Here is a 72,089-nt window from a genome sequence, read left to right as displayed (position 1 = left end):
TCGATAGCTGTTTCCTCGTCTAATTCTTGATGTTTCATTTGAGTCAATGCATTTTTAAAATTTTCAGGATCACTTTGGAGCGAGTGTTCCTCTTGTCCTGTTGGCGTTGCATCTTTGTTGACTTGGGAAATTGTATTAGTGTCTACAGGAGATTCTTGTACACTTTCAGAAAATGCAACAGTGAAGAGTAGTAAAACAAATAGTAAAAATAATGAATGCATTTTAAAACTAGCATAAATTTGAAACAATATTTGAACTTGAACTGAATATTTGTCATCAAGATTCCTTACTTTTATATAAGACATTAAATAAATGCACAGACAGTGTATGCCAGTGTACATATTAGTGGACGTCCTTTTAAGGGAAAACAGTGTCAACATAAATATTTTAGACTATTGGTCAGGACTGGAATGAATGGAATGATGAGGCAACGAGCATAAGTAGAAATTGATTAGGCAAAGATTAGGCAATGCGAACAGAAAATCGGAAGAATACAATTTTATAATTCACTAATTAATTCACAATTCTAATTTATTAGTCTAGCTAAAGTTTTAAAAAAATCAATATTTCGTAGAAGTTTTGGAGTCGTCAATTTAAAACCATATATTCGACTCAAGAAGCAACAATCAACGATAAACTTATAATTCGCTCAATTTAATAAAATTAACAACTTTAGATTGTTTGTCAGATTATTTATCAGATAATTATTATCTTCACTCTTTCAAATAATTAATTCCATTTCTAAAATTTTACAGCATGCCAAAATAACTTACAAAAAACAGTATTTTTAATAATCTTTTGATTAGAGCGATTTAATATATGGCACTTGATTCGCTAGCTAAAGAAGCCCAAGAATTTAGCGAAAGTTGCATTGTATTAACTATTTTTAAAAACAAAGGGCAAAAGATAATGAAGGGAAGCATTTCCAAGATGAGAACATTTTAGAATACGAAGTTTATTTAAGATTTCAAAACTTTTATGGCATAAGTAGTATGTTCAAAATATTACAACCGGAGAAACTTTTGTTTATTTTTCAAATCAAGAGATAACTAGTGGGGTGCGTAGCATCGTGCCTTAAGGCAAATTGCTGGAACTTTCCGTACCGTAACGAAATGTTCGAGGAATATTGAATGTTTTCAAATAGATTATTATAAATATTGTAACATTGTCTAAAAAATGAAACAAAAATTTTTTTTTCCAAAATCAATTATTTCGTTAAGACAAGCAGAAAGTTCTTTGAATCAATTGAATCGGACGCTTAGTTCTCTCAAAAACTGCCATTTTTTGTACATTTAGCTCTGTATCTCCGAAATGGCTGGGCCTGCCTTTGCGAAAAATTAATAATCCCTTCTCCCAATCATTACTAATTGAATGTTTTTTAGATCATTCAAATCGGATGCTCCGTTCTCTCAAAAACTCGATTTCTATTTTCTGCACTCTTTGCTCCTTATCTCCGTAACTGCTGGACCTGCCTTTGCCAAAAACTAATCAGCACATCTCCTTATCAATAGGAATCGAATGTTTTTTAAACCATTCAAATCGGTTGATCCGTACGCCCGAAAACGTGGGCGAAAATTTGTATCCATACATACATACACACACACACACACACATCCATTTTTTGTAAAGTATGCCAAAATGTTCAGAAACCTTCAAAACGTCGAGAAATGTAAAAATTTTCAATTCCGATTTTCGGCCCATTACAATAACTTACCCTACGGGAAGTTAATAAACGCTTCCGAAAATACAGTAAAGATATCTCAGAAAATCATCATGACCAATTGATGATTCCAGAAACATGTATAAACTAGTGGTGCATACGGCATCGTGACCTAAGGCAAATTGCTGAAACCTCCCGCACCAAAAATTATAATTTTTGAAAAACCTTTAAATTTGTTTTAAAACTTAAAAAAATAGGTTTTTGAGAATATTGAACTTTTTTTTAAAAAAAAAATGACTTTTTTAAAAGAAAAATCTTTTTCTTTTCTCTCGTATATTTCGAAATTGTTTATACTTTTTTTTTCAAAGCAATCGTGATGTGTGGCTGTTTTAGAGAAGAAATATCGAAGCGCGTGAATTTATAAATTCGTTCGATTCACCCGGTACTCCTGTATCCGCAGTCCATAATTCTCATTTATTCATTCGAAACACTTGCAACTATTATACACTTATTTAATATATCCTGTTGCCATTTTGCAATTTAAATAATATTTCTCAGAAGACTAATTTTAAAATTTAAACTGAATTACTTATAGTTAATTCTTCTGTTTATCTCCACCATAATTAAGTGTCAAGAGCTTCAGGTTTTAAAAAGAAATTAATTTTCTATATCAATATAGATTCGTTCAGTAGTTAGAAAAATTATTGTTCCCGATTTTGTAAAATTAGAAATCGTTCGAAAAATATCAATTTTGTATGGTGTCCAGTTAGTTTTTTAAAAAGATCGGCCAAAATTAATTGCTGATATTTTTTTCGACTTTGACAAAACTTAAACGAACAGTGTATAAAATATCGATCTTCAAAAAGTAGTTTAATTATGAAAATCATTTAAATTCCGAATAATGAGCCAAGTCCTTAGGGACGTCGTGTACATATAATGCGTGTGCGCTTGCAATATTTTATACAATTGCAAATATAAGTTTGTTTGAAAGATTAAAAATCGATGGATTTTAGTTTTTGGTGAAGAACAACAACGTCATTTTTTAAATAAATTTAAAAACTTTATCGTCAATTTTAAAATTTGTTAATTCTCACTTTCTATCATTAAAATAATGCAAAATGCCGCTTCCGGAAGGAAATTTCCCGACGAAAAAGTTTGTTTTTGGCAGAAAATCGTTTTGCTAATTTTATGTTGTCTCAACGTTTCTAGTGGAATACGATCAAATTTGGACAAAGTATGTATGTGTATATGTGACCGAATATTGACGTTCGTCGACGTTCTCATAAAAACGTTTAAAAATTTAAAAGATATTCGATGTAACTCAATAGGGACTAGCGGTGATTAGCTTTGCGCAAAAACCGGCCGAGCCGTTTCTTTATTATTACCAGAAAAGTGTAAAATTATTCGTCCATGTTTTAACCCACAATTCTGAATATTTATTTTTATAAATTCAAAAACTGTTCGAAAAATATTGGTTGTGATGAGATCTGATTAGTTTTTTTTTATTTTATTTTAATAATTTTTACAACTGTCCTGAAACGGACAACAAGTAAAATATTTGACATGAAACTGAAGACGTTGGCAAAATACAAATCATCTGACCGTTGCCAGTGATTTATCGAAGGGCTTATCTATTTTTGATTAATGCAGAAGAAATTTTTTTTTAATCGGGCTCTGGTAGAGTTGTTCTGAAGTTTTCTGGCAAGCAAGTTCGGGTGATCAGCTAGGCGATTTCTATATTTGTGTGAGTAAGCGATTATTTTATCCTTAACTGTGCTAGTGCCTGTATCTTTGTCAATTTGGAACATACTTTGGTGCTTTCAAAATTTCTTTTAATAACTTGTTTTGAAATCTTTGAATTATTAAAGCGTTTGAGTTGGAAGTTGATTCCCATAGCTGTATGCCATATTGGACATATGGTTTAATGATGGCTTTATAGAGGTAAATTTTATTATACGTGTCAAGTTTTGATTTTCGTCTGAGGAGCCAATAATATCTTCTTCTAGTTTCTTCAAGCTGCTTCCCCTTTTTCTTAATGTGTTCTTTCCAGGTTAGTCTCTTATCCAGGTGTAAACCTAGATATTTGACTGTATCTGTTTGATCTATAACTTTGTCATTAAGTCTTACTGCGGGACAAGTCCCTTTGCAAAGAGTGAAAGTAATGTGCTTTGACTTGCTGCTGTTAACTTCTATTTTCCACAAGCTCAACCATTTTTGTATCACGTCAAGATGATCCTGCAGCATTTTTAATTTGATTATGGGATCTTCATGTGTTGCCAGTATGCCTGTGTCGTCTGCATATGTTGCTGTCAAAATTTCATCTTTTTGTGGTAGGTCCGCAGTGTATATGAGGTATAATAGTGGTCCAATGACACTATCTTGAGGCACTCCTGATCTGACAGGATGTAATGAGGATGTTTCACCCCTTACACTAACGAAGAATGTTCTACCTTTCAGGTAGGACTTTATGATTAGGTATATATATTTGATATATTTGGTAATGCATTTTTGATTTTGTAAAGTAGGCCGGGGTGCCACACCTTATCAAATGCCTGAATAATATCGAGGAAAACAGCTGAACAGTAGTTTTTGTTTTGGTAAGCCTTCTTTATATTGTCGACAATTCTATCAATTTGCTCTGGTGTGCCATGTTTTTTTAAAAATCCAAATTGATGCTCAGGGATAACGTTGTTATCATAAATAAATGGTTTTATTTTACTAACTAGCCGACCCGACAGACTTTGTCCTGTCAAAAAAATGTGCAATGTGGCGGTGTTTTGTTTCCACCTTTTTTCTATTCTTTGCAAAAAATTACCCTGAACAGAACCGTCACGCTGGTAATAATTCGGCGTGAATTAAAAATAATTAAATAAAACACTATAAGCATTTAAAAGTAAGTAATTTTAATCATGTAAACCATACTTCAAAAATCAGTTCAATTTTCATTGTAGTGCTTTGTGATCAACGATGTTTTTTGTTTGATTTCCTGGCGCATAGACAAACAAATCTGATGGTTTTCCTATACGGGAACAGACAACGTACAATTTTCCATGTGAGAAACATGGGTTTTCCAAATTAATACCAAAAACACTTAATGATACCATAAACGCACTGGAAACTGTAGTCGTTTAATCTCAAATGGCACCTTAGTCGGAATCATTGGGATGCACGTTGCGTTATACTTGTTTATCTATGATACTATCCTTTCAATATAGTTGCTTCCATCACGTTGTTTGGTAGTTTTTTTTATCGCTAACCTTGTGCCCTTGCAAAGGCGCGGTTGGTCGATATTTCGCAACATTATAATTGCCGATCCAACCTTTAATTGAAGATTGTGAGGTGACAATCCTACCAAATCCAGCGAGTTTAAAAACTTCGGTGGATCGTCTTGGTTAGTTGCCGAATCAACTGATTCGCCTGTAATTTGTTCTTGAATTTTGAAATTTAATTCATTTACATCAATGTGTTTGGCTGCCAATATAGCTCGTTAATTAATGGAAAGAGATTTCTATGTCTGTATAAATATTAGGTTGTCAAATATATCTTTTGTCTTAGAGCAAAAAAGCGGAAGGGAGATATTTGACAACCTTATATATTAAAAATTAGATTATCAAAAACTACACAAAATGTCATGACATAGAACATTGTTTTTTCTACAAAGTTCGTTGCCTACTCGATTAAAAAAGAAAAGGGTTGTTTTTAGGGTTTTCCTAGCAATTATTCGATTTTTTCTCGCCGTAACAACCATCCTTGGACTTCAACGAACATTTTAAAAAAAGAATTGGCCAAATTGGTCCAGGCGTTATTGAGTTATGCGCTTACCAACACATTTTGCGATCCATTTTTATATATAAGATTAGAACCATCTCAAATATTTTGGATAACGTTGGAAGTAAACTAATTGGTCTATAACTTTGGACTTCATTCGGATTTCTACCAGGCTTCAGGATAATTATGATTTTAGCAATTTTCCATTGATCGGGATATGATTTAAGTCTTATTATACCGTTAAACAGAATTGTTATAACGGTAGGCTTTGTAAGGAAGTTCTTTAAGTATGTTAATATTAATGTTGTCAATGTCAGGTGCTTTTGCAGATTTTGCTCTTCGGATTTAATTTGTAATTTCTGATGTTTTTGGTAAAGGTCTATCAGGCCGTTTCTTCGTAATAATTTGTCGAAAAAAATATTTTTGACAATTTTAATGAAACTTTGTGTGTCGATAGGTTTTGTAGTCCGAAATAACATACTTAAATATTATTAATCTCAAAAACAGCTGAATCAATTTCAAAAATCATCGAAATTTGGAATTGCGTTAGGCGCATAAGCAATTTTAATCAGATCTATGCTTATTATGCATACTATTCTCTTATCTATTCCTGTACATGTACTGTTTTGTACTTTGTAGATGCATGTTTTCTGTTTTGTAAATACTACTGATTAATGTTGACGCCTATACCTAAATAAAATACATTTTTAGAATACGCATAATAAATGAAATGAAATATGTTAAACAAATTAAATTTATTTATACAATTACAGATATATTATAAGTAAGTTTGACATCTATTGGAAATCGTAATAAGTTGGTTGAACTTTATTAACTTCCCGTAGGGTAAGTTATTGTAATGGGCCAAAAATCGAAATTGAAAATTTTTACATTTTTCGACGTTTTGAAGGTTTCTGAACATTTTGGCATACCTCAGAAAAAATGGATGTGTGTGTGTATGTATGTTGGATACAATTTTCCAGTCACGGGCGCGCGGATCAACTGATTTTGAATAGTTCAAAAAACATTCGATTCCTATTGATAGGGATATGTGCTGATTAGCTTTTGGCAACGGCAGGTCTAGCTATGTTGAAGGTATGGAGCTAAATGTGCAAAAAATGGCAATTTTTTAGAGAAATATTCGGTATGAATGATTCAAAAAACTTTCTGCTTGTAATGACGAAACAATTGCTTTTGGGAAAAAATATTTCGATATTTAATTTTTGTTTCCAAAAAAAAATGTTTATATGTCAAAAATAATTTAGATTTTAATTTCAATTCTGGCTAAAGTTTTAAAGCGCACTTATATATTTTAAATAAATAATTTTATCTTTGTTTATATAATACTTATAAATATTAGACAATGTTACATTATTTATATTAATCTATTTAAAAACTTTTAATAATCCTCGAACATTTACGTTACGGTGCGGGAAGTTTCAGCAATTTGCCTTAAGGCACGATGCCATACACAACTTGTTTATCTATGAGTTGAACATTTTACCTAAATAGCTTCTCAATTATTATTGATTATGTAGATTATGTATACGTATTGAGAAGTCCATGCAGCTTGCCTTATGGTAAAACTCCACTTACCCACTTTATTACAAAATGCTTACAAACATCTTACAACCATTACTACTATGTAATGTATGTAGTCTGTATGCATAGATAAATAAGCATGCATAAATGGTCTTATGTAGTTCATGTGCAATAGACCCTCGCTTTACACGGCACGCTGCGTACACGGTTACCATACTACACGGAGCTAAAAATCCGACATCCCTCCGACTACACGGACTTCTTATTACACGGTATTTGGTCAATAGCCCATAAGTTCGTTGTGCAACCTATGAGTGATTCTAGTAACTTAATATCAAAAGGGTATTAATGTAAGTTTCGTTATCGACTTTTATCTTTTAGACATGCCTGATTAAATAATAGCTGCCTAGGAACACGTTTGAGTTGACTACTGCGTCGCGCCAATTTTTGAATAAAGTGTCAATGTCATACATGTCATATTTCGTCCGTGTTACTCCTACTTCAAGTTGTATTTCTTGGTCTCTATACATAGTGAATGATAGAAATGGTGCGATTTGTACCAACTCCGAGTCTCTTATAGCACGGTACACGGTTTCCATACTGCACTATGTAAGGCTCCATAGAACGCACTACGAATTAGCCTGAAATGTCAGACAGACGGACAAAAGTATTTATTACAATATATGACCATACATTCAGTTTAGCATTGCTATTTTTAATACATATTTTTGTACCCTTGGGTATTTTATATAACATAATTGATCTTAATATATACAGTGGATATTGATTGTGAATACAGCCAGATGTGTGACAAATTGTGTGGCAAAAAAAGAGAAAAGAAAACTTTTCCTCTAAAAAAAGGCCACAAAGCAATATTTATAATAATACATAATTACACAAAAAAAAATAACAAAATAATAGATTTATTCGCACTGAAGAAAAGTCTGTGTCGAGCCCAGTATCATTTGCCGCTATAGGTCGATCAGTATATAGTTTGGCATGGCGTGATTTCCATACTAACCGCGATGTTAGTATTAGGATGATCCCCACATTTTAGATGAAAAATTTCAGTGAGCTTCTTTATATAGTCGAGTATTGTCGGTACGTCAGTCTGTTTGTATTTTGAAGAGTAGTAATGTCTAGTCAGTGGGTCCCTTATTTTGTTAAGTACTAGTCGTAGTGTCTTATTTTGTAATGTCTGTTACAGTCTCGTTTTCCGTAAGTTTGTCTTAGTGGTCGCATTCCATGCTGGAGTGGCGTATGTCAGTAACAGTCTTATGAGTGTCAAGTAAAGTGTCCGCTTATTCTTCACGCTTAGCGGGCTGTTGTGGTTCAAGAGAGGTCTCAGTAGATTTAACATCCAGCTGTTTTGTGAAACTGAGTCTGTGATCTAGGGTCACACCAAGATATTTGACATTCTTGGACCACTCAACTTCACAGTTCAATACTTTTATTTTGTCCAAGTCAGTCAGTCCAGTCGTGGCATTTCGGCTCTTTGTAAATAGAATTGCCTCCGTCTTTTGCGGATTGATCTTTTTTTTTTTTTTTTTTTTTTTTTTTTTTTTTTTTTTTTTTTTGGTACATAACTTACTTATTTATTTATTTACATATATACATTATTTTCATATCTCAGTCAGACAGAGGTGCCTGGTATGAGAGATTATGAAAAACAGTTTTCATATAATATTTACATTTATAATACTTAATTTGCCATTTGTCAGTATATTCAGTTAGCTTATCAATGTGTGTCTGTATCTTTGTCAGTAGCGTAGGTGATCGTTATGATTTGTATATGGCAGTGTCGTCAGCAAACGTCAGTAACGTTGTGTCGGCGTCAGTGGGTATGTCGTGAATGTAGACGTTAAGCAGTGACGAGTCCCAGGATCGAGCCCTGCGGTACTCCCGCCGTCACTTGTTTAACCGTCGAAAGTCCGTTGTCTACTTGTACGTTGAAGATGCGGTCTGAGAGGTATGAGTGTAATGTTCTTGTAATGTACAGTAGAAAGTTGAGTTGGATAAGTTTATAAATAAGTCCGTCTATCCAGATGGTGTCAAACGCCTTCTCAAAGTCGAATAACACCAATCCGGTATGGTTTCATCTGTTGAAATTGATAACGGTATTTTCTATGAGCTTTGTCAGTGGGTGTAGTGTGAAGTGTAGTTCTTTGAAACCGTATTGTGTATCAGGTATGATTTTATTGTGTTGTATGTATTTGTTCAGTCTTTTGAGTAGTACCTTTTCGGCTACCTTACTCATCGTGTTGAGGAGGCTGATCGGTCTGTAGTTTTGTGGTATGTCTGGCTGTTTCCTTGGCTTTGCTATTGGAAATATGGTGGAGGTTTTCTAAGAAGCGGAAAAGCAGCCTTTTGTCATTAGTCTATTTATTATGCGGGTAAGTAAAATGTAGGCGTTCGTCGGTAGTGGTCTAAGTATTATGTTTTGTAGTCCGTCCGGTCCGGGTGCTTTCCTGTTCGGTAATTTTTTAACTATTGTCTTTATTTCGGAAACTGTAGCAGGGTCTATTTGTAAGTCTTTGTCCCTGTGAAGGTCAGTGAAGTCTTGAATTGTCTCGTATACGTCTTGTTTCAGGTCTGCGTTTGACATATTGGCATTTTGTTTATGTATGTTTTCAAAGTTTTTTGCCAATATTTCCGCCTTGTCTGCTGGTGTCGTTGCGTAATTGTTGTCAGTTAATTTGAGTGGAGGCATGGATGTTGGTTTCCGCGTCAGTCTTTTTGCTGTTTGCCAAATTTTGTGTGGGTCAGTATTTATGTTCTCGAGTCTTTTGGTCCAAGTGCTGTTTGGTGGTCATGTATTTCATTGGAAATAATTTTTGTCAGTCTGTTCACATGTTCCTTGAGTAGTCTGTCACCGGTACGTTGCCACAGTTTCTTCGTATAATTTTTAAGTTTTATTTTCAATAAAATATGTTCTGGCAAGTCGTTGGCTGGTGTTGTTCTTGAGTCTAGTGTCGGTATAGTCTGTTGTACAGCGTCTGTGATTGTCAGTGTAAGGTGTGTTACAGCCTCCTCAATGTCAGTGTTGGTATCGATTGGCATTGGGTGTCGTGTGTTGTCTGTGATGATGTCTCTGAAAAATGGCCATTTTCCTTGAAGTGATCTAAAAATTTGCGTTTGGGAGTCTCGTCGACATCTAGTCTGTCTGAAATGGTCATGAAAACTGGATTATGGTCGGAGTAAAATAGTGTTCTTGTTATGGGTTTGATTGTTGCGTGTAGATTTTTTGTCAATGCCAAATCGATTGTACTGTGATGGTGTGTCTGTACAGTGGCGTATCTGGTCGGCGTGTCAGGATAGTGTAGTTGTGCGTCTGTGGTGTTGTGTTCCGTCAGGTATTCGTAAAGTCTATTTCCGTTCGCATTGTTAAAGTTACAGTTCCAAGATGTATGCTGTGCGTTAAAGTCTCCTGCCATAAGTACAAATCTGTTCGGGTCCAGTAGTCTTTGTAAGTCCGTATGTCCTAGTCCGCTTGCCGGGATGTAAATAGATATTATGGTTACTTTTTGACATCTCTTATATACATTGATAGCTGTTATTTAAGAACCGTCCGCTGTCAGGTTTGGCACTTGCTCATGTCTGATGCTAGACTTGATCAAAATTGCTGCGCCGCCCCATCCGCGTGCGTCCGTCTGTCTGTCGTTTCTGTAAACTTTGTAATTGTTGATATAGAGTCTATCCGTAGGTTTTAAGTGTGTCTCGTTGATCAGTACTATGTCCATAATTTGTTATCGTCTGCCTCAGTTTGTCAACGTTGTTTTTAAGTCCATTTGAACTAAAATGCATTATTTGTAAGTCTTGTGATTGGTTTATGGGAACGATGTAAGAAAGTTTAAAATTGTTGCGTATTTGTCGTTATAAGTCATGTTTGTGTTTAGTGTTTTTGTCAGTTTGTATAGCTCACTAAAAATTTGCTTTACCTGGGGATCCGCAGTCCTTTCGGAGTGTTGAGTTGTAGACTCGACCATTGATGGTGTTGGCCGGATCGGTGCTGGTCTTGGTGATGGTGAAGGCCGGAGCGGTGATAGTGTGGACTGGAGCGGAGGTCGGTATGATGTCCGTGGATAGAGAGTTGAGGATAATTAGGTTTGAAGTTAGGGCCGGTGTTTGTGGGATTTAGAGCTGACGAGAAACTTCTTGTCAATGGCATTGGTGTTGGAGCTGGCATGTATGCTTTTCTTTTCCGTATCGTGTTCCTTTTTCTTTATGAAATTAAGGAGTGCGGTGCACTGAGAATAGTTCGCCGGGTGTCCTGTCTTACAATTGACACACATCGGTGCCTCAGTTAGTAGTTTCTTGCACGCACCTGGCGCGTGCATCTTGAGGCATTTTATACATCTGTACTTCATGTCACAGGTGTACGATTTGTGTCCAAAATTCAAGCAGTTGTGGCACTGTAGAACCCTATTTTGTGACTTGTATGTCTCCCTATTTTGTGTCCTAATGTTATTAATTCGCTTCAGCTCCGACATGTCTTGATCTTTCTCTAGAGAGACAATGTATATGGGAAGCTTATGTTGGCTGCCATCCGAGAGTTTTTGTTTGATCTGAATAACTTGTGTGGCTTTCACGCCTTTCAATAATAGGTCTTCGCAAACTCCAGTTTTGGGTATCGAAGGATGAAGTCCAGTCATCGTTATTTTCTTCGGTAAATCTTTTGTCATTGAGTATGTGTAGAACTGGTAATAGCATTCTCGTAATACGTTTTTAACTTTCTCGTATTTTTGAATTGTGTCTGTGAAAATTTTGTGCAATTGTGTGTTGATATTTGAATTGGATTTTAGTTGTGTCTCGGATGTATTTTATTGTCTTTAATTCCAAATTTGCCTTGATAATGATGGGTGGAATTTTCTCAGGTGTTTTACTTATCTTTTGCGGCGTTTTTCGAGTTCCAGACTCGGATGGCTGCTGTCCAAAATTTCTCTCTGATTTCTTCTTCTTAGCTCTCTTTCTCCGTGACACTTTTCTGTATTCGTTCAACTCTCTGTCTGTATCCATATCCAATCGGTCCGATAGTGCATTGAATTTGTTTTTGAGGTCACCGCTGGTCTGCACCTCCATGCTCATTTTGATCTTCTTCCCAGGCTTCTGCCTGGAAATATCCTTGGATTCTTCAATATACTCAGCACTGATTTTAAGAAAATTAATCTAAAGTACTTAAAAAAAATTAAATTTAGAAAAAAACACTTTCTAATATGGCTTATCCTCTAACCATTACCAACACCAACCCGGTGTTTGGAAGGGGGAGTCAGCAGAAGGCACGTCCACCTTATAATTTTGACCGATATCAAGATATTAAATATCTTGAGATAATTACACCCGATTGCTTCTAAAAAAGCTCGACTTAAAATCGATATCGGGTGAATTCCAGACTTTATATTTATTTCACAAGTATCGTAAAGCGAGGGTTTACTGTTATGATTCAAAATTTATCCGCTTGTGTCGCTGTCTATCATAAACGTATATTATATCCATAAATAAAAGAAGAGTATGTGATTATGGCATAGACCTTATACAATACATGGACTGCTAGTTGAGCGCATAAAAAGTGTCAAAAGATGTTCTATGGTATGAGGGCATACGAGGGTAATTTTGCGGCCGAGATAGGTCAAATACGAACACGAGCTTTACCGAGATTAGTCGAATGCACTCGATCGCTTAAATTTTAGTTACTTGGGTTCACGTGATGTTTGATCGCTCGGGTTTTTAAACTAAAAGAGGATAAAAATATACCTGTTGTAAAATTGTTAAAAGTAAAATGTCTTCTAAAATGTGTTTGGTCTGTGGTAAAGTTCCTGATTGCTGTAAAACCTGTTCTGAATGCTTTGCAAGTATTCCGGGAAATTCGACATTTATCGATATAAAAAATCGAGGATATCTTTCATATCCTTCCGATGAAATGTTTAAATTATGTTTAAATATAGAAACCCTAATTCGGAATTCTTTAAATTTAATGTACAAAAGTTCATATGAAAGCACGATTCTCCGAAGGTTGAATGACTTGGGACTTGCACATTTTTTTAGATCAAGCCATTTCCAGCAATTTGTCCAGCACTATCATGACCTTATCAACTTTGTCGCAAAAATGTATTTAACAATTAGAATGCACCATGAAGAACATAAAAAAAGCAAAGTTGATAAATATGTACGCCACTTTCACACAAAAATTGTGCTTTTTAAACACCAATAATAAATATATTACATTTAAACAAATATTTCATTATTGCTTTCTAATTTCCCATAATAGCTCTAGCCAACTGTTCTTATTTTCAGTGAATTTTATAATATGTAAAATATTTTTTTAATTTTTTTTTTATTTTCCTTAAACACTTTGTATAACTAAAATAAATAAATAAATATATAAATAGTTCATTACATTCATTAGTTTAACATAAATTGTATATTATATAATATTTTCCCAACAATTTCGAACACACGGACTTTCATTTGACGTTCAAGCGATCGAGTTTGACATATCTCGGCCGCGAAATTACCCTCGTTTGCCCTCATACCATAGAACATCTTTTGACACTTTTTTACTTGAGAAATGTATGGGGATAGGCTATGTGCGAAGGCATGGAAGGGGAATTCAAATCGACCAAAGCGTTCGTAGTGGCTACTTTGAGCATTAAAGTTGGCTATTATAACAGAAATTTTAAATGAAAACACATAAAATATTTGATTATTTCAAATTTAAATAGGATAATTAAAAATGAGCCACCAAAGCTGTTGTATAGTGGGTTGTAGAAATACTAGCAGAAAAAGTGACTGCAAATTCTATACATTTTCTACAGCTAAGTGGAATTGAAAATCAACGGGAAAAGTGGATCGCTGCGGTTAGAAGATTAAAGTAAGTATCATAACCTTATTGTTATAAAAATACAATTAGGAGTATTATAAATAGTTGTAAAATCGTTATGCTTAGCAAAAAGAAAAATTATAAGTCAATAAATTGTTATATTATTGTTGTTTAATGCTTACTAGAAAAAATTGTTTTGCAAACAATGTAATTAATACAAGGCTGAAATAATGAAAAATATATATTTATATATTGTATATTGATTATGTATAACTATTATCTATATATTAATTACATTTTATTATATAATAATTGTAATTTTATGATTAAGAGAAAAATAAAAGTTATCACATAGCGCTAAAGTGTTTATTTTGCAAACAGTTTATTTAATACAATGCTGAAATAATGCAAAATATATATTTGTAGTGTTGATGGATCACCGCCGTGGGTTCCCAAGACCTATGATCGCATTTGCAGTGAACATTTCATTAGAGGAAAAAAATCGGACGAGGTATTGAGTCCTATATCTATTTGCCAACAATATTTCCTTCAATTTACAAGCCTCGAAAAGTTAAAGTAGTTTTTTTTCCTGCAATTTTATCTGGTGGATGATGGAATCAAATCATGTCTTTATAATAATGTCTATTGTAAGTCTTTAGTTTGACCAAAAATAATAAAAAAATGAGTAAATTAATTTATTATTTACTTATTATATTGATAAAATATTTTTATCATTATTATATTGTTTTTATTGAGAACAATTCCGAGATTATGACATAAGCTTTGAGGCACTTAACCTTAAAAATGTTTACTGCATTTCTTTATTTAATTAATCATTATACTTAATTATGTTTTAAGTACGTTGAATAATTTCAATAAACTTTCGGCGTTCACATTATTACTGTATCTTGTTTATTATTATTTATAACAATTATTTAATATCTTTTTTCTTTAACAAACATATAAAAACCATGAAAACCACACACTGATAGCCGTCATTAGTTCATATTTATTACGGCGCTGCATGGGCGCTGCAGTCACGCTCTGAGCGAATTAGCAGTCCATGAAATTGTATAAGGTCTATGGATTATGGATGATATCGATACAGTTGTCCAACTTGTTTATATTTCTTCTCTTTCTCTTCTTATATCATTTGACAGCTCTTATCAAACAAAACATCATCAAAGACGCTATGGCTTAATATCATTTTAACCTAACTAAATAATTTTAGTATTATTTTTATATATTTTAATTATATTTTATCTTATTTATTTTATAATGACTTCAAATGAAATCAAAACATTTGTGTTCTTTGATATAGAAACGACAGGTTTGCCTGATTATGAATTTAATAGGACAAGAATAACAGAGTTGACGATGGTAGCGGCACAAAGAGATCATTTCATGGATTGCAAATATAAAACGTTGCCTAGAGTTATAAACAAATTAACATTATGTGTTAATCCTAGAAGGATCATCACTTCAACTGACATTACAGGTTATTATTAATAGACAGAATAAGTTTCCAATGATTTATTTATTTACTTGTCATTCATTATTATCGTTACCTGATACTCGAAGCTCTTTTGGAAGTTATATTTCAACATATAGCAATGTCACATCAGGGGAACAATCAAGTTTGTTATTTAATACACAAAGTCTTAGGATTTTCTTATTCGTCATGAGCTCATTCAACGTTTGATGGATCAGAGAATTATATTTATATTCATATATTCATCATATTTATTGACTTATATTTATAAATTATATCATAAGTACATAATAGAGTCTAAGAGATTAACTACAATTAAATTATATGTTAAATCCCATTTTTCTCATGCAAACTTTATGTGCTTCTATCAATGTGTCCTTTTCTTCAATTTTCTTTCACTTTTTCTACAATACATGCTTCCCGAGCTTTCTTTGTTTCTGGACACTTTGTTACATCTTGGTTTATGTATGTTTTCTACTTCAAGTGAATCGGGACTAGAAGAAATTTCTGATATTTCTGCATTTGAATTACCCATTATTATCAATCATTTGTTAATTTTATAATTAATTAATAAATGACATAACTCAATTTTGTCTGATATCATATTTTAGGTTATGTTACTTGAATTCCATTTTTCATAAGAGCGCTTTGTTTAATGGTCCACTGAGAGAACAGTCACATATCAATAAATTTTGTTCAAAGGGAAGTAATTAAAATAAGGGGACTTTTACGATTATTTATCAATATGATTTAATGAATATCAGTCAACTACCTAACTAAAATGTTTCAATTTCATACTATGATTTCAACAAAACGAAATTTTGTTTGGCTTGCTATCTCTTGTAAATCAACTCCAAATTTAAATATAAAAGCTTACTTAGGTATGACCTTTTCAATATCAAAAAGATGTGCTGTGAGTGCACATTCATATGTAGTCAACATCAGCAAAAATAATTTGAAGAAATTTATTCAAATTTCAATTTCATGAGTTTTATTAAATCATCTATTGCAACATTTGTCTTATCACTATCCACTGCAGGTTTGCAAACTCTGTATACAAGACGTAACTAATAAAGAAATTGATCATTAGAATCCCATAATCCTTACAGGAAATTCTGATATGAATTTCCTGGTAACCACAGTAGAAACTATAAATAATGACATCAGAAAGGAAAATGCTACAACTTCTAAAGGGGGTTAATGCATTAATGCAATCTTTGCAAGAAATATTGGAAAATGTCACATCTGAAATCTTATTTGAGTAATCATAATCTATCCCATAGAAATGTTGTAAATTTAGATATCTCTACTCTATAATTGGAAATTAAAAGATTCTTTCAACTGTGTATTGTTAATAAAGTAATGTTTAACTTTCCATAGGGTAGTTATAGTAATAGTAATGAACCAAAAATCTGTGTGTGTGTGTGTTTTGTGTGTCCGCATTTTTTCGTTTACGTTTTCAAGCGCACGGATCAACCGATTTGAATGGTTCAAAAAACATTCGATTCCTATTGATAGGGAGATGTGCTGATTAGTTTTTGGCAAAGGCAGGTTCAAAGTGCAGAAAATAGAAATCGAGTCTTTGAGAAAACAGAGCATCCGATTTGAATGATCTAAAAACATTCAATTAGTAATGATTAGGAGAAGTTGTTATGAATTTTTGGCAAAGGCCGTGCCTGCCATTTCGAAAATACAGAGCTAAATATATTCAAAAAATTGAGATTTTGAGAGAAATTAGCATCCGAATTGAATGATTCAAAAAACTTTTTACTTGTATTGACAAAACAATTGCTTTTGAAAAAAAAATTCATTTCTATTTTATATATGTGTGTATCGAAAATAATTCAGATTTCAATTTTAATTCTGACTAAACTTTTAAAGCTCACTTATATACTTTAAATACATATTTTTGACTTTGTGATTCAGTTTATATAATTTTTATAAATATTAGACAATGTTACAGTATTAATAATAATCTATTTCAAAACATTTAATATTCCTTGAACATTTTGTTACGGTACGGGAAGTTTCAGCAATTTGCCTTAAGGCACGATGCCATACACCACTAGTTATAAATGCCGTTGGTCTTAAAGAAACAATACGAGTTGATTAAAAATCAATTCCTGCCACGTATTATTTTCATTTCCATATTAAAAAGCATAAATGTTTCTGCACAGAGGGACCTCTTAATTTTTTATAATGTTATTTTCTATGGTATGCTGCATTCCAGATTTATCTTGAATAAATATTCATTATTAAGTATGTTTTGTGTAATAATGTGTATTTTTGTATTTTCCAGGTTTGGCAAATGATATTCTGGAACACCAGAGGGTATTTGATTTAGATACAATAAAAATGATAGAACTATTTTTATCGAGACTACCAGAACCTGTTTGTTTAGTTGCTCATAATGGAAACAAATTTGATTATCCCATATTGCAAAAGGAAATACATAAACTTGGACAGGTAACTGATCTATTATTGTTTTATCAATAATATATAAAATTTTAAATAGTTAATGCTGATCTCATAATTTGTTTTATATTATATTATAGAAACTATGTGAGAGCATTTTATGCGTAGACAGTTTAAATGCTTTTAAAGAATTACATGAATTAAATTTAATGCCTGATAACATAAATGATACAATAACACTAGATATAAAACCACTTGAGCAATTGTCTCAAGAGAATTCAATAATTGATCAAATTGTTGTAGAATCAACAGAGAAATCTTGCATGAATGATAGCATTTCCGATTTAAAATCAACTGATGAATTGGATAATTCAAAATTATCTGATGGTAAATTTAGTGATTTCAAGAAAGAACTAAATTATTATCAACCTGAGGCTGTGAGAATTATCAATGAAACAACTCCAACACGGTCCACAAGCTCGACATATATTGAAAATAATTTAAGAGCTAAAAGAGAACGTACTGATTATAATGATAGAAATTGCACAAGTGCAAAAAAGTGCCTTTTTGTATCTAAAACTAAAACGTCGTTTAAGTTAGGTGATGTTTATAAAAGAATTTATAAAGAAGATGCTAAAGATGCACATAATGCTGAAGGTGATGCAATAACATTAATGTATATTGCAGCAGCTTGCGGTTTGAAATTTTTTAAATGGTGTGATGAAAACTCATCTCCGTTTTATTTAGTAAAACCTATTTAGATATATATATATATATATATTTGTTTTTATAAGTAAATAATTGGCTGCAAGCTACTACTAGATATAAATATATGTGTCTATATATATATATATATATATATATATATATATATATATATGTATTAGAGATGGGCTTATTATATCCGAAGCCGGATCGACTCGGATTTGACTCCGCTTCATGGTGGAGTTATATCCGCTAAACAACTCCACGACTCCGACAATTTTGAAACCGAAATACTCTAAACAAATGCGTTCTATAGTACGCTGTTTATGTATCTAAGGATTTGTCAAATCCCATTAATTATTTGAAATAAAAATTTGTGAATAATTATCAATAAAATGATTTTTCTAAAAAATTCACGAATAAATGACGGATTGTAAAATTTTTCGGTCGACCAGATGATCGACTTATTGTCTCGTAATTTTAGCAGTGTGGACTAAAGTAAAAACGCAAAACTTGAGAATCAAATTCAATTTAATGATTTCCTTTTGATGAGAAAATAATTGATTTTTTAGATTAATTTTATATAAAAATTATGTAGTAAGCTTTGTAATAAAAGCAAAATATAATACTTCTGCTTTCAAAATTTTTCTTCTGCTATTTCCATTTGAAAATTAATATTATATCGCGTAGTTCAATTAGCATATTATTACTCTTACATAATTATATAATTGTGTAAAAGTAATAATATAATACTGAATATTTTTTACTGCTTAAATGGTAATGATATCACTAATAAATTTTGTACTCTAAAGTGTTGTTATTAGGCTATGGAAAAACAAGAATAAATAAATGTATTTCATTTCGTATATTTTTCGGTATCTATAGTATTAGTCCAGTCATTTGGTCGTTTTGTCGGTACAGTACTCCGGGAATTCTGAAAATTGGTAATCTTATAGATTTCGAGGTGCTCTTTACGAAAATCAACTTTGCCACCTCAAATTTGAACGGCAAGTTGACGCCATATTGGAAAAATGACGTCAAAAAACAGCTTTTTTAAAATATCTCCTTTCTGGCTCATTCTACGATAAAAGTATCTATGTACGAATTAAACTAGATAAAATTTCCTACAATTCTTTAGAAAACCGTTTATTTGTAAAATTGATGGTTTGAGAGTACGGCCGCCTCAAAGTCTTTGCTGCTCTCGCCGCAGTATCAAATCTCTCCATATATGACAGCACTTTGAACTTGACCACATTCTCTCTAATAAATAAATATTTTCAATGTTAAATTAAGTGAATAAGATCTAGAAACAAAATTTATTTTGACTTTTATACATAAAAAGGTCATAAAACTGCCTGCGAGAAAAGAAAGTGACCGCTTCCTTCCCACATCAAAAATGACAAAAACACTAAATGCCTGTACGAGTTAACAGATTTAATACCAGTTTAAGGAGGTCGGATATGACAAATCCTTTGAAACATCTCCACTCGGATTCACTCCGAGGGAGGAGTTGTATCCAAGTGATAACTCCGGAGTGAGTTACCCATCTTTAATATGTATATATATATATATATATATATATATAATTTATGTTATTTATTGTATATTTCATCATTTTTATATAAAATGTTTTTACTTTTGATAGTATTTAATGAATTATGGATAGATTTATACTATTAGAAATTTAGTGAATTGATAAAATTATATAATTGATTTATGATAATATAATACATATAAATAATATTGAATATATTTATAGAGAATGTTAAATATATATTTTATTAATACAACTCAAATTCTACAAAAAAATTGTAAGATTGGGCATTATATATATATATATATATATATATATATATATATATATTATAGAATTTTATGATATGAGTGGAACGAATATTAATTGTTTAATATGAACAAAACAGCACTCAGATTTGTTTAACACAACTTTATTTTATGATTACAGACGTTTCGAGACCATGGTGTGTCTCATCTTCAGTGTAATTTCAAAAACAGTTACTTATATACTACACATTCTTTACTAATTTATTTAAATTTCATTTAATTTTTGATATACAAAAAACACCAACTATTCCTTGCAATGCTTGACACAGTACTGTGTCCAATAAATACAATAAAAAAAAAATTTGACAATCAGACACTCCAGACCCGCGAAATTTAATTATTAGTAATTCCGGGTACTTTTTGAACAGACCATGTATTTTAATATTGCCTTAGCCTATAAGTGAATAGAAATGTTTGGCAAATGACAGTTGTCATTTGTTTTTAATGTCAAACCATGCCTTATATATTTTAAAGGTCAAACAATGATAAGCGGTTTTTTGTATTTTTTTCCATTTATTTCTACAATCTAACTATATTTCTGTGAATCAAAACATTCTAGAAAATTTCCCGAACAAACTTCACGAAGATTCATGAAAATCCGAATTATAGTTTAGGAGGAAAAATGAAACCTACATTGTTACAGAAGAATTTTATATATAAGATATATATATATATATATATATATATATATATATATATATATTATATTATATTTGTAATATTTTTGCAGCCCAATCGTCGAATTAAAAAAAATTAAATAACAAAATTCCATTAAACGTTTCGACACTTGATGTGTGTCATCATTCAGTAATCTAAAAAACATATAACATAAATGCAAAGTTGATGATAAATATAAATATATAAAAAGGAGGAAATTATACATACCGAACCAGGAAAAACAACAGAAAAAATTAATTATGATGTAAAATTGATTGATTGAAATCAATTTTACATCATAATTAATTTTTTCTGTTGTTTTTCCTGGTTTGGTATGTATAATTTCCTACATACAATTTTCGGTATGTATATTCCTGATTGCCGTCATTTACGGCCAAAGATTGTCATAGTTAGAAGTATGGCCTCTTACTATATAGTTAGAAGGAGGAGTTATATCCGCTTAACAGCTCCACGACTCTAACAACTTTGAAACCGAAATACTCGACACAAATGTGTTCTATAGTGCGTTGTTTATGTATCTAAGTATTTGTCAAATCCAATTAATTATTTGAAATGAAAATTTATGAATAAATATCAATAAAACAATTTTTCTAAAAAATTCACAAATAAAAGACGGGTTGTAAAGTTTTTTGGTCGACCAGATGATCGACTCAATAAGTCGTAATTTCAGCAGAGTGACCAAAGTAAAAACGCAAAACTTTAAAATCAAATTCAATTTAATTTGAGAAACTAATTGATTTTTTGGATTAGTTTTGTATAAAAATAATGTAGTAAACTTTGTAATAAAAGCAAGACATTTATCATAAAATATTTTCACCAAATAATAATACTTCTGCTTTCTAAATTTTTCTTCTGTTATTTTGATTCGAGAATTATTATTATATCAGGTAGTTTGATTAGCATATTATTACTTTTATACAATTATAGAATTGTGTAAAAGTAATAAAATAATACTAAATATTTTTTGCTGCTAAAACCAGACTAAATGCATTTTGTTTCGTGTGTTTTTCGGTATGTATATTCCTGATTGCCGTCGTTCACGGCCAAAGATTGTCGTAGTTAGAAATATGGCCCCTTACGATTCAATAAATTATACATTTGAGCTATTCACACTTGTACACAATTTCATTGTTCTATAAGCATAAGGTTCTGTATCTTTGAAGTAATATTTTTGTATTTTCTGATAAAAAAACACAATGGCATTATTTGGGTTTGTATACCTAAAAGGTCATAAAACTGCCTGTAAGACTAATTTTACAAAAACTATTAGAAGATCATCGCGAAGAATCCTGGATACCCAACCACCAACTTGGTTTCAGAAGACATCACTCAACAATACAGAAATGCAACAGAATAACCAACTCAATCCTCACAGCCCTATATAAGAAAATAATTTTGTGTAGCAGTTTTTCTAGACATTAGCCAGACCTTCGACAATGTTTGGCACATGGGATTATTATACAAATTTAAGAAAACATTTCCAAAATATTTCACGATTAAAAATTCAAATTAAAGAAAATGAAAAACTTTCCTCTCCAAAATCAATTCATTCCGGTGTTCCGCAAGGTAGTGCTCTCAGTCTAACACTATATCTGCTATATTTCTTATATATTATAATTGTCTATTATACAAAGCAATACTAATTCCAATATGGACTTATGGGATAGAGCTATGGGGCTGCGCCAGCAAGAGTAAAAACAGAAGTCTAATCTTTCAAAACATACACGTCAATCCGGAAATGTAAATAGTACCGACAGCCGAAAAATTAAAACGCTTGAAAAGAAAATGGCCCAGTGATCCACCGTCAACAACATAATTTTCTCTGTTTTGCACAGGAAAATTTTCAAACAAGTTACTTTTAATTATTATTTATTATTGATTATTGTTTTTATTATTAATACAATTATTTTAATTATTATTTATTCATTTATTTATTCTATTTCTTTTCTTTAACTCCTTTTATTCTATTTTTTTCCTTCTTGATTTTGATTTTCAGTACCAATACTTTTAACTTACAGATTGTATTGTAATCTGATTGTTAAAATTAGCAGAAATAAACAAAAAAAATTATATTATTTATTTTAGTCATATGCATATTAATATTCATTATTTATTATTCACTATTAAATATTTACCATTAACAATTTATCTATTAACTATTGACTATATGAACTATTAACTATTTAATTAATAACTATTAACTATTTAACCATTGACTATTACCTATTTAACTATTTTTAATTCACTATTTACTAATAACTATTCACTATTTGTTATTATCTATTCACTATTTACTATTAACTATTCAGTTATCACTATTCTCTATTCACTATTTTACTATTCAACTATTTACTATTTAAATATCCACAGTTCAACTATTCTTAATTCACTATTTACTCATAACTATTCACTATTTACTATTAACTATTCACTATTTAACTATTCAGTTATTACTATTCACTATTTACTGTTAACTGTTCACTATTTACTATTCATCTATTTAACTATTAACTATTAAACTATTTAGTTATCACTATTCACTATTAACTATTTACTATTTACTATTCACAATTAACTATTTAACTATTTACTTTTTAACTATTAACTATTTACTTATAACTATTTAACTATTAGCTATTCACTATTTAACTATTCACTATTCACTATTTAACTATTCTAAATTCACTATTTACTGATAGCTATTCACTTATTACTATTCACTATTAACTATTCAATTACTAACTATTTAACTATTCAGTTATCACTATTCACTATTTACTATTTTCCTAACAATTAACTATTAACTATTTACTATTTAATATTAATTATTACTATATTACAATATACACTATACATTACATTACAAATTTACTATTCATTCAACTATCTACTATTAACTATTAACTGATTAGCTATTTATTATTATTATTATTAACTTCCCGTAGGGTAAGTTATTGTAATCGTCCAAAAATCGAAATCAAAAATTTTTACATTTCTCGACGTTTTGAAGGTTTCTGAACATTTTGGCATACCTCAGAAAAAATGGATGTGTGTGTGTGTGTGTTTTGTATGTCCGCGTTTTTTCGTCCACGTTTTCGGGCGCACGGATCAACCGATTTGAATGGTTTAAAAAACATTCGATTCCTATGGATAGGGAGATGTGCTGATTAGTTTTTGGCAAAGGCAGGTCTAGCCGTTACGGAGATATGGAGCAAAGAGTGCAAAAAATAGAAAGCGAGTTTTTGAGAGAACGGATCAACCGATTTGAATAGTTTAAAAAACATTCGATTTCTATTGATAGGGAGATGTGCTGATTAGTTTTTGGCAAAGGTAGGCCCAGAGGTTTCGGAGAACGAAAGAACTTTCTGCTTGTTTCAACAAAATAATTGATTTTGGAAAAAAAAATTTTTGTTTCTAATTTTTTTTTCAAAAAATTTTTTTTGTAATTTTGGATTAAAAATTCAAAAAATCACCCAGGCTAAGCACAGTCTAAGCGCCACTCTGGTACAAATGTTTACGCAATGCGTTTAGACTGTTTATGTACTGGAGCACTTTTCCAATTTTGTGAAAATTATTGAAAAATGTGAAAATGCCGCCAAGCTAAGCACAGTATAAGTGAAAATGTCGCACAGAATTATTTGCAAATGCGTTTAGACTGTGACTATGCGGGAGCACTTTTTCAATTTTGTGTAAATTTAGCAACTATTTTTTTTTTAATTTGATTCGAAATGAAATGACGATTGTTAATGTTATGGAGATGATAAATTGATTTATTTATAATTAACTTCCCGTGGAGCAAGTTATAGTAATCGCAAAAAATCGAAAATATTTTTTTTATATATCTTTACGTTTTAAAACCTTCTGAACATTTTGCCATGCCTTAGAAAAAATTGATGTATGTGTGTGTATGTGCGTGTGTGTGCGTGTATGTGTGTGTTCGGATACAAATTTTTGTCGACGATTTCGGGTACACGGATGAAGCGATTTGACTAATTCAAAAAACATTCGATTTGTATTGGTAAGAAGACGTGCTGATTAGTCTTGTGCAAAGGCAGGCCTAGCCGTTCCGAAGATATGGGGCAAAAAGGGCCAAAAACGGTAACTCAGTTTTCAAGAGAACAGAACGTCCGATTGGAATAATTCAAAAAACATTTTACTTGTATTAACAGGATGAAGATTTGATCAAATTTTCATAAAGATAGGTCTAGCGGTTTCGGAGATCTAGTAAAAAAAACTAAAAAATATAACATTTGGCGGTCAACAATAATCATTATGCATATCAAATTATCATATATTTTATAAAGATTTTAACAATAAGTATAAGTTTTGTTAACATTCCTATGGGTTCCGTACCAGTGTTTATCCGTTAGACGACGACGCGGCGCTTACGCGCTTCGATAAAGCTATGCCATAGTAGAAGGATTGGAAGGAAGAAATTTCTTAAAACGTTCTTACCAAAACTTGTAATAAGAACCATGTTTAACCGCTAGACTGCTACGCGGCGTAACGCGCATTGATATTTTGTTTCAAAAACAGCTACACAACGCGATTGCTTTGAAAACTAGTGGGGTGGGTGGCATCGTGCCTTAAGGCAAATTGCTGGAACTTCCCGTACCGTAACGAAATGTTCGAGGAATATTGAATGTTTTCAAATATATTATTATAAATATTGTAACATTGTCTAATAATTATAAGAATTATATAAACTGAATTGCAGAGTTGAAATTATTTGTTTAAAGTATATTAGAACTACCCAGTAAACACTACTTGTTGCCGCAATATAACTTTTTATGTTACAAAGTTATATAACAAGTGTTAACTAAATGTAATGTACCCGCAATGTATTTTGAAGTTACAAAGTTATATAACAAATGTTAACTAAACGTAATGTACGCGCAATGTATTTTGAAATTACAAAGTTATATAACAAATGTTAACTAAGTGTAATGTAAGCGCAATGTATATCGGGAGTTACAAAGTTATATACATTTGTTACCTAATGTTATAAATGTGCAATGTTTTGTTAGAAAATATTTTCCACAACTTTATATTTTAATGAAAAATCGATTTATCTAATTTTTAAATTCCGGATATATATATTTTTTATATCAACCGATTAGATTGATTTAACTAGTGGTGTATGGCATCGTGCGTTAAGGCAAATTCCTGGAACTTCCCGTACCAAAAATTAATTTTTTTTCAAAAAAAAATTTTTTTTTCAACTTTGAAAAAATTAGATTTTTTAAACAATTTTACATTTTAGAAAAAAATTGAATTTTTTGAAAAAAAAACTTTAGAAGAAAAATGTTTTTTATGAGATGAAATATTGAAGCGCGTAAGCGCCGCGTTGCTGTTAAACAAACAAACGATGTTACGGAACCCATAGAATGGTTCTTGAATTATTAAATTCGGACGCTTCGTTCTCTTAAAAACTGGGTTACCTGGGCACTTTTTGCCCCGTATCTTCGGAACGGCTGCATCAGCACGCCTCCTTATCAATACGAATCGAATGTTGTTCACGAAACGTCGACAAAATTTTCATTCTCGATTTTTTTGCGACTACTATAACTTACTACGGGACGTTATAGTAAAAATTTCAAAGTTTTAAATAAAAACTAGCTGTAAGTGGAATTCTGTCTTAAGGCAATTAAGGCATCGTGCCTTAAGGCAAATTGCTGGAACTTCCCGTACCAAAAATTATTTTTTTAACATTTTTGAAAAAATTTTACTTCGAAAAAATAAGATTTTTGAGAAACTATAAATTGGACAAAAAATTACTTTTTTTTAAAAAAAAAAATTTTTAAAAAAAAATTTTTTTTAATTTTTTTTTTTTGAAAAAAATTTTTTTTTTCTTTATTTTGACATATTGTGGAAGATCTGAACTTTCTTTTCAAAGCAATCGTACTGCTTTAACTGCATAAAGACGAAATATCAAACCGCGTAAGCGCCGCGTCGACGTCTAACGCGTAAACATTGGTACGGAACCCATAGGAATATAAACCAAAATTATACTTATTGTTAAAATATCTGATAATTTGATGTGCATATGTCTAATGATCATTTTTGACCGCCAAATGGCTCATTTTTTTACTTTTTCCTCCATATCTCCGAAACCGCTAGACCTACCTTCATGAAAATTTTATCGATTCTTCATCTTGTCAATACAAGTAAAATGTTTTTTGAATTATTCAAATCGGACGCTTCGTTCTCTTAAAAACTGAGTTACCGTTTTCGGCACTTTTTGCCCCGTATCTTTGGAACGACTAGACCTGCCTTCGCCAAAAACTAATCAGCACGTCTCCTTATCAATACGAATCGAATGTTTTTTGAATTATTCAAATCGGTTGATCCGTGTTCCCGAAATCGTCGACGAAAATTTGTATCCGCACATACATACACACACATACATACATACATACACACACACACACACACACACATACATCCATTTTTTCTAAGGTATGCCAAAATGTTCAGAAACCTCTAAAACGTAAAGATATATAAAAATTTTCATTTTTGATTTTTTTGCGATTACTATAACTTACCCTACGGGAAGTTAAAAATTACATTTCTAAGTTTTCCAAAAATAGAATTTTAACTTTTTCAATTACTTACTTAAAACAAGCTATTTTTTTTCAAAAAATTTAAAAACTTATAAGGAGAATTCACGCATTGCCCGTCTCGGATTTTGATGAAACTTGGCACAATGCTAGATTTGATGCCCAAACTGACCGTGGTAAAATATTAGAGGCCTGTGAAAAGCGGTTTAAATATAAAAATTAATGTTTGCATTTTAGCAGCGCGCGTATCGCATACCTTGCAAGCTATTCGTTATTAACAGCAGATTGGCCGAGTGGTTATCGTCGTGGAATTCTAATTTTTGCTCCGGGGTTCAATTCTCAATTCAGATATAATATTTTTTTATTATTTTTCTTTGATATTTATAATTTCAAGTGTAAATAATATTAACATTTATTTGAGTTTTCGATTAATTTTATATTTTTCGCTTAATATTCCATAATAAAGTCCTCCGTAACACCTGTAAATTTTTATTTTGATATTACTTATAAAACTTACGATCATATAAATATTAAGTGATTTCTGAAACATTATAATTTTGTATTAATAACAACAATAATACGGAAGAAAAGATATATATTTATAAGTAATATCAAAATAAAATTTTACAGGTGTTACGGAGGACTTTATTATGGAATATTAAGCGAAAAATATAAAATTAATCGAAAACTCAAATAAATGCTAATATTATTTACACGTGAAATTATAAATATCAAACAAAAATAACAAAAAAGTATATTAAATTTTGAAACGTTTTAAACGTTTAACGGTTGTCTTCCTTTTTCGGCAGAGGGACTCAGACTCAGGCGTCAGGTTTCCCAGAGTGCATTGCGCCCTGTATCCTATACGCCATTTTACATTCTGTCATATGTGGGGTTGATTTGTTGGGTTGTTTTGTCTTGTTTTATTTTAAATATTTTGTAATATTGAGTGCTACGTGTATAAATAAAAATGCAAAAATATATAGTATACATAACTTTACATATTTGCTTATGTGAAATTTGTTCAGCTACATTGAAATCGAAAGAGTATAAGAAATAACCTCAAAATGAATTCTATGAAGTGCTGTTTGATATATAATATTATGAAGGGTAAGTATAATTTATTTGTTGGTTACTGTGCTAAAAGCCTAATTATTTTTATAAGGCCCGCGTTTGGAGATGTCTCAAAAAAAAACTAGAGCTTATTATTTGGATATGAAAATTTAGTTTTCGACAATGCTACAAGATACTAAAGGTAAATAACTGTTTAAATTTTTAATGGCCTTTGAGGTTTATATTTTATTATTGTAATAATTTTTTTTTAGGATTGGATTCTACGTCTCGGTTTAAATCCTAAATTGCCTCGAATAACATATGTGATTAATATGAAAGAATATCAAGAGGGTTTTAACAGCAAAACAAGGAATAAATGAAAGGTAAATGGCATAGTTTTTGTTAACTAATTACTATTATAAATTCTGTTTTAACCTTTCTCATTTGTTTTTAAGGTGGAATAGTATATATGGGCTACGATGGAATTAAGACAAATTGTGAATATTGAAAATGAAGATGTTGGAAGTATCTCGATAAGAAAAAATCAAAGCTTAATAATGCTCAACTATAATTCTAATAGTTGTATTGTTTCTTTTCAAAAAAATATAATTGTATTTGAAAATTGTCATCCTAATTTGGAATTATGTAATAAAGTTTCTGTATATTGGTGTGTCGAGATAGCTAGGTTAATAGTTAGACCAAAAATAGATATTTTTATTTCCATCCTTTATTATTAATTAATATCATTTAAAAATAGTTTTATATTCAATTTGTGTTTCATTTGAAAATATGAAATTAATAATTGTAATGAATATAAATTTTATATTTTTGTTATTGTTTTCGAAAATATTTGTTACTGTTTTATTATAACATATTTAATATTGTTATTTTAACATTTAAAATATTCTAGTTTATTATGTTATTTTTTGTTTAATAGGTTAATATTTTGTTTTTCATTGTGTAAATAACAAAAAATAAATGTAATTGATATAAATTTTATGTATCGTCTAAAATATTTGTTGCTGTATTGTTTATTATATTGTTTTTTATTACTGTCTTGTTATGAAGTTTATTATTGCTTTATAAAATTTGTTGCTGTTCTATATAGTATAAAATATTTGTTGCTATTTTCTTTATTATAATGTTGTTATTCTTTTTATGAAATATTTGTTACTGTTCTCTTTAGTATAAAATATTTGTTGCTATTTTGTTTATTATAAAATACTTGTTACTGTTCTGTTTAGTATAAAATATTCGTTGCTATTTGTTATAAAATACCTATTACTGTATTGTTTAGGTCAAAATATTTGTTGCTTTTTGTTTGTTATAAAATATTTGTTACTGTTCTGTTTAGTATAAAATATGTGTTGCTAATTGTTTGTTATAAAATATTTGTTACTGTTTTGTTCAGTTCAAAATATTTGTTGCTATTTGTTTGTTATAAAATACTAATAAGTATTTGTTTGTTTGTTTGTTATATATTTGTTAAAAATACTTACAAGTATTTGTTATATACTTATAACAAACAAATAGGAACAAATATTTGGTGCTAGTAGTTTAGTACAACATATTTGTTGCTATTTGTTATAAAATACTTGATACTGTTTTCTATAGTTCAAAATATTTGTTGCTATTTGTTTCTTATAAAATACTTAGAAGTATTTCATAACAAACAAATAGCAACAAATATTTTGAACTGAACACAACAGTAACAAATATTTTGTACTAAACAAAACAGTAACAAATATTTTATAACAAACAAATAGCAACAAATATTTTGAACTGAACAAAACAGTAACAAATATTTTATAACAAACAATTAGCAACACATATTTTATACTAAACAGAACAGTAACAAATATTTTATAACAAAATTGAATATAATTGAATATAAAACTATTTTTAAATGATATTAATTAATAATAAAGGATGGAAATAAAAATATCTATTTTTGGTCTAACTATTAACCTAGCTATCTCGACACACCAATATACAGAAACTTTATTACATAATTCCAAATTAGGATGACAATTTTCAAATACAATTATATTTTTTTGAAAAGAAACAATACAACTATTAGAATTATAGTTGAGCATTATTAAGCTTTGATTTTTTCTTATCGAGATACTTCCAACATCTTCATTTTCAATATTCACAATTTGTCTTAATTCCATCGTAGCCCATATATACTATTCCACCTTAAAAACAAATGAGAAAGGTTAAAACAGAATTTATAATAGTAATTAGTTAACAAAAACTATGCCATTTACCTTTCATTTATTCCTTGTTTTGCTGTTAAAACCCTCTTGATATTCTTTCATATTAATCACATATGTTATTCGAGGCAATTTAGGATTTAAACCGAGACGTAGAATCCAATCCTAAAAAAAAATTATTACAATAATAAAATATAAACCTCAAAGGCCATTAAAAATTTAAACAGTTATTTACCTTTAGTATCTTGTAGCATTGTCGAAAACTAAATTTTCATATCCAAATAATAAGCTCTAGTTTTTTTTTGAGACATCTCCAAACGCGGGCCTTATAAAAATAATTAGGCTTTTAGCACAGTAACCAACAAATAAATTATACTTACCCTTCATAATATTATATATCAAACAGCACTTCATAGAATTCATTTTGAGGTTATTTCTTATACTCTTTCGATTTCAATGTAGCTGAACAAATTTCACATAAGCAAATATGTAAAGTTATGTATACTATATATTTTTGCATTTTTATTTATACACGTAGCACTCAATATTACAAAATATTTAAAATAAAACAAGACAAAACAACCCAACAAATCAACCCCACATATGACAGAATGTAAAATGGCGTATAGGATACAGGGCGCAATGCACTCTGGGAAACCTGACGCCTGAGTCTGAGTCCCTCTGCCGAAAAAGGAAGACAACCGTTAAACGTTTAAAACGTTTCAAAATTTAATATACTTTTTTGTTATTTTTGTTTGATATTTATAATTTCACGTGTAAATAATATTAGCATTTATTTGAGTTTTCGATTAATTTTATATTTTTCGCTTAATATTCCATAATAAAGTCCTCCGTAACACCTGTAAAATTTTATTTTGATATTACTTATAAATATATATCTTTTCTTCCGTATTATTGTTGTTATTAATACAAAATTATAATGTTTCAGAAATCACTTAATATTTATATGATCGTAAGTTTTATAAGTAATATCAAAATAAAAATTTACAGGTGTTACGGAGGACTTTATTATGGAATATTAAGCGAAAAATATAAAATTAATCGAAAACTCAAATAAATGTTAATATTATTTACACTTGAAATTATAAATATCAAAGAAAAATAAAAAAAATATTATATCTGAATTGAGAATTGAACCCCGGAGCAAAATTAGAATTCCACGACGATAACCACTCGGCCAATCTGCTGTTAATAACGAATAGCTTGCAGGTATGCGATACGCGCGCTGCTAAAATGCAAACATTAATTTTATATTTAAACCGCTTTTCACAGGCCTCTAATATTTTACCACGGTCAGTTTGGGCATCAAATCTAGCATTGTGCCAAGTTTCATCAAAATCCGAGACGGGCAATGCGTGAATTCTCCTTATAAGTTTTTAAATTTTTTGAAAAAAAATAGCTTGTTTTAAGTAAGTAATTGAAAAAAGTTAAAATTCTATTTTTGGAAAACTTAGAAATGTAATTTTTAACTTCCCGTAGGGTAAGTTATAGTAATCGCAAAAAAATCAAAAATGAAAATTTTTATATATCTTTACGTTTTAGAGGTTTCTGAACATTTTGGCATACCTTAGAAAATGGATGTATGTGTGTGTGTGTGTGTGTGTGTGTGTTGTATGTATGTATGTGTGTGTATGTATGTGCGGATACAATTTTCGTCGACGATTTCGGGAACACGGATCAACCGATTTGAATAATTCAAAAAACATTCGATTCGTATTGATAAGGAGACGTGCTGATTAGTTTTTGGCGAAGGCAGGTCTAGTCGTTCCAAAGATACGGGGCAAAAAGTGCCGAAAACGGTAACTCAGTTTTTAAGAGAACGAAGCGTCCGATTTGAATAATTCAAAAAACATTTTACTTGTATTGACAAGATGAAGAATCGATAAAATTTTCATGAAGGTAGGTCTAGCGGTTTTCGGAGATATGGAGGAAAAAGTAAAAAAATGAGCCATTTGGCGGTCAAAAATGATCATTAGACATATGCACATCAAATATCAGATATTTTAACAATAAGTATAATTTTGGTTTATATTCCTATGGGTTCCGTACCAATGTTTACGCGTTAGACGTCGACGCGGCGCTTACGCGGTTTGATATTTCGTCTTTATGCAGTTTAAGCAGTACGATTGCTTTGAAAAGAAAGTTCAGATCTTCCAAATATGTCAAAATAAAGAAAAAAAAATTTTTTTCAAAAAAAAAAAATTAAAAAAAATTTTTTTTTAAAAAATTTTTTTTTTTTAAAAAAAGTAATTTTTTGTCCAATTTATAGTTTCTCAAAAATCTTATTTTTCGAAGTAAAATTTTTTCAAAAATGTTAAAAAATAATTTTTGGTACGGGAAGTTCCAGCAATTTGCCTTAAGGCACGATGCCTTAATTGCCTTAAGACAGAATTCCACTTACAGCTAGTTTTTATTTAAAACTTTGAAATTTTTACTATAACGTCCCGTAGTAAGTTATAGTAGTCGCAAAAAAATCGAGAATGAAAATTTTGTCGACGTTTCGGGAACAACATTCGATTCGTATTGATAAGGAGGCGTGCTGATGCAGCCGTTCCGAAGATACGGGGCAAAAAGTGCCCAGGTAACCCAGTTTTTAAGAGAACGAAGCGTCCGATTTAATAATTCAAGAACCATTCTATGGGTTCCGTACATCGTTTGTTTGTTTAACAGCAACGCGGCGCTTACGCGCTTCAATATTTCATCTCATAAAAAAACATTTTTCTTCTAAAGTTTTTTTTTCAAAAAATTCAATTTTTTTCTAAAATGTAAAATTGTTTAAAAAATCTAATTTTTTCAAAGTTGAAAAAAAAATTTTTTTTGAAAAAAAATTAATTTTTGGTACGGGAAGTTCCAGGAATTTGCCTTAACGCACGATGCCATACACCACTAGTTAAATCAATCTAATCGGTTGATATAAAAAATTATATATCCGGAATTTAAAAATTTAGATAAATCGATTTTTCATTAAAATATAAGTTGTGGAAAATATTTTCTAACAAAACATTGCACATTTATAACATTAGGTTAACAAATGTATATAACTTTGTAACTCCCGATATACATTGCGCTTACATTACACTTAGTTAACATTTGTTATATAACTTTGTAATTTCAAAATACATTGCGCGTACATTACGTTTAGTTAACATTTGTTATATAACTTTGTAACTTCAAAATACATTGCGGGTACATTACATTTAGTTAACACTTGTTATATAACTTTGTAACATAAAAAGTTATATTGCGGCAACAAGTAGTGTTTACTGGGTACCTTCAGGTAATAAAATTTCTTAGGGGCGGTGAGGTTGACGTTATATAACTAGGTAACATTTTTATATAACCGCAACCTAACGGCAATATAAAATTGTTTACAGGGTATAGTCAGAATTAAAAATAAAATCTGAATTATTTTCGATATACAAAAAATTTAAAAAATTAAAAAAAAAAAAAAAAAAAAAGGTAAAAATTTTTTATTTTTCCAAAATCAATTATTTTGTTAAGACAAGCAGAAAGTTCTTTGAATCAATTGAATCGGACGCTTAATTCTCTCAAAAACTGCCATTTTTTGTACATTTAGCTCTGTATCTCCGAAATGGCTGGGCCTGCCTTTGCGAAAAACTAATAACCCCTTCTCACAATCATTACTAATTGAATGTTTTTTAGATCATTCAAATCGGATGCTCCGTTCTCTCAAAAACTCGATTTCTATTTTCTGCACTCTTTGCTTCTTATCTCCGTAACTGCTGGACCTGCCTTTGCCAAAAACTAATCAGCTCTTCTCCTTATCAATAGGAATCGAATGTTTTTTAAATTATTCAAATCGGTTAATCCGTACGCCCGAAAACGTGGGCGAAAATTTGTATCCATACATACATACACACACACACACACACACACACACACACACATCCATTTTTTCTGAGGTATGCCAAACCGTTCAGAAACCTTCAAAACGTCGAGAAATGTAAAAATTTTCAATTCCCATTTTCGGCCCATTACAATAACTTACCCTACGGGAAGTTAAAAATCACACTTTTCAAAAAATTAAAGCATTTAAAAATTGCACCGTTAGTTATTATTTTATACCAACATTAACGAAAAAATATTCTTTTATATCTGAATGTTGGTGCCTCCATATTGTTTGACAACTTGATATTTGCTTGGTCGACACGTCAAAATGACGATCTGCTTCTAAAGTATTTTTAATACTAATTTTAGTATATATTTTTAATATAAAACACAACTAATTTTGTTTCAACTATGTAATGCTTAATTTAATTTATATAACGTGCATATATATTAAATATGTCGGAAGTAAAACCTTCAGTTTCTGAGCAAGTGGTTAAGATTGAATCAGTAGAATATTGTGTAGAAGAGATCCCAGTTGAAACCGCTGCGCCAAATCAAGAATTAGATAAATCTGAAAAGGATAAAGAAGAAGAATGTTTAGAAGAACCAATAATTGTCGAGAAATTCATGAAAACTGAACTAACAATAGATGAAGAAAAAAGACAGGATGTAAGCGACGATGAAGGACCTTACGAATGTCACAATTGCAAAAAAGTATTCACTGAATTTGATGAATTAGTTATTCATTCCCGGATGACTTGCCTTAAATCATATAAATGTACGTTTTGTGGAAAAACGTGTTCTCAATCGAGCCAATTGACAGTGCATCTCAGAACTCACACCGGAGAGCGCCCTTTTAAATGTGAGATTTGTGATAGAGCATTTGCTCTGTCCCATCATTTGAAACTTCATAAACTTATTCATTCTGGTGAACGCCCTTTTAAATGTGCAGTGTGCAATAAAGCGTATACACAATCGAGTCATTTAGCACGACATATGGTTGTTCATTCAGATGAGCTACCTTTTAAATGTGAAATATGTAATAAAACTTTTACTCAATCGGGCAGTTTAACAACGCACATGATTATTCATACTGGGACAAGACCTTTTAAATGTGAAGTATGTGGTAAAGCTTTTAATCAAACAAGTAATTTGACGAAACATAAAAAAACACATTATTTGTAAATTCATATTCATTATTGTTATTGTGTATTATATATATATATATATATATATATATATATATATGTGTGTATAGGGGTGGCTTAAATGCTTTCAAATTGATAAAAAAAAACTCTGAAATTTTTAGCTCTTAATATTAAATTTAAGATGATCCTGTACTCCAACCAAAGTTTCTTGATTCTCCTTTCTAAGTAAATATTTATTTTATAAAATATATAAAATTTTTGTTGTAAATTTTTTATTTATGATAAGCAAATACAATGTTATTCTCAAAATTTTGATTCACTTGTTGCTAAGTTATGGAGTTTTACTCGTGTTATTTCCATAAGAAACTATGGTTGGAGTGTGGCCTATCTTTTATACTATATGTAGTTAATATTAATAGCTAAAATTTTTAGAGAATTATTTTTATCAAAAAATATATATAAATCAAAATTTGAAAATTTTCATATTAAGGATAATATATAGGATAACCATAATATATATATATATATATATATATATATATTATTTTTGCAAATATGAATACAAAGCACTCTTTTTGCTCTACTTATGAAACTAGATATAAGTGGCATGTTGCATAATCTTCGCAATACATGTAAATAATGGGCTTAATCAGTATTGAGATTTAGCTATTTATATAAAAATTGTAACTGATATTATTTAACTTATGATATAAATTTTCATTTTCTCCTACTCAATGCGATTTCCAACTGATATGTTTAAAACAAACTTGTAGCAGGTATATGCAATTTAATTCAAACTTTAATTAATTTTTAAAACTCAACAATTTTCCATTAAGATTACAAACTCTATGGTCATTTAAAGTTTTCTTAAAAGAGCTAAATAATTTCTTATTTATATTTAATTACGAAAAAACACGTCCATTATTATTTGGTAAAAACTAATTAGCACGCATCTCAAATATCTTTAGAAATTTTCAAATTATTTCAGGATTCTTTTAATGAAAAATTTTCCATTTTCCTGTAATTTCTGATCACACAATAAATAGATAAGAGTGCATTGTGTTTATATTTCCAAAAAGAATATTCTTTCTATTTTAATTTTCTAATTAATAATTTTAATTTTCTTACCTATAAGCCGTCCTTTTTTCCATTTTTTTTTTTATTTCTAATTATTTAATTCTATGTTTTGCCTATATGGGACAACATATAAACAAAAAATTATATTTTGATATAATTAATGTAATTAAAATGTAATTTTAATATAATTAAATGTAATATTTTTAATTATTTTAAAATTAAAACAATTCAATTTATGGTTCCGTAAGTGAATTGAAAGCAAAGTACATATAGTAAAATATTAATATAGGATGAAAAAAGAAATACGAAAAAATTAAAAGATTTGTAAGTGGTAAATGCATTAGTTTACAAAATCTATTTTTTTGTTAAATATTAAATTTCACTTTCAATATAGTGAGGTATTTTAGTATAGTGAGTACATACTATACTATAATTTCAAAAAAGGTGGCTTTTAGCTCAAAAAATTAAAATTATAAATAATAATAACTAGAATAGAACGAATGTAAATGATGAATGTATACATGGTGTCCCAGAACTCAACGTCAAGACGAAATGGGGTGATAAAGCATTGATCGTATCATGAAGAATATTAGAGAAAAAAAATTGTATGTAGTTCGATAATTATGTACTTTTAAGTACAGCGTACAGCTGTGGTCAAGCTATGACAATTTTTCAGCTATTGTTGTTAATTTTAATTATTTTTATTTATTTTAACTTTTAAATCATAACCATAAATAGCATTTCAAAGATCAGAGTAAAAAATAATGACTGCTGCCCCAACCTTTTAGGAATTAAGACTACTGGTTAATGTACCATGAATTTAAAATGTTCAAAATTAGTCAATTTTGAAAGATCCTTTCTTAAAATAAAATTATTAAAAGTCGTTGGCAAATTTCCTTAAAAGTTCGTGCATTTAAACAGAATTGTAATGTGCTAAAATACCTGATAGATTCATTTTTTTTTTACTTTATTTGGCCTCGCTCTGAGCATTTAGCAACCTACAACATTTTTATTTATTTACATTCTATACTATTTATTTATTTCATATACAATCTATATATATCCTATACTATATTCTTTATTTTTCTTCTTCAATTTCTATCAATTATTTACTTCAATTTGACTCTTCATTTTTTCTCTTCAATTCTTGCTCTTTCATTTCAAATTTCTAATACTATTCAACTCCTATATTGTTTGAAAAATGAAAATTTTTGCATTCCTCGACGTTTTGAAGGTTTATGCACATTTTGGCATACCTCAGAAAAAATGGATGTGTGTGTGTGTGTGTTTTGCGTGTCCGCATTTTTCTGTTCACGTTTTCGGGTACACGGATCAACCGATTTGAACTGTTCAGAAAACATTCGATTCCTATTGATAGGGAGATGTGCTTTTGGCAAAGGCAGGTCCAGCCGTTACGAAGATAAAGAGCAAAGAGTGCAAAAAATAGAAATCGAGTTTTTGAGAGAACGGAGCATCCGATTTGAATGATTTAAAAAAACATTCAATTCGTAATGATTGGGGAAAGTGGTTATTAGTTTTTGGCAAAGGCAGGCCCAGACATTTCGAAGATACAGAGATATACAAAAAATGGCAGTTTTTGAGAGAAATAAGCATCTGAATTGAATGATTCAAAAAACTCTGCTTGTGTTGACAAAACAATTGCTTTTGGAAAAAAATGTATCATTTCAGTTTTTTTTGTATATCGAAAATAATTCGGATTTCAATTTTAATTATGGCTAAAGTTTTAAAGCTCACTTATATACTTTAAATGAATATTTTTGACTATGTGATTCAGTTCATATAATTCTTATAAATATTAGACAATGTTACAGTATTTATAATAATCTATCTAAAAACATTTAATATTCCTCGAACATTTCGTTACGGTACGGGAAGTTTCGGCAATTTGCCTTGTCACGATGGGCCATACACCACTTACTCCTAATTCAACTCAGTTATTCGAATTCTATAATTTCTATTCTTACTCCTAATTTTTATTCAAATTCTACTTAACAAATTCAATTCTATTTATTTAAATTAACTATATACAGTAAATCCTCGCTTTACGCGGCCAGTGCGTAATAAATAAAAACGTACCGTGCAGTATGGAGACCGTGCAATAAAAAACTCGTATTTAACATACAATTCAGGCTAATTCGTAGTGCATTCTATGGAAGCTTACATAGTGCAGTATAGGAACCGCGCTATGAGAGACTCAGAGTTAGTACAAATTGCACCTTTTTCATCGTGCTGTATGGAGACCAAGAAATACAACTTGAAGTAGGAATAATACGAACGAAATGACATGTATGACATTGACACCTTATTCAAAAATTGGCGCGACGCAGTAGTCAGGTCAAACGTGTTCTTAGGCAGCTATTATATCAGGCATGTCTAAAAGATGAAAGTCGATAGCAAAACTTACATTAATACCCTTTTGATATCAAGTTCCTATAATCACTCATAGGTTGCGCAAGGAACTTATGGGCTGTTGAACAAAAACCGTGTAATAGGAAGTCCGTGTAGTCGGCAGGATGTCAGATTTTTAGCTCCGCGTAGTATGGGAACCGAGTACCCAGATTACCGTGTAAACCGAGGGTTGACTGTATATAATTATAAGTGAATGACAGGACACGATATCTGCTAACGCATTTCGCTTACTAAAAGTTGAAATCTTTGTTCAACGCGCAAGCTCATTGGTGAGACAAAAACTTTATTTTTGATGAAAAATACTATAAATAACAAAAAGGTTATTCTTTGGGAACCACTATAACCGAAAAATGGTTACAATTGGACCACAGTTCAAGATTTTCCTTAAAAGCTTATAACTTTCTAACTTTTGAGAATGTTTGTTCTAATATTTTTCGTGATAGTTACGATCAATATTAACATCTTGTTTCGGTTTACAGTTGAGCGTTGGAACATTAGATATTAATCTAAAATGATAATTATTAATATAGTGTATAAGAAATCGAAAGAGGAAGATTTTTATATTATTTATTAATTAGATAATTTAATGAAACGAAGACTGTACTTTCTGCAACCACAAATGATATTATTAGACTCATGTTTTCTAGCTTCTTTTTCGTTTATTTGAATACTTTATCAAATAATGATTGTCGAGGTGATTTTATAAATTGAGTCTGTATAAAATATTATCCATCCCTCTACTATTTTAGGTACAATATTTATATTAATTTTATATTGATGACGATCTTAATAAATGACATTTAAATTTAACTAAATTATGAACAATTTATTCTTTACCGTATTAGTATTTCATAATTATAAGCAATATTTTATCAGGTTTTTAATTTTTTTTTTGGTGTATGTGTAAATTGAATCGACATGTAAATTCTGAAATTTACATACAATACATAATCGACAAACATATATAAAAATAAAAGTTTTTAAAAACAATGTACAACAGTTTTTATATATTTCATTTTTTTTACTAGAGCCAATTTATTTAGATTCGTACTCAAACGGTTGAACAACCTTTTTATATTTAGTATATGAATACCAAGATATGTATTTACATAATTCATCAAATCAATCCTTTACTTTATATCACAAATATACATGCCTGAGATAAATCACTACTATCTCACATTGTTCTTCCCTGAATCGGGTTGGAGTTTCAGCGAAGTTCACCTGCTTGAGATAAATCAATACTATCTCACACTATTCTTTCCTGAATCGAGTTGGAGTTTCAGGAAAGTTTACCTGCTTGAGATAAATTAATACTAACTCACACTATTTTTCCCTGAATCAGGTCGGAGTTTCAGTGAAGTTTACTCTGCTTGAGGTAAATCAAAACTATCTCACCGGGTTGATTTTCAGTTCAACTGCTTGGAATAAATTAATACTACCTCACACTATTTTTTCCTGAATCGAGTTGGAGTTTCACTGAAGTTCACCTGCTTGAGATAAATTAATACTATCTCACACTATTCTTCCCTGAATCGGATTGGAGTTTCAGCGAAGTTCACCTGCTTGAGATATATCAATACTATCTTACACTATTCTTCCCAGAATCGAGTTGGATTTTTTATATTAACTATTTGTTAAATTCACATTCGGAATGGCGCTGGTGCTCAGGTTTTCTCCATTTTCCAACGTGTTCCAGAAGATTGATTTGAATAATATTTGCAGTACTAGAAGAAAAAACAGTAGGCTTTCAAATAACGTTGATTAGAAAGTAATCCAGCTATATCTAGTATTCGAAAACATCAACTGAAAAGTTATTTTATACTTTTTAGCTAATAAGAAATTATTATTTGGCCAATGTGAAAAGAATCACGTAGATTTTTTATCAATATCTTTTATGGTTACGCAAAAAGTGAGTTTGAAAAAGTGAAATCTCGGCCATAAGATGAGATACAAAGTTGAAAAACTGGTATATTGGATTGTTTCAAAAAGACATTTAAAATAGCATACAAATCATTTAAATACCAGAGTGGAGCCGATTCTGTAAGGCTATGCGTCCATACCCTTTGTTAAACTAAAATTAAATATTTATGCTGCTAAAATACTTCTGAATTTTTGTCATGATAAAGTTGTTATTATGATTATTATTATTATTATAGTTGATTTTTTTATCTTCGCTACCTAAATAATAAAACTCACAAATAATTATCAATTGCTTGAACAAAATTCTTATTGTTAAAATATTCAATAATTTGTGTACTGAAATCTTATAATTTAAAAACACTTATAAAATTGTTAAACAAAGCACCTATTTCATATCGTATCATTAATACCTAAAAATTTGTAAAACGAAATACTTATTGATTTATTATGTGAAAATACTTATAATTTGTTAAAAAAAGAAAAAAATTATAATGTGAAGACACATAAAATTGTTAAACAAAATAGTTAGATTCATAATTGCGGGCTAAAAAGTGGACGAATTTTTTTTCACTTCTCTGCGATTTACAAAGAAACGGCTTGGCTGATCGTCGCGCAAAGCTGACAAACAATAGTCCTCATCAAGATACATCGAATGGCTTTTATAAAAACATAAAGTTCTCCTTCGAGAAGTTAATAAATAAATAAAAAAATAATGAATTAAATTATATAAAATTCGTAAAATATTGAAATGAAATTTATTAACTTTCCGTTGGGTATATAGTAATCGTAAAAAATCTTAAATGAATTTGTTCATATAAATTTATATAATTGCTTTATAAGATTTTAGAAAAAAAGTTGTATGCGTGTGTGTGTGTATTCATCGACAGTTTCGGGAACACAGATCAATCGATTTGAATGATTCAAAAAAATTCGATTAATTGATAAGGAGAAGTGCTGTATAGTTTATGGACAAGGTAGGTTCAGGCGTTTCGATTATACGAAGCAAAAGGTGTCGTATTTTTGTAGATGGTAATCCGACTGTTGATTCTTTTATGGTTACTTGATTATTAGAAATTATCTACTAAGGCTGACTTATTATTAACTTACCGAAGGAGCACTTTGTTTGAAAATTTAGAGTTTTTTGCAATGTTATAACAAAAATTATGCGTATGTCCAATGATCATTTTTCACCACCAAGTTTTATTTTTATAACTTTTTTCTTCTGGATCTTCATAACCGCTGTACCTGCCTTCCCAAAACTCGCTTAATTCATTAATTTTGTCAATATGAGTAAAATGTTTTTTGAATCATTCAAATCGGACGCTCTATTTTCTCAAAACCGAATTTTCATTTTTTGGCACTTTTGTCTCGTATCTTTGAAATTGCCGAACCTGCCTTCGCCAAAAACTAATCAGCACGTCTCCCTATCAGTAGGAATCGAACGCTTCTTGAATCATACAAATCGGCTGATCGTGCTCTAGAAACCGTGGACGAAAATTAGTATTCGTCCTAATAACATACATTCATATTACTTATATCCAAACGCACACGCACACAAACATCCATTTTTTTAAGCCACAAAGGGTTAGGAACCTTTGAAACGTAAAGATATGCAAAAAAAATCGATTTTTTTGCGACTACTATAACTTACCCCGCGAGAAGCTAAAAATGAAAACAAAATTTGTACTGATTATTAAAATTTTTGTAAAAAAATCTTATAATTTTATGTGCAAATGTTCATTGATCACTTTTTACCACCAAATGGCACTTTTTTAGATCACCAAAAATGCACACTCACTTTACCATCGCAAAAATTTAGTCAATTCTTCATTTCGTTGCACAAGTAAAATGTGTTTTGAACTTTTCAATCGAATAGATAATGATGGGGATCTCTAAAAAATTAAATAGCTATTTTTTATCGTTGTGCCCCCTATTCCGAAATGGGTAAACCTGTCCTTACCAAAAACTGATCAGCACATCTTCCCGACAATTGAATTATTCAATCTGTTGATTCGTCTCAAAAGCGTCGACAAAAAAATGTAACCGGAAATACACATGCATACATCAATTTTTCTTAAGGTATTCCAAAATGTTAAAAAGGTTTTGAAACGTAAATATTTATAAACAATTGGCTTTATGTTTCATTTTTCGAATAACTCGCCCGTGAAGGGAATGCGAATTGGTGGTCAAATATGATCAATAATGAACCTAAGCACGCCAAATTGTCAGATATTTTGATAATATAGGTTTAGTTTTATCAATTCAATATTTTCAAAATCTCATTTTTTTCTGTTTTCAAAAAATTTGAAAGTTTTTTTTAAGATTTTAATTATCGGTATCGGTTCGAGCAATTTACCCTAAGATACGATGCTTTGCACCACTGGTTATAATAATATCATTATTCTGACGACTTGTGAAAGAAATAAATAATTTTTACAACCTTTGTAATTTCTGGGAGGTAATCATAGACCTTATATACATGTATACAGTAAACCCTCGCTTTACGCGGCAAGTGCGTACCGTGCAGTATAGGAACCGTGCTATAAGAAACTCGTATTTAACATACAATTCAGGCTAATTCGTAGTGCGTTCTATGGAACCTTACATAGTGCAGTATGGGAACCGTGTTATGAGAGACTCAGAGTTGGTACAAATCGCACCATTTTTATCGCGTTGTATGGAGACCAAGAAATACAACTTTAAGTAGGAGAAATACGGACAAAATGACGTGTAGGACATTGACACCTTATTCAAAAATTGGCGCGACGCAGTAGTCAGCTCAAACGTGTTCTTAGGCGGCTATTATACAATCAGGCATGTCTAAAAGATAAAAGCCGATAACAAAATTTACATCAATACCCTTTTGCATAACGAACTTATGGGCTGTTGACCAAATACCGCGTAATAAGAAGTCCGTGTAGTCGGAGGGATGTCGGATATTTAGATCCGTGTAGTATGGGAACCGTGCACCCAGAGTGCCGTGTAAAGCGAGGGCCTACTGTATACCCTTCTTTTAATATGATAAGGTCTATGGAGGTAATGCAAGTCATAGATAAACAAAGATGCAAGCTTAGATAAAAGAAGAGTATTTGCTATGTGCGTGACTGTAGCGCCGTAATAAATATGAACTAATTGCGGCTATCAGTGTGTGGTTTTCATGGGTTTTATATGTTTGTTAAAGAAAAAAGATAATAAATAATTGTTATAAATAATAATAAACAAGATACAGTAATAATGTGAACGCTGAATGTTTATTGAAATTATTAAATATACTTCAACGTACTCAAAACATAATTAAGTATAATGATTAATCAAATAAAAAAATGCAGTAAACATTTTTACAGTTAAGTGCCTCAAAGCTTATGTCATAATCTCGGAATAGTTCTTAATAAAAACAATATAATAATGATAAAAATATTTTATCAATAGAATAAGTAAATAATAAATTAATTTACTCATTTTTTTATTATTTTTGGTCAAACTAAAGACTTACAATAGACATTATTATAAAGACATGATTTGATTCCATCATCCATCAAATAAAATTGCAGAAAAAAAACTACATTAACTTTTCGAGGCTTGTAAATTGAAATATTGTTGGCAAGTAGATAGGACTCAATACCTCGTCCGATTTTTTTCCTCTAATGAAATGTTCACTGCAAATGCGATCATAGGGCTTGGGAACCCACGGCGGTGATCCATCAATACTACAAATATATATTTTGCATTATTTCAGCATTGTATTAATAAAACTGTTTGCAAAATAAACATTTTAGCGCTATGTGATAACTTTTATTTTTCTTTTAATCATAAAATTACAATTATTATATAATAAAATGTAATTAATATATAGATAATCGTTATACATAATCAATATACAATATATAAATATATATTTTTCATTATTTCAGCCTTGCATTAATTACATTTTTTGCAAAACAATTTTTTCTAGTAAGCATTAAACAACAATAATATAACAATTTATTGACTTATAATTTTGCTTTTTGCTAAACATAACAATTTTACAACTATTCATAATACTCCGAATTGTATTTTTATAACAATAAGGTTATGATACTTACTTTAATCTTCTAACCACAGCGATCCACTTTTCCCGTTGATTTTATTTCCACTTAGCTGTAGAAAATGTATAGAATTTGCAGTCACTTTTTCTGCTAGTATTTCTACAACCCACTATACAACAGCTTTGGTGGCTCATTTTTAATTATCCTATTTAAATTTGAAATAAACAAATATTTTATGTGTTTTCATTTAAAATTTCTGTTATAATAGCCAACTTTAATGCTCGAAGTAGCCACTACGAACGCTTCGGTCGATTTGACTTCCCCTTCCATGCCTTCGCACCATAGATAAGTAAACATAATGCTTCGCACATAGCCTATATAAATGCATGCATAGATAAGTAAACGCCTATATGGATGCATGGATGCAAGAATTTTGCTAATACATAGATAAATAAACATAATCCATACTCTTTTTTATCTATGATATAATCTTTGCGTAAACTATTTGATCCTTTTATGTTTATTTATCCATGATTTGATCTGTCATGGTCGATCCAATTTTCAATTCAAGCCTTTAACATTCTTTGCCTATAATATGAGTTTTTCTTCTATTATATAATGAACTGAAGAGCTAAAACACGATTAAATTTATTGGTCTGGAAATCTTATAAGATTAATTAATTATTAGTTAACATTACATTTTTATCAAACAAATTCTTCAAAAGCCGAACATTTCGCGCCAAATATGATAAGGTTGGCAACAGTTATTTGGTTTTGCGCTTTTATGTGAATTTCGTCATCTATGAAAATCCATGAAAACACTGAACCGTACAAACACGACGTTAAAACATGCTAATTTTGACGTTTGGCGGTCATACAATGGTCATTGACCTTTGATCGTACTTTTAACGGACGCTATGAAGTTGGCGTCGGAACGAGTGTTTAGCTGTCATAAATTGATTGTACATTTCACGGACGACATGAAGTTGTCGCCGACAAGAATAGTTCGGCGCAGTTCGGCGAAAAGAGTAGTTTAATGAGTTTAAACCTGAGAACCGAATATGAAAATCCTATACGATATAATAATATATGATGGAGATATCATATTCAAATATTGTCTAGGATCGAATCTTGCAAAGATGTTGGCCTTTAACGTCGAGATTTAGGAATTTGCAATAACAAATGATTTATATTTAATCTCTATGACAAATATTTGAGAAAGAACGAAATATAGTTATTCCAGAACATATTAAAACCAACATTACGGAGTCCTTTGATTTGGTATTCAAGTATTATAAGATCAAGTTTCAAATTTGTCATGAGTAGGGTCTCATTTGACTGCAGTTAGTTTTTACTAAATAAAGGCTAGGACGTTAATAATAATAACAAAATAAATTCAAACTAGGATTGAATGTGATAATATAGCCTACTGGCGTTAGGACAAATAAAACAATCAAATTTGCACCCACCTTTTGCAAATTATATACATTTTTAGTAATTGCACTACTCAATGGAATAAAGCAACATGTTTTAAATTTGTGTAAATAATAAACATGATATTATTTTTGCTAACAATATAGCTAGTGTAAATAAAAAATAACAATAATATCATTTAGCCCAATGAATAATTTTACTAAAAATTATATTTAAACAATTTTATTTTAGATCAAATACTAATAATTTCAAAGAATAAAAAAAGAATAGTACTTATTTTATTTAACATTTTTATTAAAAATCAATAATATATAAACATTTTATATTATTTGCAATATGAACCATGTAATAATAACATCCAAACGATATGAAGCATTGAGAAAATTATCGCAAGCCAAAGCCAAACAGAAAGAAGTAGATACTGATTGCTTAATATTTAGATTTTTTATTATTAACTCTTTTATTTACAACTGTCCAGTAAAGGACATTCAGTAAATTTGATGAATTTAGGTGAAAACTTAAAAACTATACTACTTTCACCATCCAAAAACCATATTGTTAAATTAATAAGATTTCTATATCTTTCGCAGTTTGAAAAACCATGACAACTCATAAAATGTATTCATGTGCATATAGCTACATTATATTTGCAAAAGCTGCAGGTCATTCTACCTTAGAAAGTCATATGTATTGTCAAATTGATATAAATCAAATATAATGATGCCAATACAATTGGGTTTATTCTCGATTTAAATCCATTTGTATGATTAGTCGATGCAACATATTATAATATCCTATCAAGCAAAGATCATAATATACTGGTTCTTGATTGTGTACCTAAAAAAACAATTTATAAGTTATACAATACAGAGTACAAATAATCAGTATATGTAAAGCACTACATACCTATAAAATGTTCTCTCGAGCTGAGTGGAGAATTGGGAATGGAAGATGGATTAATGTTAAAATGAGTAGACGGTGTAGCAGTTTGTGAAGATAAATACATGTAGAGAGCTGAGGTTGATGATGAAGAAGGTTGTAGAAATAAAGACTTGTACGGAGCTAAGATTTATGATAGAAGGTTGTGGAAATAAAGATGTGAAGCCCAAGAATTGAAATTGTAAAATGATAGTTAAGATGTAGAGACATGTGAAATGGAAGAAAGTAAATTGAAGTGTGTAAAGGATGTTGAAATAAAATGTGCACGTGAAGGAAAGGATTTGCGAGGAACTATGTGGATGAGCATAGGTGAACGGAGCAATGAAATAGATATTGGAGAGTAATGTCGAAGATGTGGACATATGTGAATTGAAAAAAGGTAAATTGAAGTGTGTAAAAGATCTTGCAGGTAAATGGGTTGCTGAAGAACAAGATTTGGCAGAAACAAAGGGTAATGAAGATACATTATTAGTAGCAGCTGGGATACCATTGTGAATTTATTTAACATGCCTTATTAACGACGATTTCTATTTAAATGTGTTGTTGTGTAATGACCAGATATTAGGCAGTTCAGGTTTTAAACCATGTTTCTGTCTCATGTGCCAAAACAAAGACCCGCCAGTGGCGCAAGGTATCTGGCACTCTCGACAAAATGAATCTCATTCAATATTCATGGCGCAAACTTGATAATAATTGAAGGAATATAATAGAGTATACGTAATAAAAAATAATGCTAAACTATAAATTATAATATAAAGTCTAACCTAACCTAAAATCGAAGCCTAACCTAATTTAAACTTTGTGAATAAGGAAGAAAATAGGCGTTAAAAAAACGTGAAGAAGTACGAATAATAATAAAAAGTAATTAAATATCCAAAAAACAATTAAACCTAATTGAAACTATACTAAAATGTATCCTAATCTAAATATATCGAATTGAAACTACACTAAAATGTATCCTAATCTTAATATATGGAATATACGGAATGATATAATAAACGAGAAAGCCTAAAAGAGTAAACATGAATGTAAATAGCATAAAAAATTAATTAAAAACAACGTAATAATATTAATAAACAAGAAAAAGTTCACTTGATAACAAACGACACGGACGCGTCGCAACACGAAAAAGAACCGCCATATTATTTGACACGCTGACAGTCGATGCTACTTGTTGACAGTTGGTGTACGGTTCTACTGTTGACAGTTGAAGTACGGTCACAATTAAATGGCCGATTAGCAGTATTTAATAGGAGTAACCGTACAATCGTTAGTGAAGTTAAATTTTTTGCTCATTGATATATTTTCATATTGTATAATTTCATAGTGTTTAAGGCTTGTATTGACATATTTATAGAACTCTATACTGTGTATATTATTTATTAATAATAAATATTTATTTGGTAAGTTTTCTGGGACTATTTGGGCTAGCTAGATATTTTACTGTCAATACACAGAAGAAAAACTAACAACTTACATACTATTTTATTCATAGGACTTACTTTGTATTACTTATTTTATATAGATAGTATAAATTGCTAACAAATATTTTATGTAGGTTTATATGAACCGTAATCGTTAATATCATTTAATTTATTAGTCATGAATATATTTTCATATTGTCTAACTGCAATTAGAGCATTTTAGTGTTTAAAGTGTTATTAACATACCTACATTTATTGACAGAACTTTATACTATCCCTAGTATTTTTTAATAATAAATATTTATTTGGTAAGTTTTCTGCGACTATTTAGGCTAGCTAGATATTTTACTGTCAAAGAAGAAAAACTAACAACTTACTTATATACTATTTGATTTAAAGGACTTACTTTGTATCATTTATTTTATATAGATAGTATAACTGATATTTCATTTATGTATATATTAACTAATAATACCAATATCAATGCAGGTTTACAAGTTGAACTTCTGAAATGCATCACCATCGTTCTTCAAATGCTCCTTCAGAACATGATACATCACTTGTATCATCTTTAGATGTGTCATCTGATAGATATATTATCCATCAATCAGAGTAAGTTAAAAATCAATTGTATAATATATAAAGTGATACGGTGGCCTTGGACAACCAAATGTACTAAATGATATATATATATATATATATATATATATATATATGATTTAGTTGTTAATTTTGATGTTGAGATATATGAGTAAGTTCTTGTGGGGCGATACATCAAAAAATAAAAACCAAAGATTTATAAATTAATCTTTAATTCTGAACGTTTTGACAAACGCCCTACAAGAACTTACTCATATATATATATATATATATATATATATATATATATATATATATATATATAGATATGAATTGAACTATATTAAAATTCAATAGTTACAATTTAAGTCATTTATAAATATAATAATTTATAATACATAATTATTCTAAATGTTAATTTATGAAATAATAGGGATTATTTAGTAAATAATTTCTAACAATATTTTTAAAAGTTTCTGGTATTGCATCTCGATCTATCAGGTAGCCTATTATAGATCTTGGCTTCTAATGAAGACCTTAGCGATGATTTAAGTTTGATTATTGGGCTTATCACAGTATTTCTATTTTGCTTATTGTGATCTTGGATATGACTTCCCAATAAATTATTAGTTTTATCAGCATGCACCGCAATTGCTTTTTGCAAATATAAATGTTTGTGACAGTCAATATTTCGTATTTGATGAATAGCGGCCTGCAAGGCTCTCGGGGAGAGACTCTTTTTATTGCTCTAACTTCTTTTGTAGATCCATAACTTTAGAAGTGTGTGCACTATGTCTCCTAAGGTAATATTCGATATAAAAGGACAGAATGGAATGTAGCAAAGTAAGTTTTCTGGCACATTCCTGGATTTAATTCTTCTGATGGCATAGATGGCTTTCGAGAGCCTCACATAGCATATCTATACGTTTGGCCCAGGTCAGCAAACTATCCATTGTTAGTCCCAAGTATTTAACTTAACCGCCTTGAAGTTCAAAGTGTCTTCTACTAAATGTAAAATTAATAGAAACAGTTTTATTTTTATTCAGCATAATTTTATTGGCAAGGAAGTACACTTCAGTCTGTTTGTAAGCATTTTGCATTTTCATTCATAACTTTTATGTATTTGCAACTGGAAATATATAATATATATATATATATATATATATATATATATATAAAAGTAAAATAAAGGAAATCAGCTTTATCAATCCATAGTTTGTTTTCGAGACCGTTATTCAGTGGAAAACTGGAAAGTTTTTTATAATTTAGAAGAGAAATTGGATCCAAACGTAAATAAATAAATAAATAAGCTTCTATTATTATGTACAAATATTTACAATTTATCCGTGTTAGAGCCTATTTCATATGTTGTAGCTCCTTTCTTGCTTAGTACAACGTATGGACCGTCATTTTTCGGGGCAAATTTTGATGTTTTGCCCTCTTTGGCTTTGCTTATAATGTGTGCATTAATCAGCACTAAGTCTCCAGGTTTGTATGCCAGTCCCTTTCTTCTTTTCTTGTCTGCATACGTTTTCCTGTATTCTTGCTCACGTTTATTAACTGCTTCTGTTGTAGGGTTTTTTCCAACACTTTCAGGCGTGGTGTGATTTCTGCAACAAAGTTTTCGTTTTCCACGATTGCCTTTAAGTCGCGGTTTGCGTCATCGGGGCCCTCTCCCTCGAGTGAAGCTGTACTGATTGCATTTCTGCTGGCGCCTGTTCGTAGGATATAGCGTGCTCCATGCTCCGCTTGTTTCCTGGGAAGTTTTCCATGTGCATCGATTAATTTTCTCATTTTTCTCTCCTGGTTTCTTTTCAAGGCTATTGCGTCGAAGGTACACATTGGGTTGAAATACTCGCTTTCGAAGTACGCTGTGAAGCGTGGGTCGAAGCCGTTGTTCCACGGTTTCGATAATTCCTCGTCGCTCAGGAAAAATATTATTGAGGCGCCCTAGAATAAATTTGAATGTGTATGTGTATGTGTGTATGTATGTATGTTCGATTCCAATTGATACGAAGACGTTCTGATTAAGTTTCGAAGATACGAAGCAAAAAGTGCAAATAGAAATCAGAATCTTACACCCTGAATATTTTACTTAGGTCGTTTTTTTGTAGAACGTAAGCCGACTGTTGATCCATCCATATTTCATTACTTCATTATTAGAAATTATCTACCAGAGCTGACTTATTACAAACTTCCCGAAGGAGCAGTTTGTTTGAAAATTTAGAGTTTTTTTGCAAAGCATTGTTAACAAAATTAACTTACCCCGCGAGAAGTTAAAAATGAAAACAAAATTTGTACTGATTATTAAAATTTTTGTAAAAAAATTTGATAATTTGATGTGCAAATCTACATTGATCATTTTTGACCATCAAAGGATCTTTTTTGGATCACCAAAAACGCTGACTCTGCCATCCCAAGAATTTAGTCAATTCGTCTTTTTGTCGCACAAGTAAAATGTTTTGAATTTTTCAATCGGATAGAGAATGGGCCTCTAAAAAATTGAATAGCTATTTTTATCATTTTGCCCCCTATTCCTAAATGGGCAAAACTGTATTTACCAAAAACTAATCAGCACATCTTCCCGACAATTGAATTATTCAATCGGTTGATTCGTTTCAAAAACGTCAACAAATTTTTTTTTTTTTTTAATTTTTTATAACCATATAAATTACAATCTGTCTCCAAGAGACATTCAGTAATTAGATTGGTAGTAAAAATAGATGCTTAACAGGATACCCAGTAGTAAACCTTTTAGTTATGATATGTAGCAATTATAGCAAAATATTTATAAATATAGATACTAAAACCTATTGTAAGTCTAAACATGCATAAATAATATATGGCTATAATTACATATACATATAAATAATTCTTACATAAACTAGCTTTACTTATTCTGTTAATTCGAGTAATGATTGTCTTTTTAATCTGTGATTATGTGTGGTATTGTACAGTTCTTTTGCTAAGACGTTGGGGTGACTGCTTATTTTTATTTTATAGTTTTGTGCTATTTTGTTTATCTCTTCATTTACTGTGTTGACGTTTGCGTCTTGGTGTATTAGCCATGTAGGCATGTATTTCGGTGCAGAGAGAGCCTCACGTAGGATTTTATTTTGAAATCTTTGAATGATTTGGATGTTGCTTCTTTTAGCTGTACCTCATAGTTGGAGGCCATATGTCCAAACTGGCTTAAAGATAACCTTGTAGATGAGAATTTTGTTTGAAGTGGAGAGTTTAGATCGTATTCGTAGCAGCCAGTAGAGAGTTCTACGAAGGTGTTCCAACTGTTCTCGCTTTTTGAGGATGTGGGTTTTCCAATTAAGTTTATTGTCCAAATATATACCCAGTTTTGTTTTAAAATTTCGTTACCGTATATGTAAACAGGTGGACATGTACTCCTTCGCAGTGTAAAAGTAACTTGAACAGATTTGTTACTGTGGAGATTTGTAACCTCCATAGTGTAAACCACTTTTCTATTATATTAATGTGTGATTGTAGCATCGCAGTCGCTGTTGCTGGGCTTTCATGCTGAGGTTGCAAGGTTTGTGTTGTGGTGGCAAGGAAAATCTGCGGTGTATAATAAAAATAGCGTTGGGCCTAACACACTTCCTTGGGGGACTCCTGCATTAATTGGTTTGATTGCAGACTGGGCGTCCTGTATCTGTGCAAAATATGTTCTGTGAGCCAAGTATGTGGAAGATTCCTTTTGATTTTATATAATAACCCTCAATGCCACACTTTGTCGAAAGCTTGTGCGATGTCCAAAAATACCGCGGAGCAATATTTTTTGGTATGCAGAGCAGAGTTGATCTCATTAACTACGCGGTGTACCTGTTGTATGGTTGAGTGCTGCTCTCTAAATCCAAATTGGTAATTTGGAATTATATGGTTGCTTTGAAGTGTAAATTTAATGCGTTTTAGAAGCAGCTTTTCAAATATTTTGGATATGACAGGCAGCAAGCTAATTGGCCTATATGAATCTATATGATAAATGTCTTTACCTGGCTTGTGAATCATAGTAATATTGGCAATTTTCCAGATTGAAGGGAATGATTGAGTTCTAATTATGGCGTTAAAAACAATGGTCAGAAATCGTAGCAATTTATCAGTCCTTAATCATTTTGATTGTGATGAGATCAGGTCCCGGAGCTTTTCCAGTTTTTGTACGCCTTATTTCTTGTGCAACTTCTGAAACAGTAATTTTTTTAATCTGCTCGTTAGATGTGAAAACAGTATTGAGAAAATCGAAAATAAATTTTTCTTCGTAATCTGCGCATTTCTGAGGGGCTGGCTGAAATGTTTCAAATAGATGTTCAGCAAAAATGGCACATTTTTCTTGGGGCTGCCTAGCCCACGTTCCGTCTTTTTTTCTTAGTGGTGGAAAAGTCATTGTCGGCTGTTTCAATTTTTTAGTGGCTTTCCATAAGGAATAGTTAGAGTCTTCGGTGTTTGTTAGATTATTTAAATAATTTTTTACTGTTTCATTTTTATGTTCATAAATCAAGGTTTTTAACTTAAATTAAATTTTCTTCTGTCTTCAGGCGAACGAGTATTTTGCCAAATTTTACGTAATTTTCTCTTGACTGCAATTTGTTTCTTTATATAGTTTGGTATATCTTGAAGTTGATGCTCAACAGTTTGTGTGGTCGATAGAAGTGCCGCATTGTGAATTGCAGTTAATTTTATCAGAAATTACGTAGCGGAATAAATCCCAGTCTGTATGATTTTTGGTTAAAAATTTAGTAGAAGCAGTCAGCGCGTTGAAAATGTTTAGAATTATCGGAGAATGCTCAGAATTTAAGTCAAGTGATGAATTTATATTAGTTGATTGATTTGGTATATTATTTAGTATAAAAAAGTCTAAAATATCCGGGATTTTATTGATGTCACTTGGCCAGTATGTCGGTTCGCCTGTAGAAATATGTCTGTAATTGTGCGAGTGCATAGATTTAAGTAGTTCTCGTCCTCTTGGTGTTATTAATCTTGAGCCCCAGTAGGTGTGTTTTGCATTCCGACAATGAACTTATTACCTAGAGTGGAGAAAAAAATGTGAGGACTGTACTTCCTTAATGGAATGCCTTGGTGACAGTAAATTGTTGAAACACATATGTTTCCCACTGGTAGTTGTACACATATGCTTGTTGCTTGCAAATAATCTTTTTCGTACGGTTCTAATTCGTAGTGTTTGATTTTGTTTTTAACTGTGATAGCCGTACCCCCGTGACCTCTGCCTGTCCTGATGCCTACATGAATAAGTGGTGTAATTGTAAAGATTAAAATAACTTCTACTGGTAAAGTGCGACTCTGAATTAACATGATGTCTATTTGAATGTATAAAACGAATTGCTTAAGTTCCTGTGCATGTTGTCCAGGCCGTTAGCGTTCCACGTGCATATTTTAAGTGAAGTGGCCATTATTTTTTACTTAAGAAACAGGTGATTAAATTGAGCATGGTGTCCATTTGGTCCATTAGTTCTTGCATGTCGTTGGTTCGATTATTATTGTGATTTTGAACTTGGTCATTGTTGATTGGGGTGAGGCTGTTTTCTTGTGCGCTTGGGCGTTGTCCAGTTGTGCGCCCCGTGTGTGTTTGTTTATTATTTTGAGTCATTTGTGAGAATATTATGTTGTCCTGTACTAGTGAGTGATTGATGACTTGTGAGTTCTGAGCTACAGTTTTTTTTCTTAAAGGTGGAAATCTTCGTAGTTTTTCCTCCATAATTTGCAGAATGATTGCCTGAGCATAAGACACAAGTGACGTTTTCGTTTATTTTTTCAGTCCAGGAACAGTCCTTAGTGTGGTGATTTCCGTCCTAGATTTTGACAGTTTGTACATTGTGGGATTTGACGATTATTCCGTTTCGCTTCAATAACTACCTTTGTTCTATACAGATATTCAACTCTGTAAATATCTGTATTATTTTTATTTTGTGCCAGCTCTACGACAAACATGTTTAATGGTCGTTTAGTTGAATATTGTTTCAGATTATAAATTCGTAGCACGTTGTGTTCAAGTTTGTTGATTTATTCTTTCAACATTTCTACATCAGTACTATAATGCAGATTTTTAATTACGATTTTAAGAGATCGGTCTTGTTTTGGTTGGTATGAATGGAGTTGCGGCCCTTAATAATGCAACGACTTTGTTGTAGGTTTGCACGTCTTGTGTGTTGATTTTCACTTGATTAGTTTCACAAATTTTTGATTTGTATAAGTTGGGTACGTGTAAGTCAAGGTGTCGTATTAATGGATTTATGTCAGTTACTCCGTGCACGAATATAGGTGGGGCAGTTGGCGGCTTTTCGGCTGGCGGCTTTTCTGCTGATGTTGATTGAGATGGTGTCGTTTGGAGAACATAGTAATAATTTTGCGTCGGTACAGGATTTAGCCAGTAGTTTTTGTGTGTTACTTTTTTAGAGTTATTAGAACTTGCAGCAAGGTCGCTATGTGGTCTTCTTCTAGTTATGGTGCTCCACCCCTGGTCTATTGTTGCCGGTGTGATGTTTGTTGAATTGACAAGCGTGCTGGTTTGACCGTTCGCATTACCGATACTCACATTTCTCGTTGAAACTGATTGTTGTGTACATTGAATTTCAGTAATATTATTGACATGATTTCCTTCGTTCATAACGATGTCGACTGCATTTGAGCCATTATTGTATTGTTGATTGTTTACGATTTGTTGTTCTACGAAAGCCGCACTCATAGTAGAATCGTCTTGTAGTATGTTTATCGATTCAACAATATGAAAGTTTGTTGATATCCCTGGAGATTGGGAGATGATTATAATTATAAAACACTATTTGATTTTAAAATCAAAAATGAATTACACATGATAATAACTCACAACACAATACACACTTTAAAGTAGTATATGAATGGCGTCCTTGATCAAACTGGCTTGTCCCGTTACGGGTGTTGTGCACCCTTGGGCTAACAACAAATATGTTGTGGATCCGTTGCCAACAATTATGTTGCGTCACACCAACGATGTCAACATTTAAAATTAGGTTCTTCTGCTGCTATCATAAGCTTTTCACTGTGGAAATATTTAATTAAACATTTAAAGACATTTATTAACTTTATTTACTTCATTATTCGGTTACACTTGATTACAACTTAATACACAATTGATATTTTGAAATAAGAGTGATGTGAACTGTTTGGAAACTGGACTTAGAATGAACACTAGTTCCGTCGTCCTCAGGCTTTTTATAATCTCTGATGATGACGTAACCATCCTTCCAGAAAAATACGTTACAATGACTCAACTTGCTTATTTGTCATCGAAGAAAACCGTTACGAATGACTCAACTATTCATTTTAGACGCAGTTGCGGTTACAGATTGTTATTCATACTGGTGCACGTGCATGTTTATCTCTGATACTTTGTTGCATACAATATCGCAAGACTATGAGCTGTGAGTCAGCAACGTATATTGCGTCTTTCATATTTGACTGTTATATCGAATTTATAATATTATTTATAATTATTGCAAAGGGGTGAATACCACTACACGGGACATGCGTTCGAGTTGTGATGACGTAAACAATGCAGATAACACTACACTATGTTGCGGTAAACGAAAGGTGTTTATTGGTTGGTCACTGAATGCACCGTTTGGTTTTACCATCCGACCTCTACGGCGGTTGGCGAACGAATGGTCAACAAAAAAATGTAACCGCAAATACACAATCATACTTTTACGTACACAATTTCATTTACGTTTCGTTTTTTGAATTACTATGACTTACCTGTACAGGGAATGCCAATTGGTGGTCAAAAATGATCAATTAACCATAAGCACACCAAATTGGCAGATATTTTAGTTTAGGTACACTTCTATCTTATAGATGTCATTTTGAAGAGAAAAAAATATATACGAACAACGAAATAATTAAATTATCATAAAATAACAATTAATATATTAGGTTGTCAAATATCCGCCTTTTTGTCTTGAATTTGCATTGAATAAAGAGCAAAAAAGCGGAAGGGAGATATTTGACAACCTTATATTATGTTAATTTCCGAACTAAAATAAGAAACCATTTAAAACCATTTTAAAGTGATTTGTATGTAAGATTCACGTTAACAAAGTTGCAGAAATAAACAGATCTTCAATATTTCTCGCAAAAAAACTTATCAACTTGATAATTTTTATTTTAAAAATGATCAAATTATTTATTTCTTCAAAAATTTTTATTTTATTAACTTCCCGAAGGAGAAGTTTGTTTTCGTCAAAAAAATCCGATTCCAAAAAATTTTGTTTTCTCGACGTTTCAAGTCATTCTGAATTGAATGAGACACAAATTTGGAAAAAGTATGTGTGTGTGTGCATGAACAGACTTTTTGTTGTAAATCGACGTTTTCTCAAAAACGGCTGAACCGATTTCAAAAATTTAAAAGCCATTCGATGTATCTCGACGAGGACTACCGTTTATCAATTTTGTGCGACGATCGGCCTAACCGTTTCTTTGTCAATAGCAGAAAAGTGAAAAGTTTTTCGTCCACGTTTTAGCCCGCAATTCTAAATCGATCTTGAAAATTCAAAAACCGTTCGAAAGATATTGGTTGGGAATCGACCTGATTAGTTTTTGGTAAAGATCGGCCGGGCCGTTTTTTTGTAATATAGTGTTAAAAGTTTTTTTTTCGGCGATTTTCTTCAGCTTTTTTGGTGATAGATATCATGGTTTTCTAGATCATACTAAAATATTACAGCCCTACGACAAGCCGTTTAATTTTGAAAATTCGTCAAAGTTTGCAAAAATTGGTATCGTTTTTTGGCATTTTTTTGTTACGATTTACTTTTGTTAATCAAGACTTTAATGTCTTATTTACAAAATTGATATGAGCAAAAAAAAAATAATAAAAAAAAAAATGCAATAAGTTGAATATAAAATGAAAAAAGGTATTTTTGGCATTTGTCAAAATTAAAATTTTCATCGACGTTTTCTCAAAAACGCTTGAACTAATTTCAGAAATTTAAAAGCCATTTGATGTATCTCAATGAGGATTATCGTTTGTCAGTTTTATGCGACGATCGGCCGAGCCGTTTCTTTGTAATTTAGAAAAAGGTGTTAAAGTTTTCGTCCACATTTAAGCTCATACTACTACCGAATCGATTTTAAAAAATCAAAAACTGTTCGAAAGATATTATTTGGGAATGATACTGATTAGTTTTAGGTGAAAATCTACCGAGCCGTTTTCTTGTAATTAACAATTTGAAAAAAAACTAGTGGGGTGTATGGCATCGTGCCTTGCTGGAACTTCCCATACCGTAACGAAATGCTCGAGGAATATAAAATGTTTTCAAACTAGCTGTAAGTGAAATTCCTTCTTAAGGCAATTAAGGCATCGTGCCTTTTGGCAAATTGCTGGAACTTCCCGTACCAAAAATTATTAATTTTTTAGAAACGATTAACATTTTTGAAAAAAATGTACTTTGAAAAAATAAGATTTTTGAGAAACTATATATATGGACAAAAAATTACTTTTTTTGAAAAAAAAAATTAAAAAAAAAATTTTTTTTTTTCATTTTTTTTTTGAAAAAAAATTTTTTTTCTTTACTTTGACATATTGTGGAAGATTTGAACTTTTTTTTTCAAAGCCATCGTACTGATTTAACTGCATAGGGACAAAATATAAAGTCGCTGTCTAACGCATAAGCATTGGTACGGAACCAAAGCATAGGAATGTTAACAAAATGTATACTTATTGTTAAAATCTCTATAAAATATCTGATGAATTGATGTGCATATGTCTAATGATCACTTTTGACCGCCAAATGGGTAATTTTTTACTTTTTCCTCTATATCTCCGAAACCGCTAGACCTACCTTTATGAAAATTTTATCGATTTTTCATCTTGTCAATACAAGTGAAATGTTTTTTGAATTATTTAAATCGGACGCTCCGTTTTCTTAAAAACTGAGTTACCGTTTTCGGCACTTTTTGCCCCGTATCTTTGGAACGGCTAGACCTGCCTTTGCCAAAAACTAATCAGCACGTCTCCTTATCAATACGAATCGAATGTTTTTTGAATTATTCAAATCGGTTGATCCGTGTTCCCGAAATCGTCGACGAAAATTTGTATCCGCACATACATACACACACGTACATACATACACACACACACACACATACATCCATTTTTTCTAAGGTATGCCAAAATGTTCAGAAACCTTTGAAACGTAAAGATATATAAAAATTTTCATTTTCGATTTTTTTGCGATTACTATAACTTGCCCTACGGGAAGTTAATAAATTAATATAAATACTGTAACATTGTCTAATATTTATAAGAATTATATAAATTGAATTGCAAAGTTAAAATTATTTGTTTAAAGTATATTAGAACTTCAGTCAGAATTAAAAATAAAATCTGAATTATTTTCCATATACAAAAAAAAATGAAAAAAAAATTATTTGGAACAAAAATTTTTTTTTCAAAATCAATTATTTTGTTAAAACAAGCAGAAAGTTATTTGAATCATTTAAATCGGACGCTTAGTTCTCTCAAAAACTGCCATTTTCTGCACATTTAGCACTGTGTCTCCGAAACCGCTGGACCTGCCTTTGCCAAAAACTAATCACCTCTTCTCCCCGTCAATACAAATTGAATGTTTTTAAAATCGGATGTTCCTATCTCTCAAAAACTCGATTTCTATTTTCTGCACTCTTTGCTCCATATCTCCGAAACGGCTGGACCTGCCTTTGCCAAAAACTAATCAGCACATTTCCCTATCAATAGGAATCGAATGTTTTTTGAACCATACAAATCGGTTGATCCGTGCGCGCGAAAACGTGGACGAAAAATTGTATCCATACATACATACACACACACATTCATTTTTTCTGAGGTATGCTAAAATGTTCAGTTTATTTTATTTCTCCCAAAAAAGCTTATCAATTTGATAATTTTTATTTTACATGATACATCTGTAATAATAAGTTTGATTAGAAAACGAATAACATTTTATTTCATAGAAAATTATCTAGAGCAGGATCAATCCTTAAAATAAATTGCCGTGCCAATTTTTTGGGTTTAAAATTTTGACATTCGGAAAAATTTGCCGCCCTAGGTCCGGGCCTATGGGGTAATCCAGCACTGATCTATGGCCGTGACAATTTTTCGGATTTAAAATTTTGACATTCTTAAAAATTTGCCGCTCTAGGCCCGGGCCTCACGGACCCTATGGGGTAATAAAGCACTACATAAGATATTTTATAGAGATTTTAATACAAGTATAAATTTTGTTTTCATTTCTATAGGTTCCGTACCACTGTTTATCGATTAGACTGCGACGCGGCTCTTACGCCCTTCGATATTTCTTCTCTGAGACAGCCAGGCAGCACGATTGCTTTGAAAAAAATTCAAACTTTTCAAAAAATTAAAAAAGAAATTCAAATTTTTCAAAAAAAGTAATTTCTATCTAAAATTTCAATATTTTCAAAATCTCATTTTTTTCTGTTTTCAAAAAATTTGAAAGTTTTTTTTTAAGATTTTAATTATCGGTATCGGTTCGAGCAATTTACCCTAAGACACGATGCTTTGCACCACTGGTTATAATAATATCATTATTCTGACGACTTGTGAAAGAAATAAATAATTTTTACAATCTTTGTAATTTCTGGGAGGTAATCATAGACCTTATATACATGTATATACTCTTCTTTTAATATGATAAGGTCTATGGAGGTAATGCAAGCCATAGATAAACAAAGATGCAAGCCTAGATAAAAGAAGAGTATTTGCTATGTGCGTGACTGTAGCGCCGTAATAAATATGAACTAATTGCGGCTATCAGTGTGTGGTTTTCATGGGTTTTATATGTTTGTTAAAGAAAAAAGATATTAAATAATTGTTATAAACTAGCTGTAAGTGGAATTCTGTCTTAAGGCAATTAGGGCATCGTGCCTTAAGGCAAATTGCTGGAACTTCCCGTACTAAAAATCATTATTTTTTTTAAAAACGATTAACATTTTTGAAAAAAAATTACTTCGAAAAAATTAGATTTTTGAGAAACTATAAATTTGACAAAAAATTACTTTTTTTTAAAAAAAAAATTTATTTGTCAAAAAAAAATTTTTTTTGAAAGAATTTTTTTTTTAAAAACAAAAATTTTTTTTAAAAAGAAAAATGTTTTCTTCATTTTGACATATTTTGGAAATTCTGAACTTTTTTTTCAAAGCAATCGTACTGCTTGAACTGCATAGAGACGAAATGTCACAGCACAAGTGCCGTGCCGCCGTCTTACGCATAAGCATTAGTACGGAACCCATAGAAATGTAAAAAAAAAATATACTTATTGTTAAAATCTCTATAAAATATCTGATAATTTGATGTGCATATGTCTAATGATCGTTTTTAACCGCCGAATGGCATTTTTTTTACTTTTTCATTAGATCTCGGAAACCGCTAGACCTGCCTTCATGAAAATTTGATCAATTCTTTATTTTGTCAATACAAGTAAAATGTTTTTTGAATTATTCAAATCGGACTCTCCGTTCTCTTAAAAACTGAGTTACCGTTTTCGGCACTTTTTGCCCCGTATCTTCGGAACGGCTAGACCTGCCTTCGCCAAAAACTAATCAGCACGTCTCCTTATCAATACGAATCGAATGTTCTTTGAATTATTCAAATCGGTTGATCGGTGTTCCCGAAATCGTCGACGAAAATTTGTATCCGCACATCATACACACACGCACACATACACACACGCACACACACACACATACACACACACACATACATCCATTTTTTCTAAGGTATGCCAAAATATTCAGAAACCTTTGAAACGTCGAGAAATGCAAAAATTTTTATTTTCGATTTTTTTGCGATTACTATAACTTGCCCTACGGGAAGTTAATAATAATAAACAAGATACAGTAATAATGTGAACGCTGAATGTTTATTGAAATTATTAAATTTACTTCAACGTACTTAAAACATAATTAAGTATAATGATTAATCAAATAAAAAAATGCAGTAAACATTTTTAAGGTTAAGTGCCTCAAAGCTTATGTTATAATCTCGGAATAGTCCTTAATAAAAACAATATAATAATGATAAAAATATTTTATCAATAGAATAAGTAAATAATAATTTATAACAATAAGATTGTGATACTTACTTTATTCTTCTTTATTTTACTTTATTCTTTCCCGTTGATTTTCTTTCCACTTAGCTGTAGAAAATGTATAGAATTTGCAGTCACTTTTTCTGCTAGTATTTTTAACTTCCCGTAGGGCAAGTTATAGTAATCGCAAAAAAATCAAAAATGAAAATTTTTGCATTTCTCGACGTTTCAAAGGTTTCTGAATATTTTGGCATACCTTAGAAAAAATGGATGTGTGTGTGTGTGTGTGTGTGTGTGTGTGTGCGTGTGTGTATGTATGTGCGGATACAAATTTTCGTCGACGATTTCGGGAACACCGATCAACCGATTTGAATAATTCAAAAAACATTTTACTTGTATAGACAAGGAGACGTGCTGATTAGTTTTTGGCGAAGTCAGGTCTAGCCGTTCCGAAGATACGGGGCAAAAAGTGCCGAAAATGGTAACTCAGTTTTTAAGAGAACGGAGCGTCCGATTTTAATAATTCAAAAAAAATTTTACTTGTATTGACAAGGTGAAGAACCGATCAAATTTTCATAAAGGCAGGTCTAGCGGTTTCGGAGATCTAATGAAAAAAGTAAAAAAAAATGCCATTTGGCGGTCAAAAATGATCATTAGACATATGCACATCAAATTTTAAGATATTTTATAGAGATTTTAACAATAAGTATAATTTTGGTTTACATTCCTATGGGTTCCGTACCAATGTTTACGCGTTAGACGTCGACGCGGCGCTTACGCGGTTTGATATTTCGTCTTTATGCAGATAAAGCAGTACGATTGCTTTGAAAAAAAGTTTAGATCTTTCAAAATATGTCAAAATAAAAAAAACATTTTTTTTCAAAAAAAAAAATTAAAAAAAAAAAATTAAAAAATTTTTTTTCAAAAGTAATTTTTTGTCGAATTGTTTGTCAAAAATCTTATTTTTTCGAAGTAAATTTTTTTCAAAAATGTTAATCGTTTTTAAAAAAATAATAATTTTTGGTACGGGAAGTTCCAGCAATTTGCCTTAAGGCACGATGCCTTAATTGCCTTAAGACAGAATTCCACCTACAGCTAGTTACAACCTACTATACAACAGCTTTGGTGGCTCATTTTTAATTATATTATTTAAATTTGAAATAAACAAACATTTTATGTGTTTTTGTTTAAAATTTCTGTTATAATAGCCTACTTTAATGCTCAAAGTAGCCACTACGAACGCTTCGGTCGATTTGACTTCCCCTTCCATGCTTTCGCACCATAGATAAGTAAACATAATGCTTCGCACATAGCCTATATCAGCGATGTCCAACCTAAATTACTCTTTGGGCCAAAATTTAGGAATATACAAGGCACTGGGCCGCAACAAATCTGAAAAAACTAGTGGTTCATGGCATCGCGCTCAATTTGATGGAACTTCTCGTACCTACCGTAATTCCAAACTTCCAAAAACTTTAATATTTTTGAAAACTTTGAAAAAATTAGATTTTTGAAAATCTTGAAATTAGTGAAAAAATTGACTTTTTTGAAAAAAAATGTTTTTTTTTGTATTTTAAAAGTGTTTGAAAATTCTTTTTTTTTCAGAATAATCGTAATATAAACATTTTTTCGGAGATAACTCCCCTAGTGAATGACTCGCGAACTAGTGTTGCCCACTCGTCCATAGAGCCGCTAGTCTCCCGTTGTCCGTTGCGTTGACAATTATTTGTCGTTATCTGTCAAGCGCTATCCATAGAGTATCATATCGCCATCTATTCATTCGATTAATGACCATTACTTTCGGTTAAAGCTGACTTAGTGTTCAGACTTCTATATTAGCCTTTGCAAAAATTATTTTATTTATTTAAATTAAAAATAATAATTTGTGCGATTGTTGTTTGTCATGGGGCCGCACAAAAATCGCCATCGGGCCGCATGCGGCCCGTGGGCCGCAGGTTGGCCATGGCCGGCCTATATAAATGCATGCATAGATAAGTAAACGCCTATATGGATGCATGGATGCAAGCATTTTTGTATCTATGACATAAACTTTGCGTAAACTATTTGATCCTTTTATGTTTATTTATCTATTGGGCCGATTCTCGGTTTCAATTTTACGACAAGTTCGCACTTATTTCGTGTTTAAAATGACATTATAAGTGTAACACTCTCGGCGGTATGTGTTTTATCATATGATAACATTAATGTTACGCTAACCCCCTGAAAATAAATCGAGTGTTTTTAACAAAAAAATATTAGTGATATGGATATATAAATTATTACAGGTAAATAATTTTTGCTTCTCAATTTTATATAAAATCTTTTTTAGTTAATTCTTATTACTCTTTACCCCGGTACATAATCCATTCCTTTATAAAAATTTTTTCTAATTAATCTGTATTGACCATCATTAATTAATGTTAATCAATTTTTGTAAAAAACATTGTATTTGACAGAATAAACCTGATGATGGAACGTACCTAGTTCCGAAACGTCGTATTAAACATCTTCAAAAAACAAATTGTTTTTTATTATTGGATTTACTGTTCGGAAAAGAAACAATCAATATATTGAAAAAATGCAGGACTTATCTATTGAGTATATATATATATATATATATATATATATATATATTAAATTTTTCATATAATTTTGATGTTGAAATATGTGATATTCAGTTTTCAGGGCAATACATCAATTAAAAAATTTGTATGACTTTAAAACATTTTTATTTATTCCATACGTTTCGACACATTGTTTTGTGTCATCTTCAGTGGACTCTAGATTGAAAGAACAGATAGAAATTATTAAATAAAACTAATATATAAGAAGTGATATGGTATGAACTTACATGTAGTTGAATTAATCCTAATTATTTCATATTATAAATGTTCACAATGCACAATCCTAATTATTTCATATTATAAATGTTCACAACGCACAATCCTAATTATTTCATATTATAAATGTTCACAGTGCACTAAAAAACCAATCCTTGTCATTTTAAGTTGAACAATATATAAATTTTTGACTGAGATTTTTATAAATTTGTGAAGTACATCACGCCGTACATTTCTGTGCTCCGATGTACGGGTGGCGACTGAATGTACGTCAATGTGCGAACCACATGTTGAGGGCTAAGGTACAAGGCAAACGAACTGACCAAAGAATTTAAGATTTGACAACGCGAGAGGGTACATATAGTGAAATATAAAAACATGACAATTGTGAGGGTGGACATAATTAGTAAAATTGAGATCAAAATTAAAAGAAAAAGAAAAAGAAAAATTGGCATTAAAATTAATATAATTAAACGTCGATCATGATAGGTAACTATTTTAAAGGTATGAATTTCGAGACATTGTTTAAGACTACTTGGTAATTCTCGCACAGTGAGGAAGTATCCAATCTTTTGTTTAAACTATTTTTGTAAAGGGGTGTATCAGACAAGATTCTGAAAAGCGTCTCTGAAATGTATTCGATTCGTGATATAAAATTGTGGCCACATCAAAATTGAAAATATGATTGAAACTTTGTATGTGGTCAGTTATCATTGTTTGATTTTGATTTTTATTTTTGGAATTGTTATAATGTTGTCTAAGACGTTTTTTTAGATGTTGTCCAGTTTCGCCAATATAAGTGGCCTCACAATTTGTGCAGTCAATTTTATACACGATGTTAGAAATACGATCTAAACTTGTCGGTGATTTTAAGTTCGAAAATAAAAAGTTGAGAGTCTGATCAATATTGCAAACTAAAAGCAAATCCGCGAATTCAAATAGTTTTTTCCAAATAGGAAAGAGATTTTTAATGTAAGGGAGACAAATAGTGCCAACAAACTTATTTTCTTCTTTTTTCTGGGACTCGAGGGAAAGATGATTATGTTTTGTGTTAAGGACGGAAAGTCTGTTGTTAATTACTGATTTTATAAGGTGTGGAGGATAGCAATTATTTAATAGGGTTCTGTGGATTAGAGATAGGTTAAAAGGCCAAAATTTTTTATCTGACAAGAGAATAGCATGATCAACTAAATTGATAATGGTACCGATTTTCATGTTAGTGGGATGATAAGAATGGAAATTGAGATATCTGCCAGACCACGTTGGTTTCTGGTACCAGTTAGTAATAATTTTATTATCTGTAGTTTTTATGATATTTACATCTAAAAAGCTAATTGACCTATTGTGTTCTTTTTCGAAGGTAAAGGTTAGGTGTTTATTAAAGGAGTTAAAATTTTTTAGTAAAGAATCAAAGTTATTTTTAGGAATGCAAGTAATTATATCATCAACGTATCTGTAGTAAAGGAAAAATTCAACATTAGATAGCTTAAAAACATTTTTTTCAAGATGTTGTAAAGAGAGTTCAGCAAGAGCAGGTGAGATAGACGATCCCATGGGGGTACCAAAAATTTGTGTATAAAATTGTGAATTGAGTTCAAAATAAGTATTCGCGACTATGAATTTAATGGATTTTCGAAACCAATGGAGGGAAATGGTGGTGTGGCAAGAAATCAGTAGTCACCCATACATCGGAGCACAGAAATATACGGCGTGATGTACTTCACAAATTCATAAAAATCTCAGTCAAAAATTTATATATTGTTCAACTTAAAATGACAAGGATTGGTTTTTTAGTGCACTGTGAACATTTATAATATGAAATAATTAGGATTGTGCGTTGTGAACATTTATAATATGAAATAATTAGGATTGTGCATTGTGAACATTTATAATATGAAATAATTAGGATTAATTCAATTACATGTAAGTTCAAACCATATCACTTCTTATATATTAGTTTTATTTAATAATTTCTATCTGTTCTTTCAATCTAGAGTCCACTGAAGATGACACAAAACAATGTGTCGAAACGTATGGAATAAATAAAAATGTTTTAAAGTCATACAAATTTTTTAATTGATGTATTTCCCTGAAAACTGATATATATATATATATATATATATATATATATATATATATATATTAGGGTGGTCCTTAAAATGGTCATTTTCGAATTTCCTTGCTCCCAGGCATATATATATATATATATATATATATATATATATATATATATAGAGAGAGAGAGAGAGAGAGAGAGGAATAAAAAACAATTTCGTACTGCGCCAGATTAGTTTTTTTGTTCTTTTCATTTGCGCAGCACTGGCCATTTTGTATGTAAAATATATTCTATATATTTATCTAAAAAAAAATAGTGAACGCTTTTCGACTGTAAGTACCGGTACAAGCATACCGGTATATTAGTATATTGTCTAGGGGTACAAGTATCTCCAAAATTGAAAAAATCGTTCGCGTTAGCACCGTAGAGATAGATTATTGCCGATTTCGAGAGTACAAACACAGAGAGCCAACATCAAAAAACCAAAAACTTGGTTCGCTCATGTTACGCCGTAACACGATTCATCCTCATAAAATAGGTGCGCCGAGAATAACTAATCTTCAACATACACTTACGCGAGGCATGTTATGCTACCATGCAAGTGTGATAACAGAGCGTAACCATGTTACGGCAGAATCGGTCCATATGATTTGATTTGTCATGGTCGATCCAATTTTCAATTCAAACCTTTAACATTCTTTGCCTATAATATGAGTTTTTCTTCTAGTATATAATGAACTGAAGAGCTAAAACACGATTAAATTTATTTGTATGGAAATCTTATAAGATTAATTAATTATTAGTTAACATTACATTTTTATCAAACAAATTCTTCAAAAGCCGAACATTTCGCGCCGATTATGATAAGGTTGGCAACAGTTTTTTGGTTTTGCGCTTTTATGTGAATTTCGTCATCTATCAAAACCCATGAAAACACTGAACCGTACAATCGTTAGTGAAGTTAAATTTTTTGCTCATTGATATATTTTCATATCTCATAGTGTTTAAGGCAAGGATGAGCAACCCGCGGCCCGCCAGAGGTTTTTCTGCGGCCCGCCAAGCATTTCTCAACTACAGATTATTTTTCTAGACATTTTATCAAATACGGCTGTAAAGGCTAATTTTGTTGTCAGACAAATACTGATAAAAGCAGTTGTTTGCAGAAATAGCATTTCCTGATAAAATGTTATTTCTCCTTTAATATTAATAATATTAATTTAAATATTAGTTCAACAACATTGCAAGAAAAATTTGAAAATTCGTGTATTTAAAGACTTCCTGACAATTTAGAGCGTGAATATGGCGATGTGCTTCTCAATACGAAAGTAAGTTAGCTCAGTAGTGATGCAATGCTTAAAGAACGATCCAAATGGCGAACTATACAATTGTTTTTGGATATGAAAGAACAATTGTAGTACTTTCGTCATTTTGGTAATAAAGAATAATATCTTTTGCAGTATCTTGTGTTTTACATTCCATTTTCAGAAAAAGAAAATGTGAATAAATTTTAATTGTGATTCCAAATGTTTAAAGCTAACAAAAGAGCTGTTTTCATGTAAATGTTTTCTTCGCCATCTACCATGCAAAATTATACAGATTTAGAAAATGTATTTTTTCAGTAAACGTCGCAATTTTTTATAAATCTTATGTCAGCACTGGGACATTTTCGCTTTTGAAAAAAAACCCAAATCAAATTATGATAAATTATTTTTTTGGAAGTACGAAAAATTTCACAGCCCCTCAAAAAAAAGTCGCTGGATAATAATTCATTTTTCCATATTTTGTGTCCCAATTTTGACTATAGATTTATCTTCAGTGGTAAAAGCACATTGGAAATACATCGGAAAACATATGTCACCTACCCAATCTAGACAACTTTTTTTGTGGACCCGTGTTAATTTGAACCATGAAATTCATAAAAAATTACCACCTATCAAAACTAAGTGAAACATTTCAAAGCTGCATACGTGTTGCTACTTTCTGTATTAAAAAATAAAATGAAGAACAAAATTTAAAAAAAACGGCTGATATTGATCAGATAATATAAAAAAAGCAGTGCCAAATTTCTTATCAAAGTTTTCAAGTAAATTAGTTTTTCTGTTTAGCTATTATTTGTTTTCATTTTGTATTAATATTTATAAACACTTATATATACTTTTTTCAATTTTGTATTTTTGTTCTTTTTTGTGGCAATTTTGTAATTTTTTTAATTATTTCCGCGCTCAGACAACAAATCTTTTGACTTAATTTTAGTTCAGACTTTTGAGTTTATGAAAAGTTTAGAAAGAAAAAGCAATTTATTTTTATCATGGGTTGTACAAACGTAACATTTTTTTTAAATTTTGTTCTTTATTTTAATTTTTTTAATGCGGAATGCAAAACTTACTACATACAACTCCAAATTTCCATTACTTTATAATAGTCATTTTAGTAGTCCAATAATTTTTTATTTAGATCGGCAATAGATCAATTAACTTTTTCGCCTTTTTTGTGAACGTTTTTAATTGAAATTCGATCAAGATTTTTCTGAGCTTAAAAAAAGCTTAAATTTATTCGCTCTATTCGCTGCAACATTTTTAAAACAATAGTTTTATTGGCAACGAAATAGTTACTTGCGATAAAACTAACTGATTTGCAGTATTTCCCGATGATTTCAAATATTTCCCGATATGCATTAGAAATACATAGTTTTTGAATGACTTGCAGAAGGAGCAATTTTAGCAAAAAAAAACTAGAAATTTAATATCAAAATCTGAAGATAAAACTGTTTTTGAGAGAAAACTGAAATTTTTTTCAGGGTACTTGATATCTCACTCGTTTCGCTAAACATAGCATAACCTAATTCAGATATGAATGTTAGTATTTTAGCGTTGTATGTAGTGGGTAAATTATCAATGTAATTTGTGTTAGCTGCCCCTTTCATTTATATACCACATATTAATACGTTCAGAATTAGTTAGTCATTTCTAATACTGATGATTTTCTAAAAATATTTCCTGTGGCTAAACGTTCGCGGGGTCAGCTAGTATATATATATATATATATATATATAAAATACGTGCGGCCCGCCATAAAATTTTGAAAACCAAATTGGCCCGTGGGTTAAAAAGGTTGCTCGCCCTTGGTTTAAGGCTTGTATTGACATATTTATAGAACTCTATACTGTGTCTATTATTTATTAATAACAAATATTTATTTGGTAAGTTTTCTGGGACTATTTGGGCTAGCTAGATATTTTACTGTCAATACACAGAAGAAAAACTAACAACTTACATACTATTTTATTCATAGGACTTACTTTGTATTACTTATTTTATATAGATAGTATAAATTGCTAACAAATATTTTATGTAGGTTTATATGAACCGTTATCGTTAATATCATTTAATTTATTAGTCATGAATATATTTTTATATTGTCTAACTGCAATTAGAGCATTTTAGTGTTTAAAGTGTTATTAACATACTTACATTTATTGACAGAACTTTATACTATCCCTAGTATTTTTTAATAATAAATATTTATTTGGTAAGTTTTCTGCGACTATTTAGGCTAGCTAGATATTTTACTGTCAAAGAAAAAAACTAACAACTTACTTATATACTATTTGATTTAAAGGACTTACTTTGTATCACTTATTTTATATAGATAGTATAACTGATATTTTATTTATGTATATATTAACTAATAATACCAATATCAATGTAGGTTTACAAGTTTAACTTCTGAAATGCATCACCATCGTTCTTCAAATGCTCCTTCAGAACATGATACATCACTTGTATCATCTTTAGATGTGTCATCAGATAGATCTATTACCCATCGATCAGAGTAAGTTAAAAATCAATTGTATAATATATAAAGTGACACGGTGGCCTTGGACAACAAAATGTACTAAATGAATATATATAGAAAAATGTGCTTCTATATTAATTAAATGTTCTTTATAATGAAATAGTATAAACACGATAGATTTTGGATAATAACACGAGTTTATTAATAATTTCAAAACTGTACAGAGCATCCAATATAATATTTAATTTTTATATCAATTCATTTATTCACTCGTCAAAAAACGCGGAGCCCAAAAATCAGAGATTTTATTTATTCACTTGTCCGAATTTTATTTCGCGTAAGGGTTGCTAGATTAGACTTCGTTGTTTGTTGCGCGCTTCATATCGGCGTCGCTCAACTGACAGCTGTCAAGCGTACGCTATATAATATATATATATATATATATATATATATATATATATATATATATGATTTAGTAGTTAATTTTGATGTTGAAATATATGAGTGAGTTCTTGAGGGCGATACATCAAACAAAGAAAAGGCAAAGATTTATAAAATAATCTTTAATTCCAAACGTTTCGACATTCAATTTAATGTCATCATCAATGGATCTAAAAACAGTATGAAAATTAGTATATCTAGGTAATTATAATATATGTGGATTGATATAGTAACTATAAAATAAGAGAAAAATTAACAAACAGCAGCACTTAACAACA

At 30.6% G+C, this 72,089-nt stretch overlaps 2 protein-coding genes and 2 long non-coding RNA genes across 4 annotated transcripts; 3 read left to right on the top strand and 1 right to left on the bottom strand.

The window, feature by feature from the left end:
* Positions 1-15,065: 15,065 nt before the first annotated feature.
* LOC113388592 (three-prime repair exonuclease 1-like) lies at positions 15,066-18,455 on the top strand. Its single transcript, XM_026625964.1, has 3 exons — positions 15,066-15,285; positions 17,579-17,745; positions 17,835-18,455. Exons 1-3 carry the CDS (start codon positions 15,066-15,068, stop codon positions 18,453-18,455), a joined length of 1,008 nt encoding a protein of 335 aa, XP_026481749.1.
* Positions 18,456-28,348: 9,893 nt separating this feature from the next.
* Positions 28,349-29,124, top strand: LOC113363933. Its single transcript, XR_003365988.1, has 4 exons — positions 28,349-28,589; positions 28,645-28,734; positions 28,805-28,915; positions 28,988-29,124. It is a non-coding gene; the product is annotated as an uncharacterized LOC113363933 (long non-coding RNA).
* A 1,469-nt stretch (positions 29,125-30,593) lies between these two features.
* On the bottom strand, positions 30,594-31,369 carry LOC113363926. Its single transcript, XR_003365986.1, has 4 exons — positions 31,129-31,369; positions 30,984-31,073; positions 30,803-30,913; positions 30,594-30,730 (listed from the first exon to the last, which is right to left on the bottom strand). It is a non-coding gene; the product is annotated as an uncharacterized LOC113363926 (long non-coding RNA).
* Positions 31,370-35,074: 3,705 nt separating this feature from the next.
* Positions 35,075-48,089, top strand: LOC113388581 (zinc finger protein 724-like). The gene is made up of 2 exons (XM_026625953.1): positions 35,075-35,765; positions 48,004-48,089. Exons 1-2 carry the CDS (start codon positions 35,075-35,077, stop codon positions 48,087-48,089), a joined length of 777 nt encoding a protein of 258 aa, XP_026481738.1.
* Positions 48,090-72,089: the final 24,000 nt, after the last annotated feature.

This window comes from Ctenocephalides felis, unplaced genomic scaffold (genome assembly GCF_003426905.1).
Source record: "Ctenocephalides felis isolate EL2017-DRISC unplaced genomic scaffold, ASM342690v1 CF-g0.4_SCAFFOLD_00845, whole genome shotgun sequence".
NCBI lineage: Eukaryota > Metazoa > Arthropoda > Insecta > Siphonaptera > Pulicidae > Ctenocephalides > Ctenocephalides felis.
This window is presented reverse-complemented; position numbering and strand designations above follow the sequence as displayed.

Coding starts and splice junctions, on each gene's coding strand:
- LOC113388592 (XM_026625964.1), top strand. CDS start 15,066: ATGACTTCAAATGAAATCAAAACATTTGTGTTCTTTGATATAGAAACG. Junction 15,286..17,578: donor CACTTCAACTGACATTACAG/GTTATTATTAAT, acceptor TGTATTTTCCAG/GTTTGGCAAATGATATTCTG. Junction 17,746..17,834: donor AAATACATAAACTTGGACAG/GTAACTGATCTA, acceptor ATTATATTATAG/AAACTATGTGAGAGCATTTT.
- LOC113388581 (XM_026625953.1), top strand. CDS start 35,075: ATGTCGGAAGTAAAACCTTCAGTTTCTGAGCAAGTGGTTAAGATTGAA. Junction 35,766..48,003: donor TAAAGCTTTTAATCAAACAA/GTAATTTGACGA, acceptor AAGATCTTGCAG/GTAAATGGGTTGCTGAAGAA.